This window comes from Carya illinoinensis, chromosome 3 (genome assembly GCF_018687715.1).
Source record: "Carya illinoinensis cultivar Pawnee chromosome 3, C.illinoinensisPawnee_v1, whole genome shotgun sequence".
Taxonomy (NCBI): Eukaryota; Viridiplantae; Streptophyta; class Magnoliopsida; order Fagales; family Juglandaceae; genus Carya; species Carya illinoinensis.
This window is the reverse complement of record NC_056754.1, coordinates 49474036-49546124: the sequence shown is the minus strand read 5'-3', so window position 1 is coordinate 49546124 and position 72089 is coordinate 49474036. Positions and strand designations below refer to the sequence as shown.

Genomic DNA, 72089 nt, shown 5'->3' with positions numbered 1-72089 from the left:
AAATCATTCAATTGTAAAATCAACATGACATGATGACCAGGAAGTAGTTCAAGATTTATCATCAGCTAAACTCGAAAATCCCAGAACAATACAAGGATTACCCTAAAAGACAAATTATAAAAGGTGTTAGCTTAGCAGATACTTTATTATTATAAGTTTGCCTAGTCACTAAGCTGGTGCTGATCTCACAAAAATGTTCAATTTTAAGTGCTAGGGATAGCTCCGTGGGGAATGATCATAGGATAGAATTAGTGGCTGAATGTCAGGATGCAGCACTTACTCTTGCTTTGATATGGCATTTGAAAGTTCTAAGACCATGATTGATTGGTTGTTTAGAGTGATGATAAAGCGCGTAGCACATCACCAAACAATTACATTGTCTTTTTAGCTGGCTAGACATGTACAGTGTGGTATGAAATTGGGATCAGAATTGAATCTAAAGAACATAACCACTTGATTTCCACACCACAGAGTACAATACCTTTACACGATCTGCATCTGAAAATGGCCTCGAAAACACATCTTTATCCAAAATCTGAGCAACAAAATCAATGACTGGGAGTGGCTCAATGAATGCAGCAGATGACATGTCTGATTGACAAGCAGCAAAAGGAAAAGATTTCAGAATGCTGTTCTTCTTTTTTTTTTTTTTTTTTTTTTTGGTGGGGAAAATTTCATGTATAAAAGCATTTTGATACATAGACTACAATCGAAGAACTCTCACCAATATTCAGGGATAGTCCCATCTGTGTAGGTCTAATACTCTGGTAGAAACCTCTCCATGATTCTAAGCCACCACCAAGCGGCTGCGGTTTCTTAATATCAGGAGAATATAGAAACCTTCCAACTGATATATACCTGAACACGCCCACGAATAAGTCTAACAAGTGGAAATCCGCTAGCATTAATAGAAAAATAAAATCGACAAATCCAAAGAAATAGAACAACAGAAATGCACCTTTGGCCTGGCAGTTGCCGCAAGACAATATCAATAATGGTAAGCGCCTCTTGAGGGGTATCAACTGATTTCCCTGCAAGAAGCTCACGCAATTGGTGCATACTGGCTAGTGCTACAAAACTGATTGTCACCTTAAATTGTTGTTCCCTGATATGATTAGCTAAACTTGATCAAATCTTCGATTTAATATTTTTCAAGCAGAAAATCATTCAGTTAAGAGCAATAATAAATAACCTTCCATTGCCTGTCCCCTGGTAATCATCATTCAGTACTATGGTGAAGTCTTTCGAGGCAAAAGGTAGCAATCCGGCCGTGTAAAGATTTCTTCCTCCATCATAAACAGGGAGCCTCATCCCCAAGTCAGTCTCTCTATAAAGTTTCACCAACTGTGTCATGATGACTCTGTTCAATTTCGAAGAAGTAATCTCAGGCTTTATATTAACCTGCATCCCACAAATATAAAAGGAGTGACAATATGCACACAAAATCTGGAGGTCATTTTCAATATTTCAGCTCTTCAATTTAAGCAGAACTTACAGTATATTGACAGATATCTGACCCTGGTATCTCTGCAAGGAAGTGATTGGCTTTAACTAAACACTTTGTTCCCAGCTGGCCATATCCAGGCCTGCGGTGTAACATAAGGTTTTTGCATGAAGCAAGGTACCCCACATCTAAATCAAGCTCTGATTCTTGCAATCTCTCGACTTTCGGTAATCTTCCTCTTCTCCTTCCCTTCCTACTCGTCATGGTCTTCTTTTTATGTTCCAAGAAATCTTCATTTTTGTGCACCATCTGGGTTGGTGTTTTCTGATTCATAGAGTTCTGTAGTGGTTTCCTTAATGTCTGAGTGTTCTCCAATATCACACTGTTCTCCAGAGGGTCTTTCATTTGCATGGACCACTCCTTTCGACAAAGAGAACCTTCAATGAACAACGGGCACTAAAATGATCAAGGAAGCTGGATTCTTAAAGCACTTGCAGGCTGCAGCACTATATTTTCCGCGGGAGAAAAAAGGGAGAGAAAAGTGGGGGAGGGGAGCTACACCAAAAATTGAAGGGATTTGACAAAATGAAAACTTGAAGAGTTAAGGCGTAACCAGTTTCACTTTTCATTGAGGAACTAGGAGCCTTTGGGGTTGTTATAAAAAGAAAAAGCAAAGAAAATGCAGAGCGCGAAAGACAAGAAGCTTTGTAACGGCTGCAACAAGCTTGAAAAGCAGCATAAAAAGAACAGGATTAGCATCATATCTCGGCAGTGTTTTCTTCCCCAGAGCTGTATATTCTCTGATAAAAGATGGCCCAAAGAGACGTGCAAACATGCAAAAGAGTCCACGCCACAAGGCACAAAGATTCAAATGGTCCAACTAAAACAAATTATATATATAGAAGAAGAAAAAAGAATGTCTCCTATAAAGGGGAAGGCAGGTGGAGTGAACTCTATTTCCAGAGCTAACCGTGTTTGTGTGTACGTTTACGTTGTTGTTAACCAGATGATCAGCTAGACCAATTGAGAAAGTGGTCCCGTGTACGGGAATAGTTGGATCACTCCAAGTTATTTGCACGACAAGTTGTAAAATGACATATAAATTCATTTTCAGCGGACAGAAGGGAGCTTTAACTCGTCCCAAAGCCAAGCTACAGGGACAGAACAGAGAAAGTACCAAGACAAATATACTAGAAATAAGGAAATCAGAACCTTAAAGGACCCAATTAACAGAACAGTGTTAAATGACCCTGCAGCATGCATTTTCACTCTGTGTAGTTGTTTTCCTTGTTCTCCTTTTCACCTGGCATGATCCATGAACTCGCTCTGGAGGATAAAGAGATCAGTCTCTGTACCAAAGGGTGAAATTCTGCTATCCTTTTTGTCAGGGAAAATTTATGGCTTAGAAGAGTAGTATGAAGATATTAACAATCATATCCATGGGATTATTACGAGACATGAAGAATAATCACATGACTTGTCCCATTCGGTGTTCCTAGGCCCGCGTGAAAGTTCCAACCCAACTCGAAAAGAAGTGGAAGAGAAAAATGGTTTCATTTTTCTTTTTTTGAAACTAAATAATCAGACTAATCCCAACCCTATTAACCTACGATAAAAGCACTCCAGTTTGGACAAGATGGGCTTTCGTCGGTGCCGAGATGGCATCAAAGTTTTGGAAGAGATGCTAATCATGACCCTGATTATTGCAGCAAGTACTGCTCGATCGTTCCCATGGCGTGCAAATTGAAAAATACAAGTTCTAATCCTAATCGTGTAGAATGCAATTAACTTAATTACATTTAGTGAGAAATCATTGAATATGGTTTGTTGACTGATCAATAAACGAAATCTTTTGATCAGGTAAATAAATAAATAGATCTTTTTAGCACGATGCATTGATCCAAGAAGAACATTTACAGTTCCATTAAAAAGTTGTCGCTCAAGTCGGTCTGGATCAGTCAGCCCATATATATATGTGGTTGTTTCTTTCTCTTTGTTGCAACTCCTTGGATTTTTGGTTGTATTGAGATTTTCTTTTTCTTGTACGTACGATACATACATATACTGCAATGCAAAACAAACACAGGTGAAGCGGTCAATGGACCCATATGATACGAATTTTCTGCATTACCCAGTACGTACATTTCTGTCCCAATAATTAGGCAAACAGCTAGGTATCCAGATCAAAGTTCCAGTGAGTACTAGACAAGAAGGAAACTGGGAAGGAATCGTAAAGCACTGCCAGGCTATTACTACAAATTGGAAAGAAGGAATAGCCGTAAAAACACTTTGTAGTGAATGATAAGAGGATGTTTTGTAGTTTTCCTTCGTCTCAAGTAGTTAGAAGTTTTCGGTCTATCATGAACGACATCCACAGTGTTGGTTTTGGTGAGAGGAATTTTATCTGAAGTGATGCAAATTGGAAAGTCCAGGGAAACTACCACTCTAAAATAATATTTAAATTTTATAATAATTATTATAAAAATATGAACTAACCCTCATCTTATTAGAATTTATACCCATGGATCATAGGATTATATATCCCATGTCATACCATTATATCCTCATTCCACGCGACCCACACGATTCTGTACGTCTCTATGTTACTATCAGTCACGTGTAATGTTGTTTTCTTTTCTTTTCTTTTTTTTTTTTTTTCTTTTTTTTCTTTGAAGGCTTGTAATGTTGTGATGTAACAAGCACCAATAATTCTTCATCATGGTCCTCTGATCGGCAAAAGATCTAAGGTTGAAAACCAAACGCCAAACATTTAAACTCCGAGAACCGACAAGCATGGCAATCATGAGGGAAAGAGAGAATTTAATGCACGAAAGAAAAATGTCTGAGAAACGCCGACTAGAGTTATGCACAGACCTTTTGCTTTACGCCATCTTATTGCAATTTGAAAGTTGAAACTCACTCTTTCTGGGGCCTTTAATGTCTCTATCTGCCTCCAAGACACTGGAACTCCGCCTCAACGACTTCCGACTCTGCACACAACAGCGGAAATATGTATATATTATGAAAAGAAAAGAAGGCTCCCAGATGTGCATAAGATATGGGTATTAAGAACTACTGCGGCTACTGAGTGCGGAATAGGTCAAATCTTTAGACTGCATCGCGGCTGAAAGAGTCAGAAACTGGAGGATATGAAGTTAAAACGGTATGACATTAGCGTGACAAGTCTTAGAGATTTGACTCGCTACTGATTGGGGTGGTTTTGTGTGTATATTTTAGCTAGCAAAGGTATAAAATACCAAAAAGATAATGCACGAGATTTATGAAGAAGATCTGGAGGATCTGTTGGTACTTAAAGACAACTGCTGATGTTGAGTTTTCTAGAGACCTTCTAAATTCCCCCGGCCCAGAAAGATTCAAACGTCGTATATTGGTTCCAAATTAACGGAAAGAAAACAGCGCAACGCCAAGAGTACCCCAGCTGTTGATAAACAGAAAGCACGTTCTAAGCTGATCATGACTTCTTAAGCTTTTGGAAGTAAAGAAAACCCAAGAAATAATGCATACGAACCTACAAATTTAACGGACCTGGAAAATTCATCTGATGCATGAGATTATTTCGAGAGCAAAGTATCTCAAAAGAAGGAGCATGGAAATCCTTGGTGCGAAGCTACAATGAACAAAAAACATGAAGCGGAGGAAGATCAAGACCACACTAGTACTAGTATACCAGGATGCAAACAGCTGTGAGGTATAAAGCATGTTGGAACTCGGGTATTTTTGGGAACTGCAACCTTCTAATATTAAATAATCAGTACTCATTTCTTGTTTAATATAAAGTGATGAGTTTTGTTAAAGATATGTTCTATATTCATCATCTATAAAGCTTAATTTTAACAAACATAAAATGTATAAAGGAATTAGCTGCTAACGTACATGAAAAAACTTGTGGAATTTCGATTAATTGCAGATATATATCGATTTCCTTGCAGCTATCCAGAAACATGCTCAAAGCTAGACTTTCAGAAAGGTACTTTAAACGAGGAGTGTTAGAGTTGGCATGCAGATTAAAGGCGTGCATTTGAAAAAATAAGATAGCTTTTGTTTTCATAAAAAGAGAGAAGTGGAAATTATAGATTAAAGAAATCAATAAAGGTACGAGATTCCATACTCAGAGAGAGAGAGAGAGATGGCCGTGATGCTGTGGTGATCTCTGTGGTTCTCAGCAAAGCTTTCAGGGCGAATAAGACCAGGTTTTTTTTCCTCTCTTTCTTTCTTGGAGGAAGATCTGTCAATATATATACATAAAGAACTAGTTGTATATATAATTGAGTGGCGAACGAAGGTTTGTTTCAGGACGTTCTTGGAAAAAATGTGGCCGGAGAGTCGTGTGGTTCAGAAGAGGAGTTCATTCCGGCAAGAGAGATTCATCAAAGAGAGAAGGAGAGATCGATGTGTAAAGCGTGACTCTGGAGTCTGGACTCTGGATACTAGCTCTTTATAAACCAGGTGGGTAGAGGCGGGCACTTCTTCCGAAACTCAACACAGAGAAAATGCCAGTTTGTTCACGGCTGTGATTTTAACAAGATCATCTTATCAAGTGTGAACTTCACCCCGGCTGGCCTGTCAAATGATGCATGCCCAAGTCTCAAATATATTCAATATATTCACAATCTCACAGATTGTAGGTTAGGGGTGAGATACAAAATTTTTAACTGATTTTATTTTAAAATATAATTTAAATATAAAAGTTTTAAATTAATCATTACAATTTTTTTAATTTTTAAATAAAAAATAACAAATAATTCTAACTTTTATAAATCTTTAAATAAAAATAATATTATAAAATTATATTCTTACGATATTTTAAATTTATAATATTTTTTATTTAACTTTTTCTCTCTCTTTTGTCAAAATTTAAAAATATTCAACTCAAATTATCTATTAATATTCATAAACTATCTTACCACTATTTACAAAATTCTCATCTCATTTCATTCTCCAAACCTGTTCAGTGTAGCCTGTAAGTTTGGATGGTGAGATGAGAATTTTTAATTTTGAATGAAAATTTAAAATATTATTTTTTGATATTATTCTTGTTTTGAGATTTGAAAATTGTGAATTATGATTTGAAAAAATTGAATTGTTTATTATATTTTGTGCCAAAATTTTAAAAAGTTGTAATGATTAGATAAGATGATATGAAAATTTTATATCTCATCCCACTTGCCTAACCTGCGTTGCGATTTGGATAATAAGATGGGATGATATGATTTTATATCAAAGTTAAAAATTGTATAAAATATTATTATAATATTATTTTTTAATATTATTATTGTTTTAAGATTTAAAAAAGTTGAATTGTTTATTATATTTTGTGTAAAAATTTAAGAAAATTATAATGATAAAATTATAAGATGAGATAAAACACATTCACTATCTAAACGTGCCTAAGTTCTTGATCGTCTAAAAAAAAGTGTAGTGTTGTTTTATTTTTAGATTTTCTTAATAGAGAAAGAGGGTATCCACTTCTATTAATATATGTTGGGTAGCACTACAGCAACCGCTGGTAGCTATCACTAGTTGTATTATGTGTGTGTGTGTTTTTTTTTTTTTTTTTTTTTTTTTTTTTTTTTGCTTTTTTTAACATATGTATTTTTTTAACACTTTTAAATATTTTTTTTATAAAAATTTACAATATTATTAAAAAAACACTCATTTTATCATTAAGTAAGTGTAATTGATACAATATAAAATAATATTTAAAAAAAGGGATGATAGGACCAATAAATTATTAGACCCGAGCCCTTGTTCCTTGGCGAAGGGGCTGCTGCAATAGCAATTTTAAAATTCAACTTGTGGATTCAGACTCGATTGTGATATGCATCTATGAAAGTACGTAGCAGTGCAACCATATGTTTCAATCATACGTTCCGGAGTCGTTGACAAAGATCTCCACATTCTTTTCTCCTATATTCTTGATTAGGGAAATGGCCGGCTAGGACACTTCCCCACTTAATTAGTATATATTAATATATTGAGTATGTTGCTGTTGGCTTTATCATGCATGCATGCAAGATCAGTAATAAAATAAAATAAAATAAAGCAATAACAATGATAATAATAATAACTAAAAGCAATCTTGAGATCTAAAGAAGAGAGAGAGAAAGAGCCAGTAAAATTTATCTTGTTTGTTATTAGCTTTCAAGCTCCATCCATTTAATTAAGAGCACTAGGATCGTATTATTTGCCTTATTTGTCTCAAATTTACCTGCATTAGACTAGCCAAAAAATAAAAAAGTCTATAGCTTTGAGCTATAGTGACAAGCACCCACAGGTCATATTTAGCGAGTTATTATACATAGACCAAATGAATAATTTATTCAACAAAAGCCCGTCCAAACCACCATCCCTTCTTCCCTCGGAATTTTCTATTTTGTTCCCTATTTCTCTCCCTCTTTGCTCCATCCTACTCTTCCCTCTTTACCATTTTCTCTTCATCTTGTGTCGAGAAGCAACCATGGATGTTATTAGCTGATTGCAAAGACAGTGGCTTGAACACTCGATTTTTCTACGAAAAGAGGTCCCTTTTTATCATCATCATCATTATTTGTCTAAAATATGATTTTGTGGAAAGGATCTCTTGGCGGGTGGGTTTTGTTTTGTTAAACATCTGTTTGTTTCTATGGAAATTCTTTCTGGGATTTTTTATTTGGGAATATATTAGATTTACCTAGAGGAATGATTAAATGAATATCTTGTTGCCCAAATGAAATTGATGACATACTATGTTTTTCTTCCATAGGTATAGAGTACTTAAAATTGATCAAAACATATGAAGTCTTTCAAAGTCTCCTGGAAATTAATCCGTTTATAATTGAGACAAGCAAAATTTAAACTAGAGGAATTCTGATGATGGGTTTTTGTTGGTGGAAAGAATGGATATTTGGATAACTAGTATGAACAACTTTAGAAATTGCAAGATGATCAGAGCAACCCAAATTTTGGTAGTCGACGTTGTGTCTATTTTGTTTGATGATTCTGAAAAACTCCTCAACAATATGGCCAGAGCTCTAAGTATTTTGTCTAATCTATATGGTTGCTTTTGGAGAGAGTGAGTTTATTTATATATATTTTGTTGTTGAGTGGAAGGTAAAGAAATTAAACACAGAGTATTTGATAAAATGCCTCAGTGAATTCATGAGAGTATTAAGAGTTTATTGCATTATTTATAAGGCGCATTATAGCAATACAAGAGATATTGTACTATTGGATAAAAGAACTAGACAAGGGAATTTTAAATAAATAGGGATTTTGACAAAATATGGGAATTAGCCATTGCATGTAGTATGGGTTGAAGTTGCCATATGAGAGATGTAGTCGTTGTGGGTGCTGTCGTGGGTGATGGGTCTTCTGTTGGTAAGTTTCTTTTTTTGTATAGTTTGATGTTATGGTATTTTGGTTATTAATCCCTCACAAACTGTGCCGAGAAACGAGGCCAAGTTTGGTGCGAAGTTTAGTGAGTGCAAAACATTCAAGAGGCTTGGTAAAGAATCAGCAAGTTGCAGAGAGGTTGGAACATGCCAAATATGAAGTAAACCAAGAGCAACACGTTCACAAATATAGTGACAATCAATCTCAATATGTTTGCTCTAAGCATAAAATACAGGATTAATTGTCATATAAAGAGCAGTAAGATTATCACAAAACAGAAGCGAAGTGGATGAGAGGTGAATGCCCAGATCACAAAATAAAAAGGAGATCCAAGTTATCTCGACAATAGTATGAGCCATTGCTCTGTACTTAGCTTCAGAACTTGATCAGGAGATAGTATGTTGCTTCGTGGCAGACCATGAAATGTAGTTGTTACCGAGAAAGACACAATATCCTGTTGTTGATCTTTTAGTGAGGGGGCAACCTGCCCAATCTGCATCTGAAAAGGCATAAAAATCAAGTGTAGAATGGGAAGTAAAATGAAGACCATGGTCAACGTACAATGCCCTTTAAATACCAAAGAATGCATTTGACCATTAATTAATGAGCATCAGTAGGAGAATGCATAAACTGAGTCACAAAATTAACACTGTAGGAGATATCAGGGCAAGTAAGCATGAGATATAGGAGTGCACCAACTATGTTGCGATAGTGAGCAAGATCAGAGAAGGGTGTTGATGAGTTAAGATTTTTGGTTTTGGGCATCATGGGAGTAGCCATGGGTTTACAGTCATGCATTTGATCATAAGCTAAAATATATAGGGCATATTTGTTTTGAGACAAGAGAAGTCCATTTGAGGTTTGAGTAATTTGAATATAAAAAAAATAGTGGAGAGGGCCAAAGTCTTTCATTGCAAATTGCCTTTGAAGAGTGGAAATAAATTCTTTAAGATAAGCAGAGGATGAACCAGTTAATAAAATATCATCAACATACAATAATTTTTTTTAAAAAAAAGAGCCACAGGAAGAATGACAAATAATAAAAAAGAATCAGTAGTGTTATAAATAAACCCATAAGTGAGTAAGAAGCTGCTAAACTTGTCAAATCAAGAATGGGGTGCTTGTTTAAAACTATAAAGTGCTTTATTTAATTTGCAAACATTAGAAGATTGATTTGGATGAACAAAACCTGGAGGTTATTCCATGAAGATAGATTCATGGAGATCACCATGAAAAAAGGCATTCTTGACGTCTAACTGACGAATATTCTAGTGAATGATCAGAGCAAGAGTAATGACAATCCGAATCGTGCATGGTGTGATAACTAGAGAAAATGTTCCATGCTAGTTGATACCATCTTCCTGGTGAAAACATTTAGCAACCAAACGAGCTTTCAAGCGATCAAGAGTACCATTAGTGTTAAGTTCAGTTTTAAAAACCCATTTACAACCAATGATACACAATGTAGGTGCCCAAGAGACAAGAGTCCAAGTATTACTGTCATGAAAGGCTTGTAATTCATCTTGCATGACTTGTAACCAACCAGGATGTTTAAGAGCAGAGAGAATAGTTTTTGGCTCTACTGGAATTGAAGTAAGAGCATTGGCAGTGAGTTATTTATCTTCATCTTCATCTTTGAATTTGAAGAATATGCCCTTAAAATGGTCTACATTGGTTTATTCATATCTATAATTATAAATAACTATATATAGTTCTTATTCAAAGATGAAGATCTCATTTTCCTTCTCCAAACTATATTTTATTGTTTTTTCTCTCTCCTCCCAACTCTCTCTTTTCTCTCTTTTTCTCTCTTTTCTTTTTTCTCTTCTCTCTTTTTATTATTTGATCAAAAAATACATAATCGAATGTAAGAATTTTTCTTCATATTCAAAATCAATTTTTAAAAGATATAATTTTGCATATGAAGATAAAGAATCCACTGTCAATGCTCTAATGTCACGAAGGTTAGCATATTTGGGGTTGGGTTTGCAGATTTCGATTTTAAACCGGGTAACAATAATATGGTCAGAGGATGATGTAGAATTTATAGGTGGTGGGGGAGCAATAGATGTTATATCAGGAGAAGGAGAACTAGACAGAGTAGGTGGTAGTGATAGTGGGAGAGAGATTTCCTCGACTATAGAGGAGTCAGACATGACAGGTATGGTGGCGTTGGGTAAATTGATGGTAGAGGTGGAAGGATTAATCTACATGTCAAAGGTTGAGGGATGGAGTTTGGTGGGTGAAGGAAGATGAAGATTTATAGGCTGTTTAAAAGGAAATGTGAGTTCATCAAAGACAACATGTCATGAAATAAAGGTGCAGCAAAATGGGGGGTGATAACATTTATACCCTCTATGTTTATTACTGTAACCTAAAAAGACACAGTAAGGTCGTGGGATCAAATTTATTTTGTTTGGTATCCCATGTGTAAGAGTAACATTTGGATCCAAAGACACAGAGGGAACTATAGTCAGGGTAAGACTCGTAGAGAATATAGAAGGGGGATTCTAATCCAATTGTGCTAGAGGGTAGCATGTTGATTAAAATAGTTGCGGTAGTAAAAGCTTCAATCCAAAAATGTTTTGGAATACTACTTTGAAAAAGCATTGTCATACCCAATTCACAAATGATACGGTGATGACGTTCAACTATACCACTTTGTTCAGGGGTATGAGGATAGGAAAGTTGATGAATAATACCTTGGCGCTGTAAATGTGATGTAAATTGGGTGTTGGCGAACTCACCTCTTTCATTGGTCTGATTTTTTTTTTTTTTTGGTCAAATCAGGGCTCAACATATTTTTCAAAAAGTAAAAAATCAGATTTTTTGCATAAAGGAATAAGTTACATATATTTAGATAAAAGTATCAAGTAAACAAGCATAATAATGAAATTTACCAACATAAACAATAGGTGCAGGATCCTACAAATCACAATAAATTTTGTCAAACACATTATGAGTAATATTACTAGATGAGAAAAAATGGCAATTTGCAAAGTTTTCCTAGTTGACAACTACCACAAAGAGACAAATTTTTATTAGAACTAGAAATTTGAGTAAGTCCTTTTGATTTAAGAACTTGTAAAGCAGAGACTTGAGGATGTCCCAACCGCTTGTGCCAGAATTCTTTAGAAACTGTTAGGAATCGTGTGGAGAAGTGAGCTTCGTAAGGTGGGGGATAGGGTGTGTCCGGTCATTAGGACACCGTTGGTCTCTCATTCCTTAACAACAAAACCAACAATGTAAAAGTCACAAGGGTAATCAGTAATAAGTTGCCCAATGGATAAAAGATTTTTTGCTAAAGTAGGTACTAGCAATACATCATGTAATTTAATTTTATTAGTGCGATTATTAATATAAGTATCACCAACATGTGTAATAGTATGAGAACTACTATCACCCATAATAACAACATCATTATCAAGATAGCGTCAAAGATTTTCGAGCATACCTGAATTGCCAATCATGTGAGCGGAAGTCCCAATGTCAACAGTCCATTCATCATCACAAGAAATATTTTCAAGTGTCAGTGCGGTGAGCGCTTTAGGAATATTGTCAAGTTGATAAGAGTGATTAAACCTGTTCCAACACTTAAGAGCAACATTACCATTTTTTTCCACAAATTTAACAGATATCAATATGGGAAAAATCACCAGCCTTGCTGTTTTGGTCGGGCCTGTCATTGGGTTCACATGCGTTAGGCCCGTGAGACCCACTGTTAGTATGATCAAAATGAACATTTTGATCTCTTGCCCCCTGGTTACCTCGAGCCAAATGGTTAGAGGGTTCCAAATGGTTAGAGGGTTGAAACCCTCGATCTTTGGAGAAGAACGAACGGGGCTAGGTGCGATTGTTGTTGCGATGGTCCTTGGAGGTCGGAACTCCACTTTTATGTCCATAAAATGAAAAATTAGTAGAAGAATCATGGAGGTTGGATTGGATTTCATACCCTTGAAGTAGTGGGAGGAGATTGGCGTAGGAGGGCATCAGTGGTTTCAACATCACCGTCATGAAGGGCTCATATTTGGCTCTAAGGTTGTTCAACAACGAGAAGATCTTCATCTTGTCTTGAACCAGGCAACCAATTGATGCCAGGCTGTCACACAGTCCTTTGAAAGCACAGAGATGGTTAGCTAGTGGTATCATGGGGTCCTTCCATAGGTATGTAAGTTGTTGGGTGAGATGGATTTCCTCTCTTGGGAATCATGGGCGTAAGTCAGTTTGAGAGCCATCCAAACATGGTGGGCAAAGTGAAGCCCCACCACGAGGTCGAGTGCTTCTTCTGAAAGAGTGCCTATAATCCACCCACGTAGCAAACAATTCTATTTGCACCACTGGATAAAGGTTGGAGTGGGTTCGGTGTTGCTCGAATCAGAGGCACCATCAACGTTAGTTGGAAATTCTAAATGTGCCTATTCATTGGTGAGATGCTCAACAAGGTCTTGGCTCTCAGCTAAGGCCAAAATCTACTGCCACCATAGAGGATAGTTGTTGTTGTTGAGTCTTAAGTTAACAAAATTACCTACATTCAAAGCAATGATGGCCATGAGAAGAAGATTCTCTTCTCTCACACGGACTCTGGTACCATAAAGAAATTAAACACAGAGTGTTTGATAAAATGCCTTAGTGAATTCGTGAGACCATTGAGAGTCTATTGCCACTACAACATTTGTTGATTTTTTCCATAAGGGCATGTGGTCGGAAAAACCATAGTCGTAGTGGGAAATGCTCTTTTCCCACTAAGTCTATCCGTGGGAGACTAGTGACTTAAAGTTGGTGACACTAAGTGTTTTTTCCCACTAATTCGTGAACTAGTGGGAAATTGTGACATTTTTCCACCAAATAGATAGCGGAGATAGCCAACAAATTTCGTGGCAAAAGGTTACTCAAATTAGATTAGTTGGTGAGAAATATTATATTTTATGACGGAATGTGCTGGTGGGTATTAACATTACCCACTAGAGCATTTGGTAGAAAAAAATGTGGTCTGACAAAAAAAAAAGTATTTGTCGCGAGATATCTTCGCGGCAAATGATAAAAGAATTCAGAAAAAAAAAATTGTAAAAGCAAAAATAAAAATAAAAATAATGATATTGTTTCACACCTACTAATCAACATTCAACTAAATTACTAAATATCACATATAAAGGAGGAAGTAGAAGAATTAAGTGAAGATTCCCGTTCAACATATACAAATTGTAAGTAGACACAAAACCCCTTTTTTTAATAATCTTAATTCATGTATCCTAAAACTACATTGAAATCTAAAAGTAAAATTACCAAGCTAGTCATCATTGATCCCATAACCATAAGTACTACAACAAGATGCTGACCTTGAGATGCCCTCTTTCATGAAAAACCCATTTTCTAAGTTCAGTAAAAAAACTGCTCATTACTTCTGTCTGTTACAACTGCAGCTACATCATTAATCTGAAAATTAATGTTAATAAAGTCAGTGAAATCAAGAAAAGATGCAAGATGTATATAAACATGTCAACCCCAACAAGTCTAGCTATTAAAAAACTAGAGTGACATTAGAGTGCTAACATTATACTTCACATACAACTATATATTTTTTTTATAAGTACTTCACCTACAACTACATTCAATATATATAATTCTATCCATATCAACTATATAACAACTCAAACACAATCACTAACTTTATAAGCTTCATTCACACAATACATTCCAACTCATACATATACAATTCATCACTTAATCCTTGAAATATAACCCTCTTCATAATATCAAGCCTTACAATTTAATCCCTCCTCACTCTTAGATCACCACTAAGATACATTACCCATCCTCCACATGCACACAAAGCGATCCAAAATCACTCAAGTCCTCATCCATTTCTCACCTACAAACATATTACACAATACATTTCAAGTCATACATATACAATCCACCAAGCATACATGTGTCATACCCCCTTATCACCTAAGATCAACATATAATCTACTTGAGCATTCACTTGCTCATATAAACCTCATCCATAATCAATACATTTAATATTAACAATATGTCCATATAGCACCCAACACCTTCATCATACCTTTTAAGCTCACCACAACTCCATCATTCAATCTCAACACTACAAGACACCATCTCCATCCACACACCATACGCTCATATCCAACACCTCAAGCACCTTAATACAACTCAATTATAAACCTAGCCCAACTTACACATTATCATGCACTTAGAATTTACTCCACACAACTCAACCTTCCCCATTACTATATTAAATTAATAAGTCTTTTAATGCATACCACACACATAAATCCCAACCATCATCCATTTAACTCACATACCATGCACCCGACTAATCACATAGCTTCTCAAGTTCCAACAAATGCAATACCCATGCTCCATTCACAATTTCCCCCACTTAAGAAATCTCAACACTTCACCGACTACAAACACATTCTCAACAATGCCCAACACAAATCACATCACCAACACCCTCAACACGACATACATGTGCTTCCAACACTTAGCACAACTTCACAACTACAACACAAGACCCAAAACTTCACAATCCAACAACAATATCACAACCAAATCTGTTTCTCCTTCAATTTCCACAACAACACAATCAAAATACTACATATCCATGAATATAAATCTATCTAAGCAATCAACACCACACTATACACGTCCATTTACTCTAAAATAAAGCACTAAAGATATAAATGTAGGATTTTACCAAGCTTAAGGGCTTCGACAGCGAATGAATAGCTTGTAGGTGTTGCTGTGTCGGTGGGTTGCTCATGGTGGTGTAGCGTTGTAGCTAAAGGCAGCGATTGTGGCTCACGATGGTAGATCTGGTGGCTGTGCACAGGGGATCCGTGAGAGAGAGAGAATGCAAGGGAGGAAGAGGGGGCTGAGACCGTGGGTCGAGGTGGCTCACGGTGGGCCTAGTGGCAGATTTGGGATGTGATGAGGAGAATACCAAGAGGGAGATGGAGCGTGCGAGGGAGAGGGAAAGTTGGGGGCTTCGGCTGGGGAAAAGGGAGGAAGGGGTTGTCGGCGAGGTGAGGGGCTGGTGGTGGTAGTGCAGCTCAGCCACTGGCGACAGAGCTGGCTCGCGACGGCAAGGAACTGAGTGATGGAGAGGGGACTCGGTTTGGGCTTACCTCGGGGAGAGAGAAAGGGAGAGAGGGAGAGGGAGAGGGAGAGGGAGGTGGCTGGGTCCGGTGAGGTGGTCATGCTCGGTGGCGGTGACATGGGCTGCGATGGTGGCCTGGGATGGAGCCGAGGAGAGAGAGAGAGACTGAATGGGGAGGGGGTGCGGCGCGGGGGAGCTGATGGGAGGAGAGAGAGAGAGAGAGTGAACAAGGTGGGGGGAAATATTAGGGTTTTAATTTAATGTGGGCCGTTTGATCTAAATTTAATCCAACGATGTTGATTAAATGGTTAGAGTAAACTAGAATAGTTATTTGCGGCGACAAAAAGTCGTGGGAAAAGGTTTTTTTTTTCTTTTCCCGTCTCTCCTCCTTAGTGTCAAAAGGTTAATTTATTTCCACTAGATAAAGTCGTGGTAAAAAGCAGTTTTACCCACTATTTTGAAACCGTGGGATATAAAATGGTGACAAAAGAACATATTTTTTTCCACTAATACATTTTGTAACAACAAGTAATTATTCTTCATGAGCATATATAGTGGAAAAAAAAACTAGTGGGAAAAAATCAATTTTGTTGTAGTGTGCATTATTTATAAGGTGCATTACAACAATACAAAAGATATTATACCGTTGGATACAAGAACTATACAAGGGAATTTTACATAAATAGGGATTTTGACAAGATATGGAAATTAGCCATTGCATGGAGTATGGGTTGAAGCTGCCATATGAGAAGATGTAGCCGTTGTGGGTGCTGTCGTGGGTGATGGGTCTTCTCTTGGTAAAGTTCCTTTTTGGTAGGACTGTTCATACGGGCCGGATAAAATCCGGCCCGGTCCGGTTTCAGTCCAGATTAAATCCGGACCGGAACCCGGATTGCTAAATCCGGACCTATGCGGTCCGGATACGGATTTAAAATCCGGGTACCGGATTAAAAACCCGGTACCCGGTTTCCTTCATTTATTTTCTTTTTCCCCACTAATATCCCCGGCCCCCCTCCTCTCTCTCTCTCTCGTTCATATTCTTTTCTGAAACCCTAGCCGCCGCTGCCTCCTCTCTGCCTCTCTCTCTCTCTGTCTCTCTCTCTCTCTCTCTCTCTCTCTCTCTCTCTCATCAGTCGAGTAAACATGGCCTTCTCCAGTCGAAATATCATCCCTCTCTCCATCTTCAACCCGCCTGAAAACAATATAACATAGCTACATTGCGCTCTAAGCACAAAATCATCAACCCAAATTAACAAAGACTTGGGGTTTAGATGTAGGGAAAACCTATAATGCGAAAGCAGCTCGAGAGAGGCCCCGGAGATGCCATCCATGACGCCACCATGCTTGGGTTCAGCAGAAGAACTGGACTCTCTGCTACTGCATCATCTTGTAGGCCGCGAAGCTCATCTCTTTCTTCAAGGTCCTCGGTATGGGTAAAAGGGATTCGAGGGACGAAGTCGGCGCCGGAGTGGGCTATGAAGCCCGACGCATTTTTATCGAATCCCCCCCAGGCCCCAACCCCACGGTTTCTCTCAGACAGGAATGCTCTTATCTCTTCTCTCTGCTCTGCTCTCTCTCTGTGGTCTACACCTTCTTCTTCGCCGTGAAGCGCCCTCCCAACCCTTTTCGACGACGCCACAGGAGCTTCTCCGGGAGACTCTCCATCGACAACGATTATGCTTTCTGGGAGCTTCTGATATGTTTTCTGATTTGCAGCGACAAACAGACTCTCTGGGAGCTTCTAATCTGCTTTCGGTTTAATATAATATAGGTCTTTATTGTAAAAAAAATTATGCTTTTAAACCGGAAAAAAAAAAAAAAAAAAAAAAAAAAAAAAAAAAAACGAGTTCAATCCGGAACCCGGAATCCGGGTTTTATAAAACCCGGATTCATCCGGGTTCCGGCCCGGATCTGATCCGGGATAACCCGATCCGGTTTCCGGTTTGGGTGTACCCGGATTTCCGGATCGGAACTCGGATGAACAGCCCTACTTTTTGGCATAAATATGATGTTATGGTATTTTGGTTATTAGAAGGAAAGTGCTTCACCAATAATGGAAATTTTGAATTGAATTTTTTTCACTTGCGTGGAGAACAGAAAGTTGTGGATTTCAAACAGGTAGAATATGCCCATGTTCATCAGTTCAAGGGGAGTAGTAGTGCCAGGTATTTGCTGATTTTCTCCTTTACACACTTCTTGTTTCTTTCCCAGTTTTTAAAATGCCTGGTGTGGTTATCTCATCCTGTGCTGAATTAAGTTCTCCAAACACTTGGCCGAAATGGCTATGATGTGCGCAGTTACTGCCTTGGTATTGCTTATATGGTACTGGGAAGAATCTGAAACTACTGGATCTGTTTGTATTTTGGTTATGATCGACGTGTTAAATTATTTGTTAATGAGTAATGTGACATATAATTATTTTTATGTATTTTTTATAAATTCATTAATGTAATAACCTGCATCAATTTTTTTAATATTCAATCAATCATATAATAAAGTCTGTAAAAAAAACTATATATAAAATTTTTATTTTTTAATATATGATTGAGAGGTACTGCATGATGTTCTCAGATTTCTTTTTCTCTTTATAAATGAACTTAAATGAAATTCAATTTTCCTTTCTCTTTTCTATATATTCATGTACATTGTTTATTAGATGAGCAGATGATATCGTGTCGTCTGATAGTAAGTTTCAGCTCTATTTTAATGTGTTTATGCATATCATTATAAGAAGGGTTATCAAAATATGAAAATAAAAATTAACAAAATTATTAAATTAATAATATTTTATTATTATTTTGATTAATATATATATATATATATATATATGGATAATCCAACCTGTGAATCTCTGTTGCCAACCCAATCCAAAAGTCAAAACAATACACTTTATTCAAACTTTATCTACACCAAGACTGGGCTCTAAGATGAATATTGGGGTTGTTTAAAAAAAAAAAAAAAAAAGACAACTCATGATGATGTGATACAATTAGATGAACATTTGTACGAATTTAATTTTTTTTTTCTTAATTAGAGTAATATTATATACAGTTATAAAATATATAAATATTATATAATTATTTTGAAAAAGAATAAGATTTATGATTAAAAAATTAATTTTTTTATATAAATCTCATATTAATTTAATTTTTTTAAAAAAATTATACGACACTTATATAATCACGATTATAAATACTATTTCTCTTCTGATTAAGAAAGAAAAAAAAAAAGTACAGGTGGTTTTACAAGCTAGTGTTTACGGTTTACCTCTCATGATCTAGAAGGTCTTCGATTGACTCTGAACGCAGATTTCTTGACCCCATCTTTTTCACTTGTTTTTCTTATTAATTATTATTTTATTGTCGGGAAGAAACCTGGCCTGCCTTGATAAAATTATATTATAAACCCAATCATATATATATCATTAATTTCCAATTAATTTATAATATAACTACCAAATTATCAAATTTTTCATTTTATCCCTTACAAACTACCAAATTATTAATTTCTTTGCAATTTTCTCACCTATCTTAACAATTAGAGGGTAAAGAACTGCAAACTAATTATATTTTAAATTAAGAAACAAAATGATGTCATATTTTATAATTTAACGTTCTTACGTTGAATTCCAAATTGGCCTGTCATGATATCTTTCGGAGATTTTTATACATTCCTTAGTTCTTTGTACGTATTACAACAGTTGTAGGGTTACTACGCACAATGTACGCACAATTTTTTCTCAACGTTTAATCATTACAAAAGTAGCACTACACCTACACTACAACAAATACTGATTTTTTCCGTGAAGCACTTTCGTGATTAAAACCATATGCTTTGTGGCAATCCTATTTTTTGTCACCATTTTTGCTGGTGACACGTTGGTGGCATATAATTCATGGACAATACTACATTAACCACCAATACAATTAGTTGGTGGGAAAAATCCCTTTTAGTCACCGATTCTGGTGGTGTCAAAAACATCGGCCCTCCGTGGCAAACTCGATGAACAACTCAGCAGAAATGGTGAAAGATACCTCCTTTCTCACCACACTCACAGTCCGTAATATTTCTTAGCCATTAGCGATTTGGTGGCAGTGTTAGTCGTATAAAGTTATTAGCCACTCTAAGTGTTGTGAGTTCATAATTTCTGGGATGACCAGGTCTGGTACTTAGTTAATGTTATTAACCTCAATACTTGTTGTAATAAGTTATACGACACCGGATGTCATGGTTGGAACTAAATATTAGAGATGAGCAATGTGGTTGCAAAAATTTATTAGGCAGTTGTCGTAGACATGACAAAAATTAGTTTTACCTTTATACCGTCTGGTGGCAATTTGTATAATGTCCATGGCTACTAATTCCCACAAATTGTTCTGGTCTTGTGACAATACATGTTTTGCCATCATGTATAGGGTGACAATGTGAATGCCCCAGATGGATTTTTTGGTGGGGAAATCGGAATTTGCCACCACAACTTCACGCGGCATTATCATGGTACCCCAACACATATAGACAAGTTTAGCTACCATAAGTCGACGTGAGAAATCGAAGATATAGCATGATTCTGTTTGGTGGCCATTACTTAAAATATCCTGAGTTCCAATCTGATTTCTCACCATCATTGACGTGGTGGCATGATGCATTTTACCCACATAACTTTTTGCCATTTTGTTGTCGGGAAATCTACGTTTGCCACCATGCATGTACTGCAGTAAACTAAATTGTAATGCAATCCCCTCTGGTTTCCTCACCAACGCTACTAGTTTTCATGAGGCGTACTATACAACAATGGTCTCCCAGCAATGACATCCGGTGAAATCGATTATATAATCCTTGGACTACTGGGATGAGGCAGCATTATATATATATATATAATGCATCTTCCAACTCACTATATTAAAAATAACAGTTAAAGGCCATGAACCGTATATATGTTTGCAAATCAAATACCCTTACATTAAGTCAGGACCAAACACATATTCACAAATTCTTCAGCATCAATGATAACCAAGAGGTCCATATATGACAGTTTAATAAAAAAATTGTGTATGGCTTCTTGCTGAAGATCTCTGTTTGACAGGTGTTTGATTCCAGTCCCTGATTCCACACAGCATGTTGGTAAATGATGACCTGATAATTAGACAATAAGAACTATGTCAGCAAAGAACAGAATTCAGTACCTTTGATCTGAAGGTCATTAAATGGTAGCTTGCCTTTATACTAATTGGTACCAGCAATCTTGTACATAAACAGCCAAAACAATAACATATTGTCTAGTATACATTTTAAAACCACACATCCCAACGTTGGTAGGCTTGGAAGGAAAATGCCATCATGTTGTATTCTTGTATTCACATGGAATTATTACTATATACCTAACTTTCTGTAGTCCATGCTATTGCAAATTCCTAGGAGGTTGGCTGCTAATTTAAAGTGTTTGCTATAGTTGAATTACAATCTATAGCCTTTAGATTGTAACTAAGTATCCCAAATCCCAAAAGGAGGAGCCCAATCAAAATCTGCCACATCCAATGTGCATCCAATAAAAACCCAACTCTATTGATACTATTGAAGAAATACACACCTAGAAAGTACCTATTTCCCTGGTAAGCTGCTTTATCATGAAATCGTGGTCACTGCAACCAACATCCTCCATCCATGTAGCACTGATTTCAGTCTTCTCATTCTGCTAACCTGTATTTTTCAAATGAGTTTTATCAGCATTTATGATTAAGTATTTGCAGACTGAAAACATAATCCGAAATTAATGTTCATCCATCATAAAGCAAATCTATTTCAGTACTTACCCTTCATTCTCTTAGTAACAACCCATCAAAAAACATGACCTAGTATCTTAGTTTTGTTGCAGCAGTCGTTAACTCATATCCACCCTAACTAGATTCAACCATACATTACCAAAATAAAAAAAAAAAACTGTATAACATAAGTCCATGGCCAACACATATCTACAGGCTAACAAATTGTGATACATTCCACCCAAAAATGGCCATGTCAAACTGGCCCTCCACAAAAATCATAATTCCCAAATGTTAGCCATCCACAAAAAGACTTCCCAATGTCACGTAGAAAACTAATCATCTCTGTGAGTCTCTCTATGAGCCTCACTACCACCCTCTAAGTCAGTGTTCTGATAGCTCATTAAGAGCTTCTCATGCTCTGAGAAATTCCTTCTCAACTCTGCAATATCACCCAGCATGGAGTCTAGTTTTGCCTTGTACATTTCTGCCTCAGTCTTGTTTCGTGCATTCTCCTCCGACAGACGAATATATGCCCTACTATTCTTCATTGAAGGAGATGGGTCTGGAATCACCATGTGACCCCTCCCTACTGCATATCCAGGTCTGTTTCCCAATACCTCTTTGAACACACTCTCAGCTGCCTCTTCAATATCCTCCTCAGATTCCTTTTCAGCTAACCTCTCCATCATAAGATTCTGGAATATTCAACATGAAAAATTACTCCCCAGGTTTAACACCCACACCAAACCATTTATCAGAAAAACTGAAATTAGGAACTCTCTTACGTAATTATGTTCAGTGGCTGCGTTGATCCATTTACCCTTCCAGGTTGACCAATGTGTTTGCCTATAGAAGGCAACCATGTTCAGTGCTGCCTCCCGCTGAAACACACAATTGAGCTCAAAAGTTAGATACACTTTTTTGACTCATTAACTGATTAGCAATTTATACCCCTTGCTTAATTGCAAACCTTCTCCTCTAAAATGCGTATAAAGGATTTGCGGCCACTAGTATGCTTGACCTTCAGTTTAGATCTATTTGAGCTGTTTCGCATGGACTTCTCCTACATGAGAAACAATCGATGGTTAGTATATAATTTATGACCTACTACCTTACTCGAATTCAAATTTGTGGCATACACCATTAGGGTTCAAACGATGAGGTCAACAACATATATGTAAACCACCAATCTGACCAAGATAAATTTTAATGACAGTAAATGCATCTCTATAAATTCACAGACTGGTTTACCTTGAATGCTGCACTTGCCCAGTATTCACATAGCTTTTCCCAAACATTTTTCTCCACCTTGTCCGTCCCACCACGTAGGGCCTCTTGATGTGATGCATATTTTAAATAAATTTTATGTAGTACATAATTATAAGTATTGTACTTATCTGCCAAATGGTTGGAAACCATCTCACGATGGTTGTCTCTACTCCAGTCAAGAACAAAATCAGCCTGCGAGATATACAAAAACAGACCTAGTTATATATAGATGTCTACACAGTGTATTTACGCCAACCCTTCTAAATATACCAGCTGAATAAGTTTGTTATCACTAGGTAAAAAGACCTACCCTAACACGGTCTATCAGCTCTGTCTTCTCGTCTTCAGGTACACGACTCCAACTAGCATGCCTCATGTCGGCATAAACTTTAATTATCTCCGTTAGTCGTCCAGTGAATAAGCAAGCATTCTCACATGATGGCCCCCGATGACCATCTTGTATAACCAGAGGTATCTTACCCACTTTCCTCATTCTTTTAAATAGCGTGCCCTTCGCTGGCCCTCTACCTCTTTTCTTAGTAGCTGGTTCTACATGAAGACATCAATTTGAGTGTAAATTCAATAAAAAAATAAATCCAAACTCAATTATTGCAGACAAAGTGCACACTAAGCACTATATATCTACACATGCTGATTGTAGTATCCAATACTACAATCAGCTAAAGCACATAACGTACATATTTGTGTGCCTTACTTGTGTTAGGGACAACATCCTCTTCAACTTCTGGAGCAACCAATGCCCCTTCTATTTGCACAGCTCCTCCTACATCCTCAGTTGAATCATCTGGTAACGGCTCGTCCCGCAACATGGTTCTCGGATCCGGTGCCTCTGGTTCTTGCTCTTGGCTGCGGCATATCTCAGCCCTTCCATGTCTGACTCGGCCCCCCCGAAACTTTATTGATCTCCTCATCTTTGGGTAAGATGGTAGCTGGGAAATCCTACTGCTTCTTCTGACTGCACACAGGAAATTATATCATTAGAATGTGAAACAAAATTGACCTTTGACTTTTACCCCTCTCCAGCATGTTCCTGGTAGAGCCAGGTTGACAAAAATCACTACTGGTGGCATTATAATTTACACCCATATGTATTCTGGCCAGATAAGTCACTTCAGAAACAGGACCTTATTGTCCTGTTTTTAACCCCATCACGTAGGGCTTTCACTAATTCAAACTAGCCAATATCAAATCCAACAAATTAATGTTCCTATGGAATTAAAATAACACATCTTATGGAGTTTGCCGTTAGGCTACTAATTTCTATTATATTGAAATACTGGCTTGCCCATAGTCGACATCAACTACCCCTAAAAAGTTTCAAACAATGCAGACTAACTGCTATCTCCGTTAACGGATTTCACATACATTTCCACATGCTATTTTATCGCTAACCAAACATATATACGTTCTTTACCAATGGCAGGGGGAGGAGTTCATACCACACATTTAACAGGCTGTTTTGAGTGAGTACCATGATATGTAACTTAAACTGCCACTTTTCAGTATACAATTCAAAAAATGATATGATATGTCAAGTATCTACCCTATATTTGTATAGAGACGTTACAAAATAGGACCCAGCATGCACAGTTCTACACCATCGTCATCAAAACCTATACTGAGATATACAAAAATTTGAAGAATGGGTAAGGCTGCCTAAACCAAACGCCTTAACCAAGCGTTTGGTTCTTGTGTGCAAAACCCATCAGGTTTTGATAAACCTACCCATTATTGCAGCATATATTCACCCTCACTAGTTTGGTGCCTCAGACTGCTTAAGACGCTTGGTTATCAGGGGGAGAATCACATAAAGCACGATGGAATGCAATACGTGGTGTACCTACTTGTCGCTCAGGTTTGGTCAGCAGAGGTGAAGAGTAGATGAAGCAGACCTTTGATCTCCCGTGAGTGGTTTCAAAAAGAAGAGGAAACCAGTGTGTTCGAAAATAACCTTACCTCTTATATATTCGATGCCAAAATATGAAGCAGACCTTTCAGCTCCTTCAAAGGAAAAACGCAGGGACCTATCTGTGCATGGGAGTGAACTGAGGCTGCTTGTACGCGTAGCGTAACCCCAATAGTCACCTTTAATCTTCTCATATCTAGTTTTCATATCCAGCTGTCATGGAAAAAGTACAACTCTGCACATTAATGGTGCTGTGGCCCCCACCAGAGGCGCCACTTCCCAGCCTAAATCAGCTTCTTATTTTTTTCAAATGTACCGCCCTTTATTAAAAACTTCTCCCGCCTCCATTTTACCCATTTTGAACTTCAATGATTGATAGCCCGTGATCTTCTCATAGCGGCCTGGAACTGATTTACTCTCTCAATCTTTATATTAATGGTTATCCGCTTGTTAATGGTTTATAACTTAATTCCAACAACTGAAATTCTACATATGTGTCATCTTAATTAAATTGCCAAAACTTTATAAGGCCTCATTACTTGCCAATTTCAATTTATTTACATTGAGGAATTTATTGGTTATTACTTGTTTATGAGTCTGCCTGGTAGTGTTACTGAATTTGTATAGAGACATGCTTTATACAAATTTGACATATTTAACAGCCAGATTTATAAACAAGATTATTTATAACCAGCGTTTCCACACCTTAAACATAAACTCTTATGCAAAACAGAGGTGTCTGTTCCAATTCTGCTCATACTTTATATCTTCACAAATTAGATATCATTTGTCAAAGCACTGTATTTCCAGATCCAACTTGCCAAAAATTATCGAACTTGATTATTCCTGCTATGTAAAATGCCCACACATCAATTGGGAATTTAACCTTCACAGTTCCCTTCCTAAATGTGAGTATGAAGCTCAACTTTAAAATCAACCCTATTAAGGACTTTTATCAATGTAATGTTACTCTGTTAGATAGTTTGCAGCCTATCTAACAGAGTTTCCTGGACAACTTCCTCAATAGCAGTCTATAAACCAGGAGTGGAACAAAGGTGACGATCTTGTAACCATTCATGACAACCTGCATGCACTGTCAGGGATTGCCAAAATAGCCCCAATTGTCTCTAATCTGCTTGCTGGACTGAGTATAGCAGGAATCTTATGATGACTCACCATTTAACCCCTAATTTTTTAAATCTAACTTCATGATCTTAATGCTGATAGATAGTTAGAAAATAAATTGCACTGAAACAAACTGACCCCACAGTATATTGTGAACCCAGATCATGCACTGTGGTCTCTGCATCTCATCATATGCTTAAATGTTGTTATATGATCTTAGATACATATAAATCTCATCACTGCCTTCATGTTGTTAGTCTTTTAGAGTCCTCTATCGAAAACACTTAATCAATTAAGTTAGTAGCAGGTAATTACAGTTTCACTTAGCCCGAGCTGTTGCCTTAATTATTATGAATTAAGGCACAGAGGATCAATTTCCATACATATTTGCTCCATCATGTTACAATATTCATGATTACAAAAAATTATGAATATTTCAACCATTTAACCTAACTGTCTATGACTTAAATGCAATTCTGACATACTCTTGCCAATTAATGCACTTAGTCCCCATCATATAATTGGTGGATTAAGAACCCATCCCTTGTGCTAGTATCTACATGAATATATACCTGCACATATTTCTACTTATCCAATTGTGAACACCCCAATGCTTCCTTCTCCCATGGACAGTAATGCTACATATGTATGCATTTTGTGGACTATGTTAATCAACACTGCATGCGACAAATCACCCCAACACATATGATATCAATGTAGTTTCCCATAAACTTCTCCTATCTACAGATTAATGAGTGGTAGCTGTACCAATTAACCTTAAACAGATCTAGCAATCTAATTGAAAGTACCACTTATTAGAGACTGCAACCATTTAAATAAAGTTACTGTCCTTCTTTTTTCACTGCACGCTAAATTTACCCACTTGCCATCTATATAATCATTATGCATCCATTCTTAATCCTCTATCAGTGGAAGGAGTCAACAGCTGTGTTTAATACATTTCAATAAAATCTACCAATTAAGATACATTACTGCAAAATGGATTTCTAGATGGGTGTGTTATAAATTCAGTTTTTAGTTTCTTATTTCTTTCAGTAGGAGATAATGAATAGGAAAACACACCCATCTTATGGGGGACTAACAAATTTCCTTGCTTGAACAGCCACCTTGTTGCATCCAGACTGGGAGAAAGTGGTCTGGTTATGACCAAGGATATGCCAACCGCCCAAGGTCCTGCACATGGAAGTCAGCCCACAAAATTAATTCAGACCAGAATTCATCTAATTGTCGTAATATGATGAACAGTTTAAATACCCTATACCATATGTTGCATAAGGCCTTTATGCAAAAAAACTTTATCCCTACCATAGTCGACCATAATAACCTTTGCAATATTTGTGGACAGAAATCCAAGTTGGTATTACTGCACTTTCCACTATATGTTAGAGGAAAAAACATGAAAAGTTTAATTGATTAGTCAAGTATATTAGAGTTATGGACAATTATCTGCAACAAACATCTAGCAACAGAGCATGAAATGATATATGCAGCCTGCCAATGAAATTGCACTGAAATTTACTAATTCCAAACGAGCAACCAACATGCTAGTGAAGATAGCACAAGTATTCTTAGTTACAAAATGTATTATAATCTGTTAATATTACTTAGATGATATATAATTAAGCAACTGTAAATATATATAGTGTTGTGACCCCGGAAACCCATCACTTGGTGGCAGGGAAAGGAGATCCATCAACGATAACATAGCGACAAATACGTTACAATGGAGCCCGAGCTGTTGGTAGCGTAGACCTCATTAGCTTTAAAGTGCAAGCACTTAATCTGCACACAATAAGGAGTTCCACTATGAGTTACTCTCTACCATCTTAATTAGATTGCACAAGTATATTCACCCTCTAAAATCCTCTAAAATGCCTACATGTACCATTTCAATGTCACCATGCTTACACACCATACGCATTGTAAAATGAATAGTGTTGGTAGGATTGGGAAAACAGATTGCCTTGCGAATTAGAATGACAACTCTAGTTTTCATATTTTCAACTTAAAGGTTACAAATTCACAGCACATATCTACATTACCATCAGAATCATCTGTCTCCCCAATTGGCTGATGGGTGGTGTCGTTATCAGAGTTATCATTGGAACTTATGTCGTCCAGTGTCGCTTCATCGTCAACTGGTTGGGCCGGGCCCCGAGCTGAGATGGAGGTTGGAGCAACGGCCAAATGCTCCTCATCGACTCGGATAAGTGGTTCGGGCATGGCTTCATCGACAGCAAGACTAGGGGGATAGTTGTTCAAATTCCCCCCCTCATCGACATCAAGGTCATCCCCTGATGACTCAGCATCATCCAGCATCTCTTCAACTTGGGCCATTGCGCGAATGTTATAAACATTCCTACTTGTAACCTTTTGCACGACATTCCAACTTCCTCCCAAGATCGGATCGGACAGGTAAAATACTTGCATTGCTTGGCACGCAAGTGCGAAGGGCTCATCTTTATACCATTGCCTATCCGTATTCACTATGGTTAAGTGGTCCCTGACACGTATCCCCCTTCTTGGGTCACCAACGGCATACCAAGTGCATTGAAAAAGATAAACCTTGCGCCAACCCATGTAGCGTATTTCTATTATATCATTCAGAACACCGTAGAAGTCACAAGGGGATCCCTGATGCTCTCCATGAACCACCACCCCGCAGTTTTGAGTGCGGCAATGCCTTTCCCGCTCCTTAGTATGAAATCGAACACCATTCATTATGCATCCTGCATAAGATGCGACTGTCGGTTCTGGTCCACATGCTAATGCATATAACTCATCAGAAATCGTCGTTGGAGCCACTGCACGTTTCTCTCGAATCTATGTTCGAAATGGACAGAAAAAGCAAAATCAGAGTTTTCCCAACTTAATATTTTAAATCAATAATAACCCAAAATGTATCCCCATAAAGCCACAAACAGGATAAAAAATCTTACGCGTGCTCTAAACCACGCGTGAAATTGACGCTGGTGCCTACGGTCGATGTTATGAGGGTCCTCTTCAACAATCTTGTTATAGTGATCCCTGTGAAGCAGTGCATGGAATTGTTACATTGGAGACTAGTAACAATTAGGTACCCATTACTAAAGTTAGTAATTCAAGATGGATGTACATACTCAATGTATTGCTCAACCTCCAGGCAATTATTTAGTATATACCATCGGGCCTTGACCATTAGTGTGTCGGCTAATTTATGTGAGTACGCAGTCCCCAATGGCCTAACCTTTTGAGAGAAAACAGATAAACTTCCAGCATTTCCCGACTCAGGCCCATCAATGGGTACATCAGTATTGCGTTCCTCTCGATGATATTTAGTTTCTATATCATGAAGGTACATAGAGCAAAAGGTGAGGCACTCGAGATGCACATATGCCTCAGCGATTGAGCCTTCAGGCCTAGCTCTGTTTCGGACGTACCGCTTGAACTTTCCTAAATACCTCTCAAACGGATACATCCATCTATATTGCACGGGTCCAGCTAGAAGAGCCTCTTCTGGCAAGTGAATAGATAGGTGTACCATGATATCAAAAAAAGCTGGAGGGAAAATCATTTCTAGTTTGCACAGAATGATGGGAATATTAGCTTGAAGTCGATGCAACACTGATAGGTTCAAAGTTCGGCAACATAATTCTTTGAAGAATGCACTCAACTCTATTAAGGCTTGACGCACATCGGCCCGTAAGAACTTGCCTATAACAACTGGCAATAGTTGTTGCATAAAGACATGACAGTCATGGCTCTTCATTCCACTGATCTTTCCCTCACTAGCATTGACACACCGGCCTATATTCGATGCAAACCCATTAGGGAATTTCACTTTGCACAACCATGCACAAAAAGCCCTTCGCTCATTTAAATTTAACATGTAGCAACCAAGACCCATTCTCTCAGACTCGCCATCATGTTGTAAATGCAATTCTTTCCTTATTCCGAGATTTGCCAAATCCCTACGCGCATTGGCAGAGTCCTTAGTTTTCCCTTCAATGTTCAACAAAGTTCCCAACACATTATCGCATATGTTTTTTTCAATATGCATTACGTCCAGGTTATGTCTCAAACCCAAGGATAACCAGTAGGGAAGCTCAAAAAATATGGATTTTTTGGTCCAGTTAAGATGATTGGCCGTTCGTTTCCTCTTCGAAGAAGATTTACCCAACTGAAAATGTGACACCTGACTTAATTGTTCTAGCAATTCCTCTCCCTCGACCCTTGATGGTTGGAGTTGGTGCTCTTCATACCCATTAAATGCATTTTTCTTGCGTCTCCAAATGTGATCTAGGGGCAACCATCGTCGATGACCCATATAGCAATGTTTGCGGCCATATACCAGCCATTGAGAATTTGTGTCAGATGTACAATACGGGCATGCCAACTTGCCTTTCGTGCTCCAACCGGAAAGATTGGCATATGCGGGGAAGTCATTGATAGTCCAAAGTAGAGCTGCATGCAACGTAAAGTCTTGCCCACTGTACGCATCATAGGTATGAATACCCTCTACCCATAACTCCTTCAACTCATCAAGGAGAGGACGCAAGAACACATCAATATCATTACCTGGTGACTTTGGGCCAAGGATTAGCAACGATAACATTGTGTATGGATCTTTCATGCATGCCCAAGGCGGCAAGTTGTAAGGCACAAGAAGTATCGGCCAAATGCTGTACGGCCTACTCATGTTATTGAATGGGTTAAAACCATCACTTGCTAAACCAAGTCTAACATTTCTCGGATCTTCGGAAAACCTGACATGTACGTTATCAAAGTCCTTCCAAACCCTAGAATCTGAAGGATGTCGCATGCATGTAGGATCTTCAACACGGCCCTCTACATGCCATCGCATGGCCTGGGCTGTCTTCTTTGACATATAAAGCCTCTGCAATCGTGGCTTAAGGGGGAAATATCGGAGAACTTTTTTTGGTAACCTTCATTGGTGAATTGTGCTTTGTTCCCACCTAGAAGCTTTACATTTAGGGCACTCATTTAACAATGCATTTTCCTTCCAAAACAGGACACAATCATTTGGGCAGATGTGTATCTTCTCGTAACTAAACCCCAATCCACGCTCCAAGCGACGGGCATCGTTATATGAGTCAGGGAAAGATGCCTTTGGAAATGCCTCTTGCAATAACTTTATGACCATATCGAATGACTTCACGGTCCAACCGCCAATACTCTTTATGTGAAGAAGCTTGACGATGAATGATAGCTTTGAAAACTTAGTACATGAAGGATAAAGTGGGCGTCGTGCATCAGAAACCAACTCCTCGAAATTAAAGATAGTTCGACCATCAAAGGTCTGATCTTGATCATCGGCATCTATGGAGCCATCATCAGTAGAATGATGATCCATATAGGACCCATGGCGGATGTCATCAAACATCTCTTCTAGATCATCAATATAATCATAGTTAGCCGAGGTATCAGCTTCTTCCTCGGCAGAGAGTGCAGCAGAAAGGAAAGGGTCATCTTCTCTATGGAATATCCAATCCGTATAAGTTGGATCAAAACCTCTGAAGAACAAATGATCCTCGACTATACGAATAGAGTGGAAAGCTCTATTCCGACATCTTCTGCATGGACACCTAATCTGATCAGCGTTAGGAGTGTGGGCTAACACCATAGAGAGGAATTGTCTAACCCCTTCAGCATACTCAGTGAATGCAATCTATCTTCAATATGCATCCAAGCCTTATCCATCTTATGAAGCTGACCAGGTAGTAGAAAAGAGTATGTTAGTGTTGTAATTTGAAATGGGTGTGCATGGAATAAGCTGGTCCAACTTTCTAATATACCAGCTGAATAATTGGACAGATTTCAAACAAACTACCCTAATGCCTGGATCTAAATAGGTAGCCGACATTAAATAGCAGACTTCAGTTTCAATCTAGATTATTATCAACTGAAAGAGCAAATAAGTGAATAAATACACACTCTTGGCTGGTTGTGCTGTGCAGGTACTAGCTGGGAACAGGTTAATTGGCGCAGTAGTGATCAAAAGAAGGTGTAATAAAATGACTTAGGTTTGTGGAATCACAGGTAATATGAACTTGTTAACAGGATTTAAAGTTGATAATTAACAGGACCCCCTGTTAGTGTGTTCTAACAAGAAATATGATCTATCTAAAATCCCCTACATTCCTGGCCAAATTGAAATGTATGTTATCAGAATACAAATAACATTTAAGGTACATGGAAACATAGATTGCTCTGTTTATGCCAATATTAATGTTTCCAGAAATAATAGGACAGTAAAAAGACCTATAGTCAACAGTTGTGTACATGAGGGAGCAACATGGGAGGAATGATGGTTCTCATGGTGAAATGGTCCAGTCATTTCCTGCACACAAATGGTTGTATGGTTGAAACACACAACCATTTGGCCACAGGGAGTGTAAATAAATTGAGCCAAAATGACATAGTAAATTCTAGTCACGCCTTGTCATTACTGCAAATTTATCATAATAAATATCCCAGCCCTGGTTGGAAATTAACATTCTAACTAACACTAAGTTATGCTCAGACTTTGAAGTACAAGTATATTAGAGTTATGTTCTGTTAATGAATTTCATGGTAGGCTGCTTTCATCAAGAACACCTATCTAGCAACATAAGCCTAGTGGTTTGGTTTCAATATAGCCATTAGCCGCTGAGACAGAAAACAGAGGTTCATATACAGACTACTGGGACCAGATGAAGCAGATTATTAATATACAATCAGTTGAAAACGAAACATAAAATTAAAAGCCATTAGACTGCATATGCACTGCAGTCCCATATTAACAAGATTATCAGATAGGGCATATCCACCCTATATGATAATCTTGTACATAAAAAAAAAAATCTCTAACTATCGATCTCATTTAGGAATGCCAAACGTGAGTGGCAAATCTAGCTGGTGGCATCAGTTCACTATTGTAATGCATATAAATAAGGACAATAATGAGTAAGGCACACTTCCCTTTTGATCAAGGAAGATGGTGACTATAGCAATTCATGTGCTTTCAATAGTCTAAACCAGTTCACTACAATGACAGCAGCAGAGAACAGAAGTCAAAAATTCTTCCCAAAGACTAGCATTCTGCCTTGTACATTTTAATAGCTAACATCGTGAATAAGTTGTCTATATGACATATGATACAGACTTAGCAAATAAAGACATGAGGAATCTTGCACCAAATTATAGTTCTAACATAAACTTTCACATCCCATTCTGACTAACCTGTGCTCTAATAACAGAACTTTTTCTTGTATAGGTTTCAAATTATCGTTATTCAATATTAGAACTCTAAGCTTCGTGTACAGACCAAATTGATAGACTTCAGAAGAAGCTGTAAACTCCATCAAAAAAAGTTAAGCTTCCTGCCTGCTGCTCATACCAACTGCAATCAATTTCGTTGGCTGCTGATCCACATGGAATTTCCCGACCATTCCTACTGACAGCCTACAAAAAATAGAGGGCTTTATCAAATCCAGACATCAGTTAGATACATCATTAGATTCCTTCGGTTATTTAATATACTGTAACTTAAACAGCCTTTCCAGAAACGGACCATGAAGGAAAGGATTTTATAATTTACAGGGCAGGACCAAAGGGAATGAGATGTATTAATAAAATTGCCTAATTCATGGGAAACATTAAAAGACATCGCAGCGCAAATAAGGGATTGCAAATATTCAGACCAATATCCCCGACCCAACAAGCTAAGTCATAGAAGGCAATGCTGAAATTAATTAGGTTTGTTCTATAGTTGAATCTTAGGTAGGTTCAATTTGGAATTGGACATTCAAAGAAAGCTATGCCTTGGAAATCACATCTAAATTTGTAACTAAGTTGGCTGGCGTTATACCAGAATGGTACAACAGCTTTCATTACTTCATTCTTAATTGAAAGCGATGATCCAATCTTGTATAAATCTCAGTAGGGCTTCGATAAATTAGAAATAACTGGTCTGGCACAGGACGGGTACATAATCGAAGCCCAAATTTAATATTTAACATCAATTGTTGGTAACTGGATGCATGCTTGTAGTTATTTAAAAACATGAAACAGATATGTTTCAGATTGGAATGCAACAAGGAATTTTTTAAACGGGTACACTTAACATGTTAATGCAAGGCTAGTAAGGACAACGCCCTCACCTATATTACGCAAAAATAGATTAACATGGAGGAACCAATCTCCACACTCCAATATTTACATAAATAATATATACAAATCTGTACATACATTGCTTCACAACAATCGGGGCTACCTAATCAGCAGAAATTCCAGAGCTAAATTAGGGATGATCCGTGGCACCTCCATCCATGTGTATTTATTGACGATAACAAATTGTGATACATGAATCAGATTTGCCACAACCATATCATAAGACAAGTAGAGATATCTTACACAGTATCTTCAAAGTCACCCCCAATGGTACACAATCATACCATTAATAGAGATAGAAGACGGAGGGAGAAGAATGTGAGGCTGACTGTGTCTATTTGACCCGAGAGAGGGGATGCACCAGAAGAGGGCTTCTGCTTCGTGCAGTAGGCTAGGGCAGTTGCTGGGAACTTTCTTCTCACTCTGCTTCGATGCACGGGTTGGGGACGATTTTACCCACAACGTGGGAAAGGACGCGACTATGGTGAGAGGCGGTGAGGTTGTAGGGCGAGTGCGATGTACGGTGACTGGCGAATGTTGGAGGGGAGAGGGGGGGGGGGGGGGGGGGGGGGGCGGCGGTTGTGAAAGAAAGGAAAGGGGTGGGGAAGATAACATCGGGTAAAAAGGATAGACCCGGTATCGCGCGGGGTATAGCGGGATTATTTGTTGTGGAATTAATTCCCTCAACATTAACTGATGGTATATTTCGTGGGATAAAGAATCAATATATTAGTGGCAAATATTAATTTACTCACGATTGCCATCTACTGGGGCGGTATAATTTTTGCGATGGATAATATTTCATGGGAATAAATCTCATTCTCGTGGGTACTAACTTTTAACCCACGACGAGGGAAAATTTCTGCAAATTTTAATTCCCATTAACACACAGTTGTGGGATCAAAAGTATTTTCCGTGATTAAAACTCCTATTACCACTATACTGTTGTCACCGAAGGAATCTCATGGTAAAAGGCTGGTTTTGTTCCCATGCTTTGTTTTGGTGACAAATAGCCACTATAACACACGATGTTCTGTCATGGAAAAAGAACCCGTGACAAAAGCTACTATTTGTTGTAGTAGCTAGGTTGGGAGATGGACTCATCTCAATTCATCTTAATTGAATTCAAATTTAAGTCTAACCCAATATTTAAATTAGAACTTTCAAATCACTAAACATTATTTAATTCATACAATTATCTTAATTTTCTATCAAAAAAAAAATTCTTAATTCAAAATCTTTTTATCCATAACTTTTTTCAATTTAACACCTCTTAATTATATGCAGAATCCGTACACAATCTTTTTCAACTATTTATAATAAATATATCTAAACTCATTTTACATGGACCACATAAAACATATGATTCTATCATCTCAACTTATTACTATTTATAAAATAATTCAATTCATCTCAACTTCGCTAACCATCCAAACGTAGCCATGCAGAAGGATGAAGATCGTCATAAAGGCAGCGCTGTAGTACTCGATCTAATATCATAACACCAATTATAGGTTTTTATAGTATTTATAGCTTTCATCTTCCATTTACATATATCTAACCAATATTAAAACTACAGCAAAAGCATAGTCGATCGATTACTTAAGATCGATGTAAATTAAATTAAAAACTTTTCTCCTCTTTTGGATATATATATATATATATATATACAGATCAGCAAATTATTATAAAAGTGATCCAAAATATTAGAAAGGGACAAAAAAACATTTTGTTTGACGGACACTGATCGATCCCCGGGCCATGATTAGATCATATATTAATTCCCTACATTATTCTCTCTCTCTCTCTCTCTCTCTCTCTCTCTCTCTCTCTCTCTATATATATATATATATATATGTTTCCCTCATGCAAGTTGTAGAGGACTGCTGCCAGCTCACTGCTGTATATTATAATTATCTGCCTACGCGGTTTTGAAATATTCCATCTTTAATTTTTTTTTTTTTTTTTTTATCCTTTTCTGGCAGAAGTATACTTTACGTCTAAAATGATCGATTAGAAATTTTTAGAGTAATAAAGAACTGTTCATATGCATTGTAATCGAGTTAGATAACCTATATATATATACAGTGTTTGAAATCTAATATCTAGTCTTCCAGCTGCATGCATGATCAGGTTGAAAGTTTGAACGGGACCACTAGTGTCCAGAGTACTTTAATTTTGATGAGTAAACTCAAGTAAAACAATTCACTCATGATCATCAATTAATTTACTACCTTTTAGCGCCCCTTTTCCTTTTTTGACATTCTAATTTTTGCTGTCAATCATAATAATAATTACCAAGATCATCTTTATTTGCTGAGTAGTAATGATGTCGGATGTGATATCTCATTTGTACTTGATCGTCAATCGTTCATGAATTCGACCGGTGGAGACAATTACTTAAGCAAATCATGGCAATATTGGTGAGAATATTAAAGCTCCATAAAAATTCCTTCCTATTTTTATTCTAAAGAAAACCCCATATATATCATGATGTTCAACATACCAATTAAGTAATATAAAAGAAGAGAGTATGCATGCAACCTTACGCTAATTAGATCAAATTCCATTTCTCTGTCATCGATGATCTTCCATCCGATTTCCACACAGACTTAATCATCTTTTTCGCTGTGCGTTTCACGACGATAACAGCTCTGTCGAAACATAATAAAGCATATATATATATATATATAAATGTAAGCAGTGGAAAGAAAGAAAAAGAATATTCAGAATAGTATATTGATTAACACATGCAACAAAAGAACTACGTACGTACGTATATACGTGCTGTGGTCTAGGATTAATGTACGTACGTACCCGTTCATTGCAATCATATTTCCCTTAATTGGAAGGGCGGTGACAGTTCCGTTCAGGTCGTTCAATTCAATTATCGCATTGTCCCTTATCTCGGATGACGATATGATTTTCTTATCCTTATTCAGGGCACCCTCAAAGTAAGCGAGCACTTCAAAGTCACGGTCGCGATTATATTCAATGCCAATATCCGCGTAGCAGATATACCTGTGCTCACCAGCTGGGATTTTACCTGGACTCGCCTCTGATAGAAAGTTGCCAGGATGCACCATCACATCCACTTTCATTGTGACGTCGGACGTGTTTTTAATCATTGTGTTTCTTGACCAAAGTCTGACCACCATTGGATTGCCAAAAAGTAACTGCGCGCGAGATCATTAGCACAGAGAAATTAGTCATGTTTTTCACAATTAGGACAAACTTCGTACAATATATATGATGATTTTATCAATATATGTCACTTCCGAGGTTTCAACAAGAATGATCATGAGTAATATGATTGGTAACATATATAACGTTAAATAAATTCAATTCAATTCAATTAAGGCTAGCTTGTCCCACATAGAACTTAAAGTGGGGATCCCAAAAAAGAAAAGATCATGAGAAGATCAATTAATCTTATATGTAGCAGAACTCTCTTCGTGTATATAATCACATATGTGTATGCATCATGGTACGACAGGCTTTGAAGTGATAGTCAAGAAGATTCGTGCACTAAACCGGACAAATAATCCGATATAACTCACCAGGAGCTGGAAAAATGTTGATTTTTCTTACTTATTATTTTGTCGAGATTTATCTTCTAAACTGACCTAAAACGATCGAGTTATATATATATGTTAAAACAAATTAATGATGATCAAAACTTTGGGGAAAAACAAATTATAAAGCATTTAGTACCCTAATGAAAACAATTATTCTGATCATCACAACGTCAAGTCGTGATTAAATTAGCAAAAACATACAGGAAACAAATTAATGAAATAGCATCCTAGCTAAAAACATATGGAATTAATAGAATTCTTCATGAGCTTATAAGGAAGGAAAATCAGAAGGCACAAATTAGCAAAGATATATATATATATACGAGGACGAGAGAGAGAGAGAGAGATTACTCTGCCGAAGGAGTCCACCGGAGTGAGTATCAGTATCCGATCGAATGTTCCAACTTAGCTTCCTCTTTAAGCTTTCATATATGTTCAAGCTTCCTCTTCAAGTTTCCTTCTCCGTTAACATACGGTAACTTATAATGAGAAAAATACATACACGCAACCTTATTTTTTTGGTTTTCTTGTTCCCATATTTTTTGGGCCAGGGAGACGTTTTTATGCCATAAAATATTAATATAATCGTAAAATAAATCAAGGCATATTAATTTATATATATATTTACAATTATTCTAATGGAATTAACATTTTTCTTTGCTGTAAACGCGTGGTGAAGTTGATCGGCCCAAATGAAAATTTTCTAAATTAATTATGAAGTCAGGCCCTGGCCCATAAAAGTGTATAGACAAAATTAGGAAGAGAAACATGCATGTTGGGTGTAATGCCATCTCAAATCGAGAGAGTTAGCGAATATATCATTAATATTATGAGTAGGCTTAAACTTGTTTTGCATGCATGGGTTCGACACTTGACCAATGTTGTTTGCAACTCATGTACGTGATCGGTCTCCGAAAATTATTGCCTGGCCTTTAATTATCAGCATCGTCGACACCATTAATTTTAATTCATCCACCTTCCCATGCAAAACAAACCTGTGATCATCCAAACAAATAAAAGAAAAATTATTTATTTCCAAATGAATAAAGGGATTTAAAGCCAAAAAGAAATATTACAGAAGCTAGCTAGCAAACCTTAGGCAAGAACTTGCAAACATCAGACACGTACGATAGCCGATACATGATGATCATGATCTCGATCTTCTGCGCGCTACAAGAAGAGAAAGAGGCCGAAGATGGAACAAAGCAACCTCAGAATGCAGCTTGTTAATCCTTGTCCTTTTTCTTATATATATATATATATATATATATACATAGGTAGAAGCGACTGAGTCCCCTCAGCAATTTCCTGGATGATTCTCAGAACGCCGTAAGAAGGAAATGGAGGACGACCTGCATGTTCTGGGTAACTTCACGAGGTCAATGGGGCCACCAGGTGTAATTTCACAACTTGGTATTTATAATTTATGGGCAGGGACTCATTGGACCGCTAATGGGTTAAAGATATGGACTGGATCCATCACAAGTGGGCTGAATATTATTTGATCATAGCAAATTAATTATTTTGTCTTTTCTTCCTTCTAACAAATTATTTTGTTTATGTAAATAAGTTTACCTACCAATTAAAAAGGTAAATTAATGTAATAAATGTCATTCTCGTGCTAAAAAAAATATGTGAGAGAAAATAAGATATAAATCTTAATTAAATTAAATATCTAAGTTGGCGAAAAGCTCCCTTAACCACTTGCAGACTTGCAGTAGTACTAATATATAGCTCCATTAATATATAATAAGATACTCCATACTTAGTAATAAGGATAAATTGTGTATGGAAATATTCTATATTTTTTTAAAATGAAAAATTCTTAGGACAAATTTGGAGAGTGGGAGAAATTTTTAGGATAGGCTTGGAAAGTGAGATGAGATGATAATTTTGTAAATAGTAATTAAATAGATTGTGAAATTGTAAAAGTAGTGAGATAGTTTGAGTTTAGTATTTTTGAGTTTTGGGAGATGAGAGAGAAAAAATTGAATAAGAAATATTATAAAGTTAAAATATTGTAATAATATAGTTTTATAATATTATTTTTGTTTTAAAATTTGAAAAAGTTAAATTGTTTTTTTTTTATTTGAAAGTTTGAAAAAATTGTAATAATTAGTTCAAAAATTTTGTATTTAAATTATGTTTGAAAATAAGATGAAATAAAATAAAATGAGATTAGATAAGAATTTTATATTTTATTTCATGTCCCAAACCTACTGTTACTTTTTATAATGGTTTTAATAAGATTCTAATTATATCATTTATTAGTCATTTTAAAATATCGATCCAAACATAGTTTGAGCTAGCGTCCTTGAAGGGTGTCACCTAGGCTAGCTAAAAATTAAAAAAAAAAAAAAAAAAAAAACAAAGAAGATTGGACAAATCATATTACATTAACATATTATATATATCTTCTATATATAAAAAGTGTGTATGAAACCGAAAATCTTGTTTTAACGGTTTTTCTTTTTTTTCCGTTAAAGTTAACACCGTTTGTTTTAACGGTTTGACATATAAAATGAAGACATAAATATTGAGAGAGATAGCATTCAATGTTGTTATATGATTTATTAATCACAATAATAATAATACTTAATAGTTTATATAATAATAAGTAATTAAAGATTAGTTATTATATTTTTCTCATTTTCCTTAACATATACACGTGTATTAGGTGTATAAGACGTAAATTCCTAAGTATAATATATGTGTATTATACGTTTCATTAACCCAGATTATTGAATATTTCAAATTTAAAAATCTCATATAATATATAATACAAGTGTGTTTAATCAAAGTGTTTTTTCTTTTCCCATCGTAGTAGGACATAACTTCCGCTAAGTCATATTCCACACGTAGGCTTGCTATGATGGGTACGTGACAAAGGCCATGATCCTTGAACTAATCAAGAAAGAGTAAATTCGGCCAACAACTTCAAAATATATTTTAGGATTTATATATATGCTATATATAGAAAATATTATACCACAAATTTTATGAAAAGATTATGTTTTAACTTTATGTTGTCCCTGATCGACTCAACCAACAGCAAAATAAGAATTTCAATGTTGTCTCTATTGATCATCTACAGGATGACATAAATTGATGAATAATAATACAAACATCAAACGACACATATTTTGAACTACCGTTTATGTTAGACTTTTATTAAATTTTTCGTATACATCTTTGCTAAAATTATAAATGTTATAAACATGTATTGGATTATATGATATTTTGAACTAATTTTTTTATTTTCTCTAATATGCCTTAAATTATTAAGCGACATCAATAATTTTTATAAAATATATATTATTTTTTATAAATAATCATTTCATAAAATTAGACAAACGTGCTTTGCACGTTGCTCCTACCTAGTATATATATATATTTATATAATATAGAGATGGTTTTACAAGTGCACGTTTACCCTACGATCTCATGATCTAGAAGGTCTTCGATTGACTTTGAACTCATCTTTTTCAACTTGCTCTCCTTATTAATTATTATTTTATTGTGGGGAAGAAACCTGGCCTGCCTAGATAAAATTATATTATATATCTAATCACATATATAATATATCAGATTATGTTATGAAACTAAAAAAAAAAATGATATTGTAAGAGAAAAATGATATTGCAAGAGAAAGAATTGTTATTCTAATGCAAAATTTGATGATTTATAAGTGAATGATATCTATATATATAAGAGTACAAAAGATTAGGTATAACTTAAGTCTTAATTGATGGCTAAAGATAGGTCTTAATTGATGGCTCAATGGTCTTAATTAATGGCTAAAAATTAGTTTTAATTGATAGCTCAATGGTTTTAATTAATGGCTAAAGATTGGTCTTAATTGATGGCTTCAATGGTCTTAATTAATGACTATGTATGGTCATACAATAAGTTTATAACACTCCCCTTTTGGATGACCATACATAAAAAATATGTCTCATTAAAACCTTACCAAGGAAAAATCCAGAGGGAAAAAACAAATGGCTAAGGAAAAAGAGTACAATATTCATATATATCGCCAAGTGCTTTAAGATTGCCTCATTAAAACCTTGTAAAAGAAAATCCAGTGGGATAAAACCTTAACGAAGGAAAAAGAGTACAATCAGCACAAGTCTTCAAGACATTACTCCTCTTGAAAAGTGTATGATAATAGGTTTTTAAGTTTTTGCATTCCAATGTTCTGCACAATCTTCTTAAATGTTGCAGTTGGTAATGCTTTTGTGAATAAATCTGTCAGATTATCACTTGACTGTATCTGCTTGACATTAATTTCACTTTTTTCCTAAAGTTCATGGGTATAAAAGAATTTAGGTGAAATATGTTTGGTTCTATCACCTTTGATATATCCTCCTCTAATTTGAGTAATACAAGCAGCATTATCTTCGTATAAAATTGTTGGACTATCATTAATCACTGAAAGACCACACTTTTCTTAAATATGTTGAATCACTGATTTTAGCCAAATGCATTCTCGACTTGCCTCATGAATTGCAATTGTCTCTGAGTGATTTGAAGATGTAGCAGATGGTGTTTGCTTGACAGATCTCCATGATATAGCATAATTTCCATAAGTAAATACATATTCAGTTTGAGATCTACCTCTGTGTGGATCTGAAAGATAACCTGCATTCGTATATCTAACTAATTGTGGACTTGAACCATGTTGATAAAATAATCACATATCAACCGTACCTCAAAGGTATCGAAGGACATATTTAATGTCATTCCAATGTCTTCAAGTTGGTGCGGAACTATATCTTGCAAGTAAATTAACTGAAAATGCAAAATTAGGTTAAGTGCAATTAGAAAGATACATCAGGGCTTCAATTGCACTGAGATAAGATATTTTAGGATCAAGAATTTCTTCATCATTTACACAAAGATGAAATGGATCTTTCTACACACCAAGTGATCGAACAACCATTGGAGTACTCAAGGGATGAGTTTTGTCCATATAAAAGTGTTTCAAGACTTTCTCTGTATAATTTGACTGATGAATGAGAATTTCATTTTGCAAATATTCGAGCTACAGGCCGAGACAAAATTTCGTTTTGCCAAGGTCCTTGATTTCAAATTAATTCTTTAAATATGTAACAGTTCTTCTGATTTCCTCAGGAGTTCTAACAAGATTTAGATCATCAATATAAACTGCAATAATAACAAATCTGGAGTCTGATTCCTTGATAAAAACACATGGGCATATTGGATTATTCTCAAATCCTTCTTTCAATAGATATTCGTTAAGGTGTTTATACCACATGCGTCCGGATTGTTTTAATCCATATAAAGATTTTTGAAGTTTAATAGAATACATATTTCTAGATGTATTCATATTAAAAGTTTCAGGTATTTTATATCCTTCAGGGAGTTTTATATATATGTCATGATCTAATGATCCATATAAATATGCAGTGACCATATCCATCAATTACATATCCAATCCTTTTGTAACTACCAAACTAATCAAAAATTTGAATGTGATTGCATCCATAATAGGAGAGTATGTTTCCTCATAATCAATCCCCGGTCTCATAATCAATCCCTGATTTTTGCAGGAAATCTTGTGCAACAAGTCGTGCTTTATATAGCACAATTTTATTGCTCTCATTACGCTTACGTATAAATACCTATTTATATCTACCAGGTACTACACCCTTTGGTAGCGAGTTTAATTCAGCTTTATACCTACAATTTCATTGCTCTCATTACGCTTACGTATAAATACCTATTTATAAAGGTACTACACCCTTTATACCTATTTATAAAGACCTCTCGCTTTGCTAGCGAGTTTAATTCAGCTTCAATAGCTGATTTCCATTTTGGCCAGTCATTTCTACGTCGACATTCTTCGACAGTTCTTGACTCAATTTCTTCATTACTTTTGGTAATGTCGAGTGCTATTTTATATATTTCCATTCAAAATTTCTCAAGTACTCATGAAATGTATCGAAATCTCGTTATTTTCAGGTACCTGTCCCTCTTCAAGGGAAGACATTTCATTAAATACCTCTTCAGGAGGTTCTTTTTCAGGAGATTTAGTCTCTTCAGGAGTATCAATTACTCTTATGGCCTGTGTTGTGGGTATAGACTCTTCAGGAGTACCAAATTCATTTTTTATTTTTCTCTTCCGAGGAATTTTGTACTTAGCACCAATAGGCCGTCTATGCTTCAAGCGTAGCTTAGACTCACCTATTGCTGTTTTGGTAACTTGTCTTTCAGGGATTGCAATCCTTGCTGGAATATTAACAGCATGAATATATGATTTTACCACACTTTTAGTATCAGTAAATACATCCGGTAATTGATTTACAATACTTTGCAAATGAATAATCTTTTGAACCTCTAGTTTATATTCATTTGTACGAGAATCAAATTGGGAAATGGCTTTATTTCTCTAAATAATTTACTGTCGTGCTTCAGGCACCGACTTCTCATTACCTAATGTTGAAAAAATGGATTCGTTAAAATGACAATCTTCAAAACGTGCCTTAAACATATCCCTTGTAAGAGGCTCAATGTATCTAATAATAGATGGAGAATCAAACCCAATATATATCTCAAATATACGTTGAGGGCCCATTTTTATACGTTATGGAGGTGCAATTGGAACATATACCGTACATCCAAAAATATGAAGATGAGAAATATTTGGTTGTTGACCAAATGCAAGCTATAATGGAGAATATTTGTGATATACTGATGGCCTAACTCGAATCAATGATGCTGCATGAAGTATAGCATGCCCACAGGCAGAAATAGGAAGTTTTAATTTCATGAGTAAAGGTCTAACAATTAGCTGAAACCTTTTAATTAATGATTCAGCTAAACCATTTTGAGTGTGTGTGTGGGCAACTGGATGTTCAACATCTATTCCTATCAACATGCAATAGTTATCAAAAGCTTGAGATGTAAATTTACCTGCATTATCCAATCGAATAGTTTTAATTGGATAGCCAGGGAATTGTGCTCGTAGTTTAATTATTTGGACAAAAAGTTTAGCAAATACAATATTTCTAATGGAAAGTAAACAAACATATGACCATCGATTTGATGCATCAATTAAAACCATAAAGTATCTGAATGGTCCACTTGATGGTTTAATAGGCCCACATATATCCCCATGAATCATTTGTAAAAATTATGGAGATTCAAAAACAACCTTTGAGATATATGGTTTGATAATCAATTTACCTTGAGAACATGCAGAGCATGGATATTCATTGGGTAAGATAATCTTTTGATTTTTTAGGAGATGCTCATACGAATTATCAATTATTCGTCTCATCATTATTGATCCCGGATGTCCAAAGCGATCATGCCAAGTTATAAATATTTTGGGGTCAATGCACTTTTGGTGCATTACCACATGTAATTCAATTATTCTTATTTCTGTATAATACAATTCAGATGAGAGAGCAGATAGTTTTTCTAATACGAGATTCTAGCTCGAAATTATTTTAGTAATGAGAAAATACTCTTTATTGTCTTTATTGGTGATTTCAATATGACAACCATTACAACTTATATTTTTAAAACTCAGTAAATTTCTTCTTGATCGTGAAGAAAATAGAGCATCATCAATACAAAATTTGATGTCATTAGGTAACACAATATAAACTATTCCGGAGCCTTTAATTAGATTCAATGAACTAGATATGATATGAACGTAGGCTTTACTCAATGTTAGATTTTGAAAATATTTTTTATCTTTAAGAATTGTGTGAATTGTAGTACTGTTAGCCAGACATACATCTCTATTATTCATCTCAGAGATAGAAAGTTTATCAGTAAGACTCATGATTCTATAAAATATATAAAACTTTCATTACTACAAAACATTGCAAAATATAAAAAAAAAAAATTATAATAAGATAAAGAAAATACATTAATTAAAAAGAAACACTTCCATCAACAATCAAATGATCAACTATACCACTAGAATCTTCAAAGAAATCAGAAACATTAAGACTTGTAATATCTTCTCTATCTACAGAAACTAAAACATCTGATGGTTCAGCAGAATTTATTTCAATTTTTTTTTTGTTTTTTCTTTCATAGAAGTTTGGTATAAGTCAACTAAGTGCTTAGCTGTACGATAGATACAAGACAAATGTCCAGTCATACCACATTTATGGCATCCATCTTTATCTTTTTTTTTTTAAAATTTGTTTTGAGGACCTTTACCCTTCTCTGAGTTGAATTACTTCTGGTTGTATGGTGTATATCTATTATTATCCCTTTTAGTGTGGTCGCTTCTAGGATCTCTACTTCTATAGTTTTTCCTACCACGTCCACGCCTCGATTTCTTTGAAAAGATGCACTATTCGCTTCTGGGAATGGTGTAAATCTAGTACCATTCACTTCAGGGAATAATATAGAACCAGTAGGACGTGACTGATGATTTCTTAACAAAAGCTCATTATTTTGCTCAGTCAATAGAAGACAAGATATAAGTTCAGAATATTTTTTGAACTTTCACTCTCGATACTGCTGCTGTAGGAGGACATTCGATGTATGAAAAGTAGTATATGTTTTCTCTAACAAGTCATAATCAGTGACTTTTTTCCCACATAATTTCAATAGTGAGCTAATTTTAAAGAGTGCAGAGTTATACTCACTAAAACTTTTGAAGTCTTGCAACCTCAGGTGCATCCAATCATGACGAGCTTTTGGGAGGATTACAGTTTTCTGGTGCTCATATCTCTCCCTTAAATCATTCCACAAAATAAGTGGATCTTTCACCGTGAGACACTCAATTGTTAATTCTTCATGAAGATGGTGTCGAAGGAAAATCATTGCCTTAGTACGGTTTTGCTAGGACCCTTGATTTCCTTCTTTAATTGTATCTCCCAAGTTCAAGAGCAACGAATTCCAATTTTGTAAGATTTGACATTTTCTACATATATAAATCAGGAACATAAGTATGTTTATATTATAAATAAGAAATACATTCACAAAATCAAGAGAATAAAGATAGAGTTTTCATTAAGTAATAATAAGTAATGTAACATTTCATATTTATTTTGGAAACTATAAAAATATATTGAAAAACTTACTTGAAGTAGAGGACTGTTAGCTTCAAAATCATCAGAACATTTGTGCTGATAACGCGTTATGAAACTAAAAGAGAAATGATATTGCAAGAGAAAAAGTTGTTATTCTAATACAAAACTTGATGATATACAAGTGAATGATACCTATATATATAGGAGTACAAATGAGTAGGTATAGCTTAAGTCTTAATTGATGGCTAAAGATAGGTCTTAATTGATGGCTCAATGGTCTTAATTAATGGCTAAAGATTGGTCTTAATTAATGGCTATGTATGGTCATATAATAAGTTTATAAGAGATTGATCATTAATTTCCAATAAATTAATATAACTACCAAATTATCAATTTTTTCATTTTATCCCTTTTAAACTACCAAATTATTAATTTCTTTGCAATTTTCTCATCAAATTATCATTTTATCCCTTTTATCCCTTTTCATTTTCTGGTACTCATATCTCTCCCTTAAATCATTCCACAAAATAAGTGGATCTCTCACCGTGAGACACTCAATTTTTAATTCTTCATGAAGATGGTGCCGAAGGAAAATCATTACCTTAGCACGGTTCTGCTAGAACCCTTGATTTCCTTCTTTAATTGTATCTCCCAAGTTCAATAGCAACGAATTCCAATTTTGTAAGATTTGACATTTTCTACATATATAAATCAGGAACATAAGTATGTTTATATTATAAATAAGAAATACATTCACAAAATCAAGAGAATAAAGATAGAGTTTTCATTAAGTAATAATAAGTAATGTAACATTTCATATTTATTTTGGAAACTACAAAAATATATTGAAAAACGGTCATATAATAAGTTTATAAGAGATTGATCATTAATTTCCAATTAATTAATATAACTACCAAATTATCAATTTTTTCATTTTATCCCTTTTAAACTACCAAATTATTAATTTCTTTGCAATTTTCTCATCAATCTTAACAATTAGAGGGTAAAGTTCTGCAACTTAATTATATTTCAAATTAAGAAGCAAAATGACATCATATTTGATAATTTGGCGTACGTACGTTGAATTTTAAATTGGCCTGTGATGATATCTTTTGGAGATTTTTATATATTCCTTAGTTTTTTATACGTATTACAACAGTTGTGGGTTACTACACACACAATGTACGTACAACTTCTTCTCTAACAAGATTATTAATTTAAGGAAAATACTTCTCATCAGCCACTATTTTGCATCAGCCAAGACACACCTTATGTGGATAGTAAGAGAATTTTTTTTTTTCACTCCTCCCTATCGCAGATTCCTTTCTCACCCATTTGAAATCCTCTCCTCCATTGCCCATCCTCTCCCCCCATCCCCATCTCTAGCATTGAGCCTTGTAAAGGTAAAAATTGGCTAAAATTAGATGAGTAAATGATAAGGCTTGTCTTATCATATTATTTGTTATTGTTGGATAAATGTAAAAATAATTATTGATTTGTATCTAAACAAAGTTAAGTCTATCTAGAAGTTTTAGAAGTTGTTTAGATAAGTCCTTGAAGTCAAAATCGAGTTTTAGTAGATTTGTACTTACCTAGAAGAAAGATGAATAGAGTTTAGTCAATAACATAAGAAGTTATTGTGAAATGTTAGCAGTCCGTCGGAACACGTTTTTGCGTCTGTTGCTAACTGCCAGTAGAGTCCTACTGTGACTAGAACTCTTTCCAAACTTTCTATTTAAAGGGATTCGGTTTTGTATCTTCTTAAGGACTTTGAGCCATGCATGAATTTTAGAGAGGATATTCTGAGCATTTATGAGAGAAAATTCACTTGAGAATTTTCATGGAGTTTTTCATATCTTCTTGAGTGTGATTATGTTTTGAGTGTGAAAGAACATCAATTGGATTTCAACTTCTGAAGTTCCAGAAGGAAAGTCAACATTTGAATATCGCTAAAGGTTCTGGCTGCTACTGCGGTAGAAGACAAACGGGTATTTTGTCTAAGCAAGTAAGAGAGTCGAATTGCAAAGGTTTTGTAATTGATTATTGCCTGTAATTGTTCTTCAAATAATAAGATTGACTTTCCTGGGTTTGGCTGCTTCGTAGGGTTTTACCTTTAAAGAGTTCTTTAAAGGATTTTCTTTCGTAACCAATTGTTGTGTCTTGCAAGTTTGATTATTTATTTTAAAATATTTGGTTCATTTCATAATCTTAATAATTGAGATCTAACTTATTTTTTCAAGGAAATTGGTAGACAATTTCATGGTTTTACAGGGGTACGTTGGGAATTTCATTTGGCATCTGAGCGTGGTTCACTCATTCGAGTGTGATCCGTGCCCTTGTAGATCATGTCGACGTCATTATACATTCCACCATACTTCGATGGAGAAAACTATGCTTATTGGAAAGTTCGTATGAGGGCTTTTCTCAAGTCTTTGGATGAACATATATAGCATTCGGTTGAGCGATGATGGATTAAACCCGAGACATCTATAGATGCTTGGACGAAAGATGAAATCAGCAATTGCAATTTGAATAGCAAATGACTTAACGCTATTTTCATGGCAGTATCCCCCGAAGAATTTAATGTGTGAGATTGCTAAAGAAGTTTGTGATATTTTGGAGGTTACACATGAAGGCATAAGAATAATAAAAAATTCAAAATTGCAGATGCTACCTCAAAATTTGAATAGATTAAAATGTTAGAAGATGAAAATTTTAATGATTTTTATGCTAAACTGAATGATATTGTGAATTTCAGGTTTAATATCGGCGAAAAGGTAGAAGATTCAAGGATCGTGAGGAATATTTTGAGATCTCTACTGGAAAAATTTCGGCCTAAGGTTACTGCCATTGAGGAAAGTAAGGATTTGGATACAATAAAGGTTAAAGAGCTAATCGGTTTCTTATAAACGTATGAATCCTCACTTCTTCAAACAAGAAAAGGTAAGTCCATTGCTCTCAAAACAGTAAAAGAGGATCAAGATGAATTTTCTGATGAAGAAAATCTTAACAATGAGGATATAGATCTCATAGTACGAAAGTTCAGAAAATTCATGTTTAATAAAAAGTATAGTGGAAAGAAAAAAAGAGGTAAAGAATTTTCTGCAAAGAAAAATTATTTTGAAAAATGGAATAAAGAAAAATCTGATAAAGTAAAGTGTCATGAATGTTCTGGTTATGGTCATATAAGAATTGAATGTCCAAATTTGAAGAAAAGTAAAGGAAAAGTATTGAATGTCACACTTAGTGATAGTTTAGAATCTGAAACTTCAAGTTCATCATCTGATTATGACAATACTTTTGTAGTTTTTTCTACTGTTAATGATTTTTCTGATATTGAGCTAACAAAATCTGAAAGTGATGATGACAATAGTCATTCAAAGGTTGCTCTAGTTGTGGATGATCATGAGTTGAGTTTACAAGAAGCTTACAATGATGTGTGTGAAGAAGTGATCAAATTAAAGAAACTCAACAAGAAGCTGTACAAGAAACTCACTGATATGGAGAGTGAAAAAAATAACTTGTCTGAGATATTCAAAATTTCTGATATTGAAATAGCAAGATTAAGGGATAAAAAAATTGCCCTAGAAAAAGAATTGGAAAAGGTTCAAGAAAAAACAGAAACACAAAAATTAGAAGAGATATTGAGTATTCAAAAGATGAGTAGTGATAGAACTGGCCTAGGGTACACGACTTCAAAGGAGAAAGAAAAACTGGTCTCATCATCCGCTGTCACAACTTCCAAAGGTATTTTTTTTGTTCAAGGAAGTCAAGGTAAGAGTTTTCAAAATTATGCTGAACCTAAACCAGTTTATTCAAAAAATATGCATGGTAGATTTAATTCTACTTGTCATTATTGTAGTGTTGTTGGTCATATAAGGCGAAATTGCTTTAACTTGAGTAAAGTGAAGAAAAATGGATGTGAAAGAAATCCAAAAAGGAAAAGAAATAGTCTAAAAAATCAAGTTTGTAATATGAGTCAACAAATCAATTTTTTAAGTCTCAAAATTGGTGAACTAGCAGATTTTTACTTTCAAAATAAAGAAAATATCATACAAAGTGATGCTGATAAAAAGAATAGGCCAAAATTTAAAGTAAAGTGGGTGGTCAAAAAAGATGCCATGTCACATTAATTGATAGGACTACTTGCATGTTCTTGCATCCTTTATATTATTGTATTAGCCTAGGACATGCATTTTATTTTTCTGTTTTATTTTATATTAATGTTTTTCAGTTTTAAATAAGAAAAATATAATATAAAAAAAATTCTGGTTTGGTTCAAAACTTTTCTTTAAGGAAAGTGCATGCTTGATATGTCAAAATTTGAGCATTTGTGTTCTCACTTAATAAATTCCTGAACCTATGCATCTTTCTATTTTGTGCAATTTACTTTGTGCATACTAACCCTATGGATTATCTTGGCAAAGTTAATTTTCAATGCACAGTGAGGAATTTATATGTATGTTTTTTATAATTTAAGTTCACATTATTTAATGAAATGCTCATCAAAGAGGGAGTTCATGCCTTGAATTGACTAATACTAGTTGAATCTAGTACATCAACTAGTTGATCCATATAGAAAAAGTCGGTGTTAATTCATTGCAGAAAAAGATAAACACCCTACACAGATCTACCACCTTAAGTTCTTACAGAAAAAATCGTTGCTCTAATCATTATGGAAAAAGATGAGTAACAAACATGAACACAAAAAATGGGTGTACAAACTAGTGTTTAGAGGAGATGCTCATATATCTAAGGCCTAGCATAAAGTTTGACTTTTAAGGTGAAGCAACAAACTCTTGTGAGCATTTATAAGAAGCAATCATTCATGAATAAAGGTATCAAAAATATATTGAAGAAAGGAGTTCATAAAAATGCTATGTTATAAGTATACTCACTCACACACTCACATGAACTTTGACATTGATGATCTTAAGAGAAATGAATATCCATAGTGATTGTTGCAAATAAGAGGGTGTACTCTATTGAATTTGTTTTGTGAGTTACACTATGTTTGAATTAAGATGCATCTAGGCATGTTGCTTGCCCTATTGTTTTTTTTATTAAAAAAAAAATCAATTTTTTTGTTATTTTTTTTCTAGTCTCTATTTGTTTTTGGTTTATATGAAATAAATACAAAAATAAAAATATAAAGTTTTTTTGTTATTTTTTTTTGGGTCAAGATGGTGTATTGTGTTTTTTTTTTTTTAAAACAAAGTGTATAAGTCCCAATGGGACTTTTTGGTGTAGCATGTGCACTCGAGAGTCAAGCCTTAAAGACTTAAAACCTATCTCTTGCCTCTTTCATTTGCTCCCAGCCCTCGTAATTAAGCACTTCTCTATATCCATTTTCACGGTCTCTTGGCTCCTTCATGCAAGACCCATTTCATGGTGTCCCTTTCATTTTCCTCTCTTCATTTTCCATCATCAAAGTAAGTATACTTGAATTCCCTGATTTTTTTTCTTTTTCCAGTTTCATGTTCGGCATATGGATAGATGAAGTATGTGTGGATGGTTTTGATTTTAAGAAGCATTGGGATGTTTTGTTGAGCTGAGTTGCCCGTAAATGGGTTATTTTGTTTTTTTGTTATATCTACTTTATGTATGTATTGAGAACATTTTTTGAGTGGGTTCTTGATCTTTGTCATTCAGTTTTCATGGTATGCACTCCAAGTATTTGTGTTATTTCCTGACTCATCTCCATTTTGTTTTGGGCAATTGTTAGGAGGTTTTTGTTTATATATACATAGTAAGCTTTTATGCATGAGTAGTTTTTGTTTTGTTCTCAACAAACTTTTTATAAAAAATAAAAAATAAATAATAATAATTTAATATAATAGTTATTAAGTAAAAATTCATATGGGTTTTTAATCTCAATCGATTCTTATATTCTAAGTTTGAAAATGTTTTTTTTTTCTAACTTGATTATTGTACTGCTTCAGATGAGATTCAAAGAAAGGGCAAAGCGCAAAAAGATCACTCCTCTTGTACCATCCGAGCACTCCTCAAGCGAGGATATACTCTTAGTTGAACCTACGTAGTTTGGAGACACTTCGGCTCCTCCCCCATCTCTATCTCCATTTGTGACTGCTCCCACAAAAGCCACTCCTGATCGCTTCACTTCTGTTGAAGCCAAGAATGCATATAGGAATACCTTCTCCAAGAGACCCATGTTGGGTAAACAGGAGGTAAGCATAAATTACTTCCCTACGGATGACTTCCAAATTATTCACCGTATATTCATTGAAGAAGGATGGGAGAAGCTTACTCATGCCTTTCCTACACCTTACGTCGAGGTTGTCCGGGAATTTTCTTCGAATATCGCTCACTTCAATTTAGATGATCATAGCATCATCTCTATCGTTCGAGGGATTCAAATTGAGGTATCTCCTGCTATTTTTCGAAGTCTATTTACTCTTCCTGAGGTGAAATCCTCTTTATACCCATACAACGGCATGGGAGCTCCAACAAAGACTGCGATGCGCAATCTGTTTGTTGGTCCCACTGGCCCCAAATGGACTGCCAAAATGGACAAATTGCCTCTTCATAATATGCTTCCTCAGTATCGGCTCTTGGCCAAAATAGTGTTGACCAATCTATGGCCTATTAGTCATCATATAGAAATTTCTCTAGAGAGAGCTTATTTTATGTATGCTCTGCTATTGATGTGTCTATTGTTTTTCACGGCATGTCATTGATATTATTCATCATTCACATGTGGAAAAAGAGTTAAATCTCCCATTTAGAAGTCTAATTACTAAGTTGGTCATGCTTGCGAAAGTTCCACTTCGAGCCAATGAACCTACAATGAAGCTGCCATCACTAAAAAGCACCCCTTAACTACTAAGTTAGCATCTTCTCCACCTGAACCTTCCATCCCAGTCTCTCAAGTTCTTGAGCAAATCTCTTTGTTATCTCAGAAGATTGATGGCTTCATAGCTAAGTGGGAGGCAAGTCAGTCCAAGTTGGAGCAACAATTGGCTACTGTACGCTCTGATTGTGTGCAAGCAAATGATCGACTGCTTCAACTTTCTTTGGATGTGCAACACATCATGGCAAGTGTGGCTAATTCTGATGATGAAATATAGATCTCCATGGCTGATTGTTGACAAAAAGGGGGATAAATGTTTGAGGAGGAGCAGCATCAAACGAGGAGAACAGTGACACAACTGAAAAAACTAAAAAAAAACTGAATCTTTTTTATGTTCTATTTTCCAGTTTAGTCTTTTTGTGGTTGTAATGCAAAGACAATTTGGCATGTGTTTTGATTATGATTAGGATAACTGTCAATTCTATTTTCATTAAATCACAACTCTTTATAATCTTTTATATTTTTTTGTGATTTGCTAATTGACATATTTTCAGGAAATTTACATTCATCAAATTGATTTTGTCATCAATCCGCCAAATGGAGAAATTGTAAAGGCAAATATTGGCTAGGATTAGATGAGTAAATGATAAGGCTTGTCTTATCATATTATTTATTATTGTTGGATGAATGTAAAAATAATTATTGATTTGTATCTAAACAAAGTTGAGTCTATCTATAAGTTTTAGGAGTTGTTTCGATAAGTCCTTGAAGTCAAAATCGAGTTCTGGTAGATTTGTACTTACCCAGAAGAAAGCTGAACAGAGTTTAGTCAATAACAGAAGAAGTTATCACAAAATGTTAGTAGTCCGTCGGAACACGTTTTTGCGTCTGTTGCTAACCGTCAGTAGAGTCCTACTGTGACTAGAATTCTTTCTAAACTTTCTATTTAAAGGGATTTGGTTTTGTATATTTTTAAGGACTTTGAGCCACAAATTCCAGAGAGGATATTCTGAGCATTTATGAGAGAAAATTCACTTGAGAATTTTCATGGAGTTTTTCATATCTTCTTGATTGTGATTATGCTTTGAGAGTGAAAGAATATCAATTGGATTTCAGCCTCTGGAGTTCCAGAAGGGAAGTTGATATTTGAAAATCGCCAGAGGTTTTGGCTGCTACTGCGGTAGAAGACAAACGGGTCGTTTGTCTAGGCAAGTAAGAGAGTCGAATTGTAAAGATTTTGTAATTGATTATTGCTTGTAATTGTTCTTCAAATAATAAGATTGACTTTCTTGGGTTTGATTGCCCTGTAGGATTTTACCTTTAAAGAGTTATTTAAAGGTTTCCCTTTTGTAACCAATCGTTGTGTTTTGCAAGTTTGATTATTTATTTTAAAGTATTTGATTCGTTTCATAATCTTGATAATTGAAATCTAACTTATTTTTTTAAAGAAATTGATAGACAATTTCGTAGTTTTACAGGAGTACGTTGGGAATTTCAAGCCTCGTCGCCCATCCTCTCCGTTCACCCCACCGTCCACGTCACCCATGCTCTGAAAAGTTGCCCCGTCACCATCAACCCTCCTCCCCTCTGTCAATTCTTCTCTTTGACTTCGTGAATCATCCTTTCTCTTCTTCATCCTTCCTCAGTTCGAAATCTTCATCTCATCATCCCTTTTCTCTTCAACATCTTCATCTCTCCCTCTTCTCTCCAATGAACTTCATCTCCCAATCTTCTCAAATCGATCCCCTCCATTCCTTTACATCTCCCCCAAAATGTAAATCAGTGATTCATCAATTGGTTAGTGAATTCCGTTTAAGATTTCTGCCCACTGTTGTTGAGATTCATCAATTGGTTATGGATGGATTTGACTGGGCCCATGTACTTGTCATTCCTCACAGAATATGAAATTTTACTTTTAGCTTGCTTGTTTAGAATTATGGGTTGAAATATTTCGATGTTTAAATTATTTGTGTTCGGACAGGAACAAGAGTTGGTGACTATAGTTAGTGCACCCAATTATTGTTATCGCTGTGGGAACATGGCTTCAATCTAGGAAGTTGATGATTGCAAGAGCCACATGTTCATCCAGGTCTATATCTCTCTCACACACTTTTTTAATTCACATGTGATGTCTAGAACATGTAAGTGTTGATGTAGATAGTTGGTGCTTGTGTGCATCTTGTGTACATGCCGTTTACTTGAATATGTGTCTCATGTTGCAGTTTTGCCAGCTCCTAGAAGAGGAGAACCAGATGTAACCCGCTGGATGTTGGATTAAGTCCTATAAAAATAGTTGCAATAGTCCTGTCGATGAGTATTGCATTCCAAGAAAATTATATGTGGTGATACAAACGACCTTGTTGTGGTGGCCCTTCCACCTTTAGAACTGCCTAGTTTCATTGATTGAAACAAAACTTCACTGTAGTCAGATGGATTGTCTAGTCTTTGGGTGTTAAGACCATATTGGTCAAGTTTGTCATGGCCTGGTCTAATATTTCTCTCAAGCCAAGTAAATCTCTGATTGATTCTTAGTAATTTCATGCTGTACTGATATACTCACTTGCTAGAGGAGAAGATTTGTATAAGAGAGAATAAAGTATGGAAGATGTGGGATGATTTATTGCTGCGTGAGAATGAAGTTTGTAAAAGAGAAGATAAAGCATGAGAGAGAGAGAGAGAGAGAGAGAATTATTCGAAAGGAAAAGAAAAAATTATTGTATTTATACTGAGTTGCCACATTTATAATAATTTTGGTTTGATTCGAATAAATTGTATGTAAATAACACGTTATATGAAATATATCATTTTTGAATGGAGCGGCTGTAATGATACTCCCACTATGTTTTGTATTGCACTGAGAAAACGGTCATACGGTATAACAAAATCAAAGTTGTGCATTCTCTTATTAAGATTCAATATATCCACAAGTGTCATTATATGGTCTATTATTTTCCACAGAGTACTACGTTGGATGACAGTTGACAAAACACATAAACTAAGTTTGTTTTTAAAAAGTAATTGAAAATGTATAACAAAATGTATAACAAAATGAAATTATGGAATTACGTAACAACTCATTAAGGCTTAAATTCAATTCAATATGATTTTAGCACTTTGAAAAGCTTGTAACAACAACTGTGGAGACAATTTCCTGTGATACATAGATTGCTAGCATTGTAACCTTTATTGAAAACTCTTAGATTTCACTTATAATTAGTACATTGTACACATGCTAATGACTATTTCATTAGCTATCAATTTCATTTACAAACAAATCTTCACTCCATTTCAAAGAACGTCCTACAATGGCCTAGGGAAAGTAATCTTGACGAACTATAGTAACACAAGATATACCACCAGATTCACTGCAACACCCTTACAAACTGTCCACTTGTCTTCACTTCATCTTATCAAAATCCTCCATCCGAAACATTAGCCACTCAAAATACTGGGTTGAAACCAAATCTGAAAAATGGCAGAGTAAATATAGTGAAAGCCATAATCAAAAAAACTTGGCTGAAGATAAACCAGCAAATATAGCTTGGAGTTAGAAAAATACCATCATAACATCATCAGAAAAGGAACACAAACACTGTAATGATGAAACTTTAATAGTCAAAATACTCCATTACACCAATCTGCACATAACAAGTAGACATAATTGCTCTAGAAACAAATCCCATAACTAAATATTGCAAAGTTGTCCAAGAAAAAAATTAAAATACAGTAAATTTAGTAAACTTTAAAATCTTAAGGAAGAAAAGAAACCAAAAGGTTGAAAATAAGTTCATCCCGACAATAAACTAGAAACAATTGTTCATAAGCTAGAAAAATAAGTTCATTCCAACAATAAACCAGAAAATTGGATTGGACTAACAAGACCACCATCATTACACCAATCTGCACATAACTAACATCCTTAGTTGCTCTAGAAACCATTCCCATGATTAAATATTGTGAAGTACTCCAAAAAATTACTAACGATCAGTAAATTTGTTAGATTCAAAATAAATTATTCACAACAATATCAAATTACTAACAAAATGAAAGATACAATATGCACACCACACTATCATCCACATGTCTCACAGTCACAGATAAGCACAATAAGTGAAAGATTTTATACCAAATAGAAATGGAAATCGATGGAAACAAGAGTTGAAGTTGATGCTTCAACTAGAACAAAATGAATTAAAGAAAGTAACTTTATTTAGTGAAATTGGATGGAATAGCTTTCACCTAAATATATTTAAGGGATAAATCATAATAATACGAAAATACAATACAAATCTAAAGATTTAATATGTATAGGCACCACACTATCATAAATATGTACCCAATATAAGAATTATAAATGAAAAGGTTTATCCCAAATAGAAATGGAATAAATGAATAGAAGAATTGAAGTCCGTGCAACAACAAAAAGATTGTCTTCTTGATTTGCTTTCTCAAATAGAGGCTTCCCATACTCAAACTGTCCAGATTCAACTTTATATTTTCATCTTCTCTGCAATAGTAACATGTAATGCCCTAATGGAATGTCTAAACCACATAGCTTATACTCCAAAAGAACTAATCAATCATACAATTAGAGCTCCATTGGAATCTTATAAAGAGCAAGAACTTCTCATTTCTAAGCAATGTGGGTCTCATACACCACCTACTCTTGGTCTTATCATATGAGGGTATCACAATCTACCCCCCTTAAATTTTCAAAATCCTTGTCGGGCCCGTTCGTTGTAGGTGGCACGGCTCAAGTCCCACATTTCTGGTTGGGATATGCTTTGATACCATTTCTCGATTTGTGCATGTCATCCTTGTACAGGGGCCATGCTAATCTTCTCTGTATCGTTTCAATAAGGTTCTAATTGTATCATTGATTAGTTCTTTTAGAATATAGGCCATGTGATTTGGGCATTCCATTGGGGTGTTACAAATGGTATCAGAGCTTATCTCAATCATAAATGTAGGACTTGAGCCGTGCCACCTACAACAGACAGGCTCGACAAGGGTGTCAGGAATTTAAGAGGGGTAGATTGTGATACCTTATATGATAAGATTGAGGGTAAGTGGTATATGAGATCTCACATTGCTTGGGAAGGAGAAGTTCTTACTCTTTATAAGGTTCCAATGGGGCTCCAATTGTATAATTGACTAATCCTTTTGGAGTATAGACCATGTGGTTTGGGCCTTCCATTGAGGCATTACATAACATGATTGAGGTAACAGTTATATGATCCTACTTGGTTTCTCTAGAAAGGCAAGAAAGATCAGTGAATTTGTTAAATTCAAAGTCAGCCAGATAGTGTCCCTAACCATCACATAAATTTCAATGTGTAAAGTAAAATAATTGAAATTGTTTATAAACATATTTCTATGTTTACAGAATCCGTGTAAACATATGCCCCTAACCATCACAGAAAGGAAACATAAAGGAATACACACATGCATTGCATATAGCTAGGGTACCTCTACAAGAAACAAATGGAGAACACCCACATCAGTTGTAAGAGAGAGTACTAAGAAAATTAACATGATAATATGCAAGATTATTCAAATAAGTAATATTATTTTGTTTAAATATGGACTTCACAAAATAAGTATTAATATTCTGGCTGTGTCCTTGCATGGAAAAGTATTCAAAACTTGATGGGGATGGCTATGTTGTTCCATATGTGGTCTCCATCTGGCCGTTGTAAATGGGATAATGAACACGTGTACTTTTCATAAAATACATCTTCTCAATATCTCCCATATTAGGGAAATCTGAAAGATCATTTCCCAAAGACCAAAGGGGCAAAAGCCTTACAAAGAGACCAAAGGTCTTCATGCCCTAAGTCGCATTAATGCACTACACCCTAAAAATTGCTAAATGGAAAGGTGGCTACTTTATGGAGATCATGAAGGAAGTTCCAATCCAGATCGAGGATGCTCCAATGGTAGTGAAGTTACCTACAATACTGAGCAGAGGCGTGGTGAAACAGAGAAGAGGAGCAGTGAAATGGGCAAAGCCTTCGAAGTAAATGGGCAGAGGTGCTGTAAAAGAGGGTAGAGGCACAGTGCTAGGCAGACCGAGGAGCCAAAGAGTGGCAACACTGGACAGAGGCGAGGCTAAATGGGCAGAGGCATGGCGCTAGGCAGACCGAGGAGCCAAAGAGGGGCAGCGCTAGACAAAGGTGGGGCGTTGCGGGATGGCACAAAACAGAGAGAGAGAGAGGGGACGCGAGTGCTGGGCAGAGGAAGAGAACACAATGTGGGTGAATTTGAAATGGGACTTTTCATATCCTCAAAACGACGCGTTAAGGGAATGAAAAAGAAGAAGAAGAAGAAAAATCCACGTAAGATATGTGTTGTGCGCTGCTACAGTAGCTGATTTGTAGCTTTTCTCTTAATTAAATAGTTTTGAGTTGAGTTAAAATTTAAGCATAGTTCAACATCTAAATACACAATTTTCAAATCATTAAATATCACTCAATTCAAAATATTTTAACACGTAAAATCTATAATCTTTTTCAATTCAATACATCTTACTTACGTGTAGAACTTATGCACAACTTTTTTCAACTTTTTATAAATACATTTAAAGTTATTTTAACATCTGAACATATTTAAACTCATTTTATTTGTCCAACACTGATAGATCCCTGGGCCATGATTAGATTATATAATTCCCTACATTATTCTATATATATATATATATATGTTTCTCTCATGCAAGTTGTAGATCGAGGGCTGCTGACTGCTGTAAATTATAATCTGTCTACGCGGTTTTGAAATATTCCATCTATTTTTTTTATCTTTTTCTGGCAGAAGTATACTGTACGTCCAAAATGATTGATTAGCTAGCAATTTTTAGAGTAATAAAGAACTGTTCATATGCATTATAATCGAGTTAGATCACCTATATATATACAGTATTTGAAATCTAATATCTAGTCTTCCACCTCCATGCACGATCAGTTTGAAACTTTGAAAGGTACTACTAGTCCTGTCCAGACTACTTTAATTTTGATGAGTAAACTCAACAAAAACAATTCACTCATGATCATCAATTAATTTACTACCTTTTAGCGCCCCTTTTTATTTTTTGACATTCTAATTTTTGCTGCCAATGATAATAATAATTCCCAAGATCATCTTTAATTGGATGAGTAGTAATGATGTCGGATGTGATATCCCATTTGTACTTGGTCGTCAATCGTTCATGAATTCGATCGGTGGAGACAATTAATTAAACAAATCAAGGCAATATTGGTGAGACCATTAAAGCTGCATGAAAATCCCTTCCTCTTTTTATTCTCAAGAAAAACCCTTATCAACATACCAATTAAGTAATAATAATAAAAAAAAAAAAACTTTTCTCTCCAACGTTTCTCTTCAACATCCACATCGCCTCACCCAGAAATTTTTTTCATTCACCGGGAGGAGAGGGGTTGGTGCTTCGGCTCCACCACCCACCTCCCCTTCTTGCCATCCATGGCCTTTATTTTCATTTTATTTATTTGTTTTTTCCTTGCTTTTTTAACTTATTGCCAGTCGCTCCGTTCAACTTTGCCAATATGTTACTTTCTGGCTAAATAGGGACACATGCCCTTTCTTCAGCTTCTCAAGGCACCAATTGTAAAGATGGCATAAGAAATCCACCCATTCAAGCAACATATTCACCTCATGTGCGGCTTACGATGTGCATGATTCTCACGTGTCACCGTGTCTCGGAGGGCTCTTTGCTACCATGCATGGCAGTTTCGGGATCTACGGCATCAGATCTTTCAAATCCGACTGGTCTCCTCTCTTAGATGTGGCGTGTAGCCTACCCGTGCCACCACCAGTAATACTCACTCGCCGATGATTCGTCACAGTTTTCTGATACTACACTATATTTTCATTTTTCCTAACCAAGAATCAAGTGAAAGTGGACGTGATAATTCATTCCAGCTAATCTATACCAACACATTGCAAAACAACCCATTTTTTAAAGATATGGACTGGCACAAGTGGGCTGAATATTATTTGATCATGGCAAATTAATTATTCTGTCTTTTCTTCCTTCTAACAAATTATTTTGTTTATGTAAATAAGTTTACCGACCAATTAAAAAGGTGAATTAATGTAATAAATGTCATTCTCATGCTAAAAACAAAATATGTGAGAGAAAATAAGATATAAATCTTTAAATTAAATATCTAAGTTGGCGAAAACCTACCTTAACCACTTGCAGACTTGCAGTTGTACTAATATATAGCTCTATTAATTTATATTTAACATAATGTGACACTCCATACTGAGTAATAAAGATAGATTGTGTATGAAAATATCCTATATTATTTGGAAAGGGAAAATTCTTAGAGAAAATTTGGAAAGTGGGAGAAATTTTTATGACATATTTGGAAAGTGAGATGAGATAAGAATTTTGTTAATAGTAATTAAATAGATTGTGAAATTGAAATAGTAATAAAATAATTTGAGTTGAGTATTTTTTAGATTTTAGGAAAGGAGAGAGAAAAAGTTAAATAAAAAATATTATAATGTTAAAATATTGTAATAATATAGTTTAAAAATATTATATTTTGTTTAAGGATTTGAAAAAGTTATAATTATTTTTTATTTGAAAATTTGAAAAAATTGTAATGATTAGCTTGCATTTGAATTATGTTTAGAAATAAGATGAGATGAGATAAAATCATATTATATGGGAATTTTGTGTCTCATCCCGTGCTCCAAACTTGCCTTACTCTTTATATTGATTTTAATGAAACCCCAATTATATCATTTATTAGTCATTAATTTAAAGTATAGATCCAAACGTAGTTTGAGCCTCCCTTAGAGAGTGTCACCTAGTCTAGCTTAGAATTTCCATGGAAATTTAAAGTTTTTTGTAATACTGCAATGTTGGAGGCGAAAGATTTCAGTCATTAATATATATTATATATATATATATATATATAGGAAGTAATTAGTGTTATAAACCACAAATATTTCATGATATTGTCTTATCTTGATTAATCTTTCATGATATATATTGATGTTTCCTTTCATAATGGTAATTGCTTAGTACTGCTAATTAACTTTCTATAATATATTGAGTGTCGAACTACTAAGTAATTTTTTCATTACCAAAGGGATGATGATCAATACCATAAGATCAATATTGATTAAATAATGCTTTAATTAGAATGTAGATCATGATATATATGATCTAGTGAAGTGATAAAGGATGGAAAGATAGAAGAGATCAGTTTGATAATTTGATTGGTATATATCCAAACAAAAACCAATATTGAAGAAGTATATCTATTCTATTATAATAAGTATCTATCCTACATAAACATTAATTTTCTTGTTTTTGTTGTGTAGTTACGTTTTTTCCCTTAAGTTGTTTTGCTTTTAAATCAATAAAAAACTTTGCTATATCATTTCTCTAATTTCTCTACCCCTAAGTTGTTTTTGCCCAAGAGATGCACAAAACTCATTCTAACTTAAAAACCATGCCCATGCTTGGTCATCAAAATCCAAGCTCAAAGTTTGATCATTGTCTAGAAACGATCAAGCCCTTACAACAAACGAATAATCACAGCATCATCACTGCTATAGCATCCCCTTACACTACACTGCCAAATAGAAATAACAGAACTCGGGGGTTCAAAACCATCTAAAAGACCTACCCCAAAGCATTAAATCATAAAATCAGAACCATAATGAGAATGCAGGTTTTCTTCTAAGATACGTACTCAAAGACAACCACTGGAATAGACAAAGAAGCCACGTTTCGATCTGAACCAAACCACACCAAGTTGGAAATATCCAAATCCATAACTACGTTATTTTGTGTTTAGCATTAAAGGGAACTCATTCACTAAGACAAAACAACATACAGTTAAACTGTGGCCATTTGACAATCGGAGCACACATTGGGCTTTTTATTGTTATCGACTCGGACATGGATGGATGAGAGAACTTTGTTGACAACCGGTGTGGATGCATGACCAAGACAGCAATGCCATTCACGAATGGATGTACGTACAGAGGAGAGTGCTTGTGGACAGCGAGATGGAGCAATAAGATGGTAGAGACCATTATTGAGGTGGCCTTGATGAAGGACCTTCCCCGAGTAATCCTTCACAAGAAAGAAACTAGCATGAAATTCAGTATTTATAGAATATCAAAACATTCTCTAGAATATGCTGAAGTAATCCTATTGGTCAGAATTGATGCTTGCATTCCATTGGGATTTTGTTCTAGAAGATTCTGGTGAGATGCTATCCTCTGAGGCAAGTGCACAGTCTCTAATATCCCCAAATAACCCAAAGCCCTGACCCCAAGGCCATCATCTCTCTCTATCTCTCTTCTCTCTCTCATGTCATATCATGCAAGTAGCACCCTAAGCGGCCTTTAACCTCTGCACCACATGACATTTGTTTTCGCCCTTTCGCCAGCTCATTCATTCGCGAGTTACGGCCTCAAACTCAAACCCATCACCAACCCAACCACTCTCTCTCTCTCTCTCTCTCTCTCTCTCTCTCTCTCTCTCTCACTACTTTCAACGCTTTCTCCACTAGGTCTCTCGCAGTGACCCTTTGGAGATGTGTGCTCTTTAAGCCTCGTCTCTCTACCCCTTTTATATAGTCTTCTGTGTTTCTCTCTCTTATACCCAAATACCCTTGTTTTCTGTTTTTGATTCTTTTAGGCTCATTTTTTACCTTTTTTGTGATTTCTCTCCGAAGCATCTTGTGGGTGTCTTCTCTTTGTTGTTTAAGAACACATAGTTCTTTTTCATTTTATTATTATTATTATAATTATTATTATTATTATTATTATTATTGCTTGAAGACAGAAAGAGGAAATGGCTAATGCGGCAAAGAGAGATGGTGAGTTGGTGGTGATATTTAGCAATGAGGAGTGCGAGAGATGAGTGGGGTGAAGAGAGGCTTGGACTACATAGAGGTCACGTGTGGTTGTACTAGTCATAGATATGGTGATGTTGTTGGGAGGCTTAGGGTTTTCCAAAATGGTGATCCACTACAAGAAACCATGTCTTTTTTCAGCACTCAAAATCGTCGCAAAAACTCTTAAAAATCGCTGCATTTGATCAATTTCAGGGCTTTTTAATTTACTGCACGTTCAACGAAATTAAGGCATCTTTTCTGATCAATTTCAACGATAGACAAAAATCGTTGGGAAAAATAATATTATCAACGATTTTTTTTTTGTCACAAAGAACCAAAAAAACACTGGGAATGGTATGACCCATTTACGGATAAATAGTTGAGAAAGATCAATTGCAGCGATATAAATCGTTGCAATAGATATAGAAATCGCTAGAAATGATGGGTGATCTATTCCAGCGATCTATTCTCTTTGTTGCAGTTGAATTTTTTTGCAATGCATAGAAATCGTTGGAATAGAGCAATTGCAACAAGTTTATAGCATATCATTAAATAATTTCTGGCAATTTTTAGTCGGTGGAAATACTCAATTACAAAATAAAAATAAAAAATACTAGCCATGTAGACATGGAAAGCAGACCATTACATTTGTTATCTATTTTCCATGTATATTTTTTAAACATGACAACAACCATAGAAATTACACACAGTTTAGTCCAATGCTCCATATTATCCGGACATATGGCAGTCCTTTTACATCTAATTTGTTGTAATTAAATACTCAATTTTCACATTATGCCATCTGCCTACCAAATTGATCCATTTGGCATCCCTGCTCATGACATTATAACCCATATTGGCACCCAATGTAATATGCAAGTTGCACTTCACTCATTCCTGTATAACAGGAAATTAACATCCTATATATGGATCAAAGAGTAGTAAACAAGATTAAAAGAAGTTCATTTCATTTATAGCTAAAAACTACCAAACGGTTCAAAATGAGTTCAAGGACTTGTGAAGATGCGAGTTTTTAGTAAAAGAATAAGCTATCAAATAAATAACTTGCAAAGCAAAGAGATCTAATGGCAATGATAAAAACAATCCATTAATGTCAAACATAAAAAAACATGGAGTGACCTGGAAACTATAATAAAAATAGTTTACCAAAGTATAAAATCTGGTAAGAAAGTGCCAAACTTTAAACCATTAATATGAAAAAGAAAAACCCATTGACTAGTTCAAAAGAAAATCAAAATGGAATTATATGCACCTCTTTGCACATTAGAGTCCTCGGGATGATCCTATATACCAAAATAAAATTAAAAAAAAAAAGTTTAAACTATGTGAAAAGGAACAATAAAAATTAACATCCAACCCAAAATTGTGAAGGTATGGTAAAGTAATTATACCCAAGAACTTTTCCATAACCACGATGCATAGCTTGTGAAACTAGCCCCATTAGCCCAATGCTCCCACCTCCATACACAAGGTCCAACCTCCTTGATATCTTTACATGCACAACTTGTAATTATTCATCTTTGCAATTGTTTTCAACCATGTCATTTACAACTCCATGAATGTGATCATTTATAATTATCCAGTGCAGTAAAGTGAGCCCTTGATGACATAAGCAAATGCAATAGGCCTCATTCAGTTAAGAGTGGCCCTTAACTTAGCACATTATTGGTCTTTCTTTTGCCACAATGAGTAATCAAAATTGATTACTATGGTTTTTTCCTTGTGTTATCTATAAGGAATTGTGACAATCTTGACTTAATGCTATCAGCTACACCCTTGAGTTCATGGCTTATGAGAATGGGGAAGAAATTGTGACACCTAGTTCAAGTAGTTGGTGTCATCTAATTTTATGGATATGCAGAGTGTGATGCTAGGTAAGACAAAAGTGATGATATTCCGTGTAGTAGTAGAAATGATGGAGTTAGATTCCATTATTTTCATTCATTTATTGCTTTGAATCCCCAACTTGAAAGAAATGGGTCTTAATTTTTAGTATAACATTTTAGTATTTTTCAGATAATGAATTCATGCACCTATTTGCCCCATAAAAATGCCATAACAGCATTGCTAGTGTATGGTGTTAAGAAAGAACCAAAGATAAAGTGTTAAGAAGGAACCAAAGAACCACAAAAAACTCAGTCCCTAAGTAATGCAGGGGTAAACATATACACAAGGGATAATGAAAAATGTTAAGTGAACTTCAAGTTGTAAAAAACATGTTGTTGATATACACAGATTAAATTTAATTGGACAGAATTTTGCAGTACAATTTATGTTATCTTGAAATACAAAAAAAAAAAAAAAAAGACTGGAAATATATTATAAATGAATTGGTTTGCATGCATAGAATATAATTTCTTTATAAAAATATAATGTCTTCCCACAAGATTTGCATAAACAAAAGCAAACAATTCATGTATACCTTCTGTTTGAATAAACATTGACATAGAATTGCAGAGCATTAACTGCTGAAGGAATATCTTGTATGGATACGAGCCTGCAATCATGGAAGGCATAAAAATTTTTGAAACCCAAGATTTATCTCAAGTTATCAAATAGAAAAAGAAAAAAGAAACAAATGCCTCCATCGTAGTGGCTAATTCACCTTCCCTGATTTATTGCACGAAGCATCACAAGCTTAGTAATGACTCCAAATGGCTGGAATAGCTGAAGCTATTCGTTCTAGTAAATACTATAAATGATGTGTCAGAAGAGGTATTGGATAGAAATAGGAGAGAACATGAAAAAAAAAAAGTATGGCTAATAACAAGGAAGGTGAAACCTTTTTTGGATGTATTATCCATACATCAATATATTTCAATTCCAGGCATATGAAATCCAGGGAACACAGATATATAGAATACTTACTTTTGGTGCATGGTTGGTGTGAGCATTTCGAGTAGATTTCTTTAACTTCCTTGTTGTAGAGATCAAACATATAAAACCATGTTACAAAAGTTTTAGAAGTTCAAGAACAAACAAGTAAAAATATGGTTGTCAATCCTTTGACAAAGAGACAGAGGCAGAATAAAAAAGGAGCTAATTGAGAAACTGACTAACAACAAGATCAACGAACCGAAGCAAGGTATTGAAGCTAGGGTTACAGACTTACCCCAAAATCCATCAAAATTGAAAGCCTAAGGAAACAATTAAGTATCCATCGATCTACATAAAAAATTAAAATCTAAAAACATACATAGAAATCTAGACGAGCAGACCTGAATAAAATAAAGAGAAACTTTTGGAAATATTAAAGGTAGTAGTACTCTTAGTCAAAACAAGACAATTTTTCATATAAAAAAAATAAAAAAAGGAGCAATTTTAGAAAGATCATACTCCAAACATAACAAGCATCAAGTAATGATATTTCTGCATACCCCATGCAAGCATCAAAACACTAAAGAACTTCGCCTCTCCCTGGAGAAATGTAGCTACATCCAATGAGCACTTGTGGCCTATTAACAATTTAAGCAAATAGCAGAAAATCTCTTGAATTGAAATAAGCCACTACTGGAATAATAATAAAAGCAAACACTCCTCAACATATGGGTAGAGATCATTTATAACCTCGAATAATGGCAAGAAGTGCATTAGTTGCTGCATAGGGAGCACCAATTGAATCCAGAAGGGATTTTACCATGCCATTTCCTGTACCTGCAAGCCGAAATATGTGAGATAAAATAATAAAATCTAGTCATTAATAATGTTCACTTCATTAAACAAACAACTGCAAGAGTCTCCTTCACCTTTGTAGTCGATAAACAAGAGAGAGAGAGAGAGAGAGAGAGAAAATACTTTGTTTGTTTTTATTGATGAATATCCAACTGTATGTATACATGGTGATGTGAACTCCAATCAACTCGCTTTGAGACCCAACAAAAATATTGGTAAAACAAACCCAAGAAAGCCAAAATCAAATCAATGGATGGAGAATCTAGAACCAATGAAAACCCGTTTCAAGAACATTCGAGGTCGAATCCTTTTGAGGAGAGGGGGAATGATGGGCCCCAACGTGGACTAAGTCATAAAGATCCTTTGAAAGTTTTAGATAGGGCAATCACAAGATCAAGAGTTAGGAAGCTTAAGAAAGTTATGCAAGGATGAGTGAAATCCATTTGAGACATTTTTAGCAAGAGCCCAATATTCAAAATGGGCTTGAGAAAAGGAGATCCAGTTTTCATCCATGTGATATGCTATGGAAGATACAACTTGGGCCTATTGTTATTGAAGGCTATGGGCTTATTTATTTCATTAAAATGACTTATTTTATTAGTCATAGGAATTAATTTAGAATAAATGGGCTTGGGGATATCCAGCTCACACGTCTTATTTCTAATGAACTAAGGGTTTGGGAAGGCCTTGTATTTTGGCCAAAAGCTTATTTGGAAAGTTACTATTTTATTTAAACTAGGGTTTTAGAAATTACTTTAGCGCGTCACTGTCCATGTTACAGTACCTGCATCACTGTTCATTAGGATTTGTAATGATTGTTTATTTAAACCACTTGTAGCCTCATTTGAGCAGGTTAGACAATGTTAAATTTTCATTGTGAGTTGAGTTTACTCAAAACAATACTCCCACCAATGGTCATGCAACACTTCTAAGGTCCTCTTTTTATCAAAATGTCACAACAAACCACATCCATGCATAAGTAACTCACGCATAAAATTAGTAGGCTCACAAATTCTATTCTCTCTAAACAAATAACAATCTAGCCTATAGAACTTACCAAACGATGCTTTCTCACATACGCCATACACACTAGCAAAGTCATCATCAGTAGCATGTAATTTCTTATCATATTCAAATCTCAATAACTTTGCATCTAAAATGAAGACAAGGACATACCTTATTGATAATGTATCAAACACAAGATTTTCCTTACCATGTGTGTATTTGATTTCATAAGGAAAAGTCTCAATACATTCCTCCCACTTAGCATGTATTTTAGTCAATAACTTACCTTATCCCTTCAAATGTATTGAGGACTCTTATTCTTGAAAGAAAGGTCGGGTAGGGATTGTCACACCTGGTACAAAATTAATGTAATGCTCTATCTCTCTAATAGGTGGCAATCCACTAAACACATCGCTAGGAGTCATGACCTCTTATCCCTGCAATAAAGAAAACAATACAAGACAAAGGTACATCAAGTTCATTAGTATTAAAATATATCTTAACATAAAAACTCATTTTTTTTTCTTTTCTTCTCATTTTCTGCACTATCTCTTCTCTTTTCACTCTCTCTTTTTTTTCACTCTCTTTTTTCTTCAGTCTCTTTATTCTTTTTACTCTCTATTTTCTCTTCACTCTCTTTGTTCTTTTCATTCTCTCCTTCTCTTGGTGTTTCAGCCTCACTATTTCTTTTTTTCTCAATCTCACTTTCACTCTTTCTATTTTAATCAATCTCACTTTCTCTCTTTCTTTTTTGATCAACCTCACTTTCTTTCTTTCTTTCTTTTTTGATTCATCTCACTTCCACTCTTTCTTTTTTGATGATCAACCTTATTTTTCAACTTCAGTTGGTCCTCATGGACTTGAGTTTGAGTTAAAGGAGCAAGTTTGATTGTTTTTCCATCATTTTCAAAACTGTACATGTTTCCAAACCCATTATAGATCACTCTCTTATCACACTGCCATGGCCTCCCCAACAAAATATGCCCAGTATGCATAAACACAACATCACAAAGCACCTCATCCTGATACTTTCCAATTGAAAAAGATACTAGCACTTGTTTATTTACCTTAACCTCTCCACAATCATTTAACCACTGCAACTTGTATGGTTTAGGGTGTTTCAAGGTAGATAAATTCAATTTCTTAACTAAAGTAGTGTTAGCCACGTTAGTGTAACTCCCCCTATCAATAATCATACTACATACCTTATTGTTGATGTGACATCTAGTATGAAAAATATTCTCTCTCTGGTGCTTCATATCATCTATTTTAGTTTTTGTATTGAAAGCATGCCTGGCAACAAAAAACTCACCATGCCCTTCACTCTTATCATACATATTGTCAATACTAGGCTCACGTCTCCTCCTATCTCTCTCACTTTATAGATTTCTAATCACTGCACCTCGTTGATCCATCATATCCCTCACTTCCCCCGACACCATGTTCAACCGCTCAAATTATTGTTGCATGGCTTGCAACACAAAGGAAGAGTTTGACATGTCCTTTGGTGATGAGTCACTTTAATGAGACATTGTATGCGCTGCACAAAAAAGAATATTAGTGAAAAAAGACATCACATGGGCGCAATTCTAGTGGCTATGTGTGTGTGCATGCATGTGTAGCGGTTAAGTGGGCTAAAGCGGTTGAGTGGGATAAAGTGGTTAAGTGGTTGGTCTGACTGAGTCAAGCACACGTGTCCCCTGATGATGAAGCACACGTGGCTATCGGCAGTTTTGTGGCTGGGCTGACTGAGTCAAGCACATGTGTCCCCTGATGGTGAAGCACACGTGGCAATGAGCGGTTTTGTGGATTGGCTGAGTGGGTGTTGGTTCAGAGGTTTATGGTGTGGGTGGTTAATTCCTACAAAGTAAGGAAGCGGTTATGGCTGGACATGTGGCTATGGCTGGGCGTGTGGCTTGGGTGGTGGGCAATAACTGTCAAGTTTATCCCTAACCTTGCTCCAGATTCCACCAGAGAGGCCTGGTGCAGGCCGAATGCCCTTCAATGGCAACTTGTGGCTGCCTTATGCAATGACCCACTTGAGTAGTGCAAAACGATAAGCAAGCAAATGCGAATGCAATGTAATAAACACAAACTACAATGCTGAAATACCTCGACAATGCATCAATATAAGGGAAAACAAAGAGAATCATAGGTTACCTTGATTCACGAATTGCGCAAAGTGAGCCTTCTCCTTTAGGATTCACAGATTCCACCCAATGGAGCTTAAGTGACAAAGCACCAGTGTGCCTATAGGGGCTTACAAGCCAAATTCATTCAAATGTTCAAAGATAAAAACCTACTGATGGTCTTGTGCCTTACATATACTAGAAAGCAAATAACATGATTACAATGGGAAAATGGTTACTGGATCCATGCCTCTTGGTTGAGGCCTCATGCCGTCAGTGGGCCATGGGTGGCCTGGATAAACCCACATCATGGGCTACTTGCTTGTGTGCGTGGGCCTTCAAGTTGGCTTGCTGGGCTAGCCCTGGCTTGTGCTTGGTCCCTACATGTGTAGCCTAGGTTGTGTGGGGTGGGCGCCATTGGTGAGTCACTGGGTTGGACCATGGTAGACTTGAGCATGACAGGCTGCTGCATGGCCCAGGCCAGTGGCACCTGAGCGTTGGTCTACATGGCACAGGCTAATGGGGTCTGGGCATTGATTAGCATCGCCCAGGTCGTGGGGCTTGGGCGTTAGTCAGCATGGCCCTGGTCAAAGCCAGGGCGTTGATCAGCATGGCCCTGGCCAAGGCCAGGGTGTTGAGCGGCATGCCAACCTGCATGAGCCTGCTAGGTAGCCGCACCGTCAATTCCAACTTGGGCGTGCATGCATGCGCTGCATTGGCACCTAAGCCATGCATGGGTGCTGTGCTTAGCCCATG

At 35.6% G+C, this 72089-nt stretch overlaps 2 protein-coding genes, 2 long non-coding RNA genes and 1 other non-coding gene across 12 annotated transcripts in view; all 5 read right to left on the bottom strand.

The window, feature by feature from the left end:
* Positions 1-6031, bottom strand: part of LOC122305079 (protein argonaute PNH1-like) — a 12474-nt gene extending 6443 nt beyond the window's left edge. The window contains exons 1-9 of one of the 6 annotated variants that reach the window (XM_043117382.1): positions 5574-6031; positions 4991-5072; positions 4791-4883; positions 4319-4434; positions 1496-1881; positions 1193-1401; positions 959-1105; positions 725-858; positions 482-591 (exon numbers count right to left, since the gene is read on the bottom strand). In XM_043117382.1, the coding sequence (XP_042973316.1) occupies positions 482-591; positions 725-858; positions 959-1105; positions 1193-1401; positions 1496-1855 (960 nt within the window). In that variant the 5' untranslated portion in view covers positions 1856-1881; positions 4319-4434; positions 4791-4883; positions 4991-5072; positions 5574-6031. Of the gene's footprint in view, positions 1-481; positions 592-724; positions 859-958; positions 1106-1192; positions 1402-1495; positions 2933-4318; positions 4435-4790; positions 4884-4973; positions 5073-5573 lie in introns of those variants that run through there. The other 5 variants (XM_043117384.1, XM_043117381.1, XM_043117380.1 and 2 more) reach the window with 5 other exon arrangements.
* Positions 6032-20806: 14775 nt separating this feature from the next.
* On the bottom strand, positions 20807-22754 carry LOC122302187. Of its 2 annotated transcripts, none has more exons than XR_006240393.1 (4): positions 22504-22754; positions 21767-22413; positions 21544-21653; positions 20807-21089 (listed from the first exon to the last, which is right to left on the bottom strand). It is a non-coding gene; the product is annotated as an uncharacterized LOC122302187 (long non-coding RNA). The 2 variants fall into 2 exon arrangements; XR_006240392.1 differs by having other exon boundaries at positions 21555-21653; positions 22504-22753.
* Positions 22755-22945: 191 nt separating this feature from the next.
* LOC122304902 lies at positions 22946-31139 on the bottom strand. The gene is made up of 6 exons (XM_043117166.1): positions 29000-31139; positions 28103-28883; positions 27123-27842; positions 23703-23963; positions 23298-23536; positions 22946-23179 (listed from the first exon to the last, which is right to left on the bottom strand). Exons 3-6 carry the CDS (start codon positions 27124-27126, stop codon positions 22946-22948), a joined length of 738 nt encoding a protein of 245 aa, XP_042973100.1. The 5' UTR covers positions 27127-27842; positions 28103-28883; positions 29000-31139.
* Positions 31140-33258: 2119 nt separating this feature from the next.
* LOC122305078 lies at positions 33259-39098 on the bottom strand. 2 transcript variants are annotated; one of them, XR_006241027.1, is made up of 5 exons: positions 38884-39098; positions 38141-38784; positions 37029-37387; positions 36756-36865; positions 33259-33503 (listed from the first exon to the last, which is right to left on the bottom strand). It is a non-coding gene; the product is annotated as an uncharacterized LOC122305078 (long non-coding RNA). The 2 variants fall into 2 exon arrangements; XR_006241026.1 differs by lacking the exon at positions 33259-33503 and having other exon boundaries at positions 36651-36865; positions 38884-39093.
* Positions 39099-58402: 19304 nt separating this feature from the next.
* LOC122305932 lies at positions 58403-58507 on the bottom strand. Its single transcript, XR_006241363.1, has one exon. It is a non-coding gene; the product is annotated as a U6 spliceosomal RNA (small nuclear RNA).
* Positions 58508-72089: the final 13582 nt, after the last annotated feature.

Excerpts from the sequence above, each read along its gene's own strand:
- LOC122304902 (XM_043117166.1), bottom strand. Across the intron at positions 23,537-23,702 it reads GGATGTTGTCCCTAACACAA|AACCAGCTACTAAGAAAAGA; the intron begins GTAAGGCACACA and ends GTCTTCATGTAG. Across the intron at positions 23,180-23,297 it reads AGCTGATAGACCGTGTTAGG|GCTGATTTTGTTCTTGACTG; the intron begins GTAGGTCTTTTT and ends TATATCTCGCAG.